At 37.7% G+C, this 72,089-nt stretch overlaps 1 protein-coding gene across 1 annotated transcript; it reads left to right on the top strand.

Annotated features, from left to right (window-relative positions):
- The first annotated feature begins 54,588 nt into the window (after nucleotides 1–54,588).
- Nucleotides 54,589–71,275, top strand: grin3a (glutamate receptor, ionotropic, N-methyl-D-aspartate 3A). Its single transcript, XM_017488452.3, has 9 exons — nucleotides 54,589–55,535; nucleotides 61,255–61,856; nucleotides 62,648–63,698; nucleotides 63,823–63,968; nucleotides 64,821–64,936; nucleotides 66,054–66,205; nucleotides 66,351–66,509; nucleotides 66,683–66,753; nucleotides 70,307–71,275. The coding sequence occupies exons 1-9, from the start codon at nucleotides 54,822–54,824 to the stop codon at nucleotides 70,680–70,682; spliced, it is 3,387 nt and encodes a 1,128-aa protein (XP_017343941.1). The 5' UTR covers nucleotides 54,589–54,821; the 3' UTR covers nucleotides 70,683–71,275.
- Nucleotides 71,276–72,089: the final 814 nt, after the last annotated feature.

The following is a 72,089-nucleotide window of genomic DNA, read 5'->3' as shown; positions in this document are numbered from 1 at the left end:
CTAGGAAATGACCTGTAACACAGAAACAAGGTTAATTTCCATTTAATTTTGCAATATATATAAGCAGGTCCCTAACATGTATACAGCTGGAATGCCTGTACCCCTGCTCATTCATGCAATCATCCAACCAGCCAATCGTGTGGCAGTAGCTCAGTGCATAAAAGCATGGACAGTTGGAGATTAGAAAAGCATGGTCTGGTCTTTTTGAGCCTGTGCCCACTGTAGCCCCAGATTCTTGTTCTTGGCTGATGGGAGCAGTACCCAAGATGGTATTCTGTTGTGGTAGTCTATCTTCCTCAAGGTTCAATGTTTTGTGCATTCTGAGACGCTTTTCTGCTCCCATCAACACAGATTTTACACCTGCAGAACTGCTGCTTACTAAATGGTCCTTTTAAAGTCATTATAATACAGTCTTTTATTATACTGTGCTTTAAAAATGCTAGGCATTGACAGTGTAACACAATGATGCTATATGTATTTGTTTTTGGTTGGTGCTCAACACATATATCCATATATGTATTAAGATTTGGATATGACCTAAACTGGAAAGGTTTTTTTGTTATTGTTGTTGTTGTTGTTGTTGTTGTTGTTAATTAAAAATGAACCTACTATGTCCCCAGAAATACTGGAAAGGCTGGACAGAAGAAAGAAATATTGTATGAATTCTGAATATTCTAACAGTTTCTCAACCTTAGCTGCATCACTCCAGCTCATAATTGGTTTCTAAAGAGATGATTTTAATCCAGCTCACATTCATTTTAGTTTAGATTGTGCCTGTGCATGATATTTTCTTACAAATTTAATTCTATTTCCCTAAATATAAACAAATTAGTAGCCTGAATTAATTAAAACCACCATGACTCTGATCACATAATTACTAAGGAACATTGCTGAACATGGTCTTTATATGAACTTCATATCCGGCAGCTTTCTCACGCCCTAAACTAAAAACCTGTTCCTTATTCCCTTCACTGGATCTAAGGGGCCCAATCATGTTCCAGCATTGCAATGCTCCTGTGCACAAAGCGAGCTCCATGAAGGCATGATCTTCTAAAAGAACTTGAGTGAAAGCACAGGGCCCTGACCTCAACCCCACTGATCACTTTTAGTATGAACTGGAATGCTGACTGCAGCCCAGCCCTTTTCGTCTGAAATCAGAGCCTGATCTCTTTAATGCTCTTGTGGCTGAATGAGCACAAATTCCCACAGTCACACTCCATAAGCTAGTGGAAAGCCTGCCCAGAAGAGTGGAGGTTATTTTAATTCAATTCAATTCAATTCAATTTTATTTGTATAGCGCTTTTTACAATAGACATTGTCTCAAAGCAGCGTTACAGAAATATATAAACACGGTATACAGATATTAAAAGTGCGAATTTAGGAAAAACTCCCTAAGATGTTAAGAGGAGGAAACCTTGAGAGGAATCAGACTCAGAAGGGAACCCATCATCATCTAGGTAACAACAGATAGTGTGAAAAAGTTCATTATGGTTTTATATGAAGTCTGTTTGGCCTTAGAAGCAGCCGTAGTCCCAGCAATCTGGAATTGGAGTAGATGAGAGCTCCTTCCAGAGGTAGGACATCCGAAACGGATCAGGCAGGTCGGGAGAGCAGAGAGGATCAGGATCTCTAGTATCTCCATAAAATCGTGTGTGGCTCGACAGAAGGAGAGAGGGAGAGAAACAATTATTAGGACTGTGCTTAGCGTAACAGAAAGTCTAGTGAGGGTAGGCTTGAGTAAACAAATACATTTTAAGCCTAGACTTAAACACTGAGACTGTGTCCGAGTCCCAAACGCTAATTGGAAGACTGTTCCATAACTGTGGGGCTCTATAAGAGAAAGCTCTTCCCCCTGCTGTAGCCTTCACTATTCGAGGTACCGTCAAATAGCCTGCATCTTTTGATCTAAGTAGGCGTGGTGGATCACAGAAAACTAAAAGGTCGCTTAGATACTGTGGCGCGAGACCATTTAGTGCTTTATAGGTTAATAATAGTATATTATAATGCGAGATTTCACCTGGAGCCAATGCAGTGTTGATAAGATCGGGGTTATGTGGTCGTATCTTCTGGTTCTATGTAGGACTCTCGCAGCTGCATTCTGGATAAACTGGAGTTTGTTTATGCACCTAGTGGAACATCCAGACAGTGAGGCATTACAGTAATCTAGTCTAGAGGTGATGAAAGCATGAACTAATATTTCTGCTTCATGTAGTGACAATATATTTCTTATCTTAGAAATATTTCTGAGATGAAAGAAGGCTATCCTAGTAATATTATCTACATGAGCATCAAATGATAAGCTGGAGTCAATAATCACACCAAGGTCTTTTACTGCTGCACATGATGAAACAGAAAGTCCATCTAGAGTAACTATGTGATCAGAAAGCTTACTTCTAGTTACTGTGGTCCTAATACAAGTACTTCTGTCTTATCAGAATGAAGTGAAAGGAAGTTAGTTAGCATCCAATGTCTGTCCTTTACACATTCCTCAACTTTATTAAGCTGCTGTCTGTCCTCTGGCCTCGCTGAAACATACAACTGTGTATCATCAGCATAACAGTGGATTCCATGTTTACGAATAATTTGACCTAGAGGTAGCATATTTAAAGTAAAAAGCAGTGGGCCTAAAACAGAACCTTGCGGACCACCAAATTTAAACTCTGTATGCGTGGAGAAGTCTCCATTTACATCTACAAACTTATAATGATCGTTCAGATAAGACCTGAGCCAGGAGAGGACCGTTCCCTTAATGCCAACAGCATTTTCTAATCTATCAAGGACAATAGTATGATCTATAGTATCAAAAGCTGCACTAAGGTCAAGTAACACAAGCAGCAAGACACAACCCTGATCAGAGGCCAGTAGTAGGTCGTTTACTACTTTAACTAATGCGGCCTCTGTGCTATGATGAGGTCTAAATCCTGACTAATACATTTCATGAATGTTATTCATATGCAAGTATGAGCATAACTGCTGTGCTACAACCTTTCTTTCAAAAGATCTTGGAGATGAAGGGGAGATTTGATATAGGTTGATATAGGCTAGACAGTTGAGAGTGGTCAAGGTCAGGTTTTTTAATCAGGGGTTTAATAACTGCTAATTTAAGTGATTTAGGTACATAGCCAGTGCTAAGGGAAGAATTTATTTATATTTGAAAGTGATTCAATTACTCCAGGAGAAATCTGTTTAAAGAAACATGTAGGTACAGGAGCTAGTATGCAAGTTGATGAATTTGCTGAAGAGATTAATGTAGCTAGTTCTGTCTCTCTAAGGGGAGTAAAACATTCTAAACATTGATCTGATATTGCTATATTATCATCTATAGGGTTAGTTATAATACTGTCTGGTTTTAATTTAATAGCCTGAATTTCACATCTAATATTTTCAATCTTACCAATGAAAAATTTCATGAAATCTTCGCTGCTATGAAATGATTGAGTGCTTCTTTCTGTAGTGGTTTTATTCCTAGATAATTTTGCTACTGTGTTGAATAGAAATCTCAAATTGTTTTTGTTATCTCCTATTAAGGTGGAGAGAGACTTTTCTAGCATCGCTAAGAGATTTTCTATAGTTCAGTAGACTCTCCTTCCATGCTCTTTGAAATATTACCAATTTGGTTTGACGCCATTTACGTTCTAATTGTCGAGTGGTCTGTTTTAAGGTACGCATTTGATCGTTATACCAGGGTGCTAGTTTTTTTTCTCTCTAATTAATTTTCTTTTGAGTGGAGCCACTCTATCTAGCGTGTAACGGAGTGTTGACTCTAAGCATTCAGTCGCCTGATCGAGTTCTATCGGATCAGACGGTGATCCAAATCTAATTGATGTCTCTGCGAGGTTATTTATGAAGCTCGTACAGTAGCTGATGTGAACGTACGTTTTATGCAGTAGCGAGGCGAGGTGGAAATATTACGATCAATACGTATTATGAACGAGATAAGATAATGGTCGGCGACAACTTCAGACTGCGGAAAAATTACAATATTTTATGTATTTAATCCGTTTGTTAGTATGAGGTCAAGTGTGTGACCACCATTATGAGTAGGTCCGATTATGTTCTGATTAATCCCTTCTGAATCTAAGATGGATACAACTGCTGTTTTCAGAGGGTCTTCCGGGTTATAAAAATGAATAATAAATCACCGACGATTAATTCTTTATCTACAGAAACAGCCAGGATTGAGATAAAGTCTGCAAATTCACTAAGAAATTCAGTATATGGCCCTGGGGGTCTGTAAATAATCATTAGAGGAATTGACTTATTTTTTGTGGCTACATAAGATATACTGGTATAAAGAATTTAAAAATAATTACATTTATGACTAGGTTTTTGTGTGACGCCTAGATTTTGACTATGGATGAGACCAACACCTCCTCCTCTACCAGTTGAACCAGGCTGATGTACATAACTGTATCCAGGAGGACTGGCTTCATTTAATGCTATGTACTCGTTTGGTTTAATCCAAGTTTCCGGTAAACACATTAAATTACATTCCTGATCAGTAATGATTTCGTTAACAATAAGAGGTCGCAAGAGGTCTAATGTTTAATAGTCCTAGCTTCAGATTAAAGGTGCTGGATGTGCATTCAGTATGATCGAATTTTATGTTAATTAGGTTACTAAAACAAACTTTCTGAAAATTTTAAAGTATATTAAAGTATAACAGCAAAGGGGGAATAAATCTGAATGGTCTGAATGGGATGTTCAAAAAGCATGAGAGTGTGATGATCAGGTGTCCACAAACTTTTGGCCATATCGTGTATATATTAATGAATTAATCATGTTTGGACATCTGAGTGTTAATATTTCATGTGTATGGCAAAAGTGCAGAGATAGAGCTGGAATATTTATAGAGTACATCCTGTGTATGATTAATTTAAGATAGATCTGAAGATAGTCCCAGGATATAGATACTGCAAGAGAAATTGACAGACACTCCAAATTCTCAGAATAATGGTCTATAATGGTCAAGTAATAGTCATTGGGATCTTTTAAGAACAAGACATTTTTTAAAAAGTATATCACCACTGAAGAGTGATATTTACACAGGGATATAAAGCTGCTTCCAGAGAGAGGGGAAGAAATGGTTCCAGACATTACTGGAAAAATCGATTTTGTGTCATATATGTGACAAAAATTTGCTTCAGCTGTCTATCAAATCTGTTCATCATGTATCAAAGGGTAGCCATGCAAAAGCTGTTTTAAATCTCTGTATAAGTTTCTGCCATGATTTCCACTAAGAACACTCTCTCTCTCTCTCTCTCTCTCTCTCTCTCTCTCTCTCTCTCTCTCTCTCTCTCTCTCTCTCGCTCTCTCACTCTCTGTCTGTGTCCTATGCCCCTATAAATGCTGCTAATTGACAGCTGTGTGAATTTCTGAATAAATCATGATGTGTTTGCTTCTTATCATGTGCATGTAGATTAAGTATGCTGTGTTATTGGTGTAATTTGTGTTAGTACACAGCTATAATCAAGTATACAATATACTTGCTGCAATCAAAATTATTCAACCCCCGTTACAAATCAGGTTTATTGTCAAAATTTACAGACTTTCAGCTGTTTGCAATGAACAAATCAAACATAAGCAATTGAAATAGTTCAAGACAATAAATGTTTCAAGTGGTTTCCCCAAATTTTCAGCTGAAAATGCAACTTCTAATGATTTCTCCAGTTTCAAAATTATTCAACCCCTTCATGGTAAGCATCTTTAATACTTAGTAGAGCACCCTTTTGCTGTTATGACCTACTGCATTTGAGATGCATAGCTTCTGGCAGCGTTCCTGGGGAATCTTAGCCCATTCCTCAGGAGCAATGGCCTCCAGTTCAGTAATATTCTTGGGTTTGTGCTGCAACCGCCTTCTTCAGATCCCACCAGAGATTTTCTATGGGGTTCAAGTCAGGTGACTGTGATGGCCCTGTAGAATCTTCCAGGATGTCTTCTGCAACCAAGCCTTGGTGGAATTTGAGGTATGATTGGGATATTTGTCCTGTCGGAAGGTCCAATGATGCCCAAGCTTCAGCTTTCTCACAGACTGCATAAAGTTTTCTCCTAGGATTTCCTGATACTTCAATGAATCCATCTTGCCTTCCACACGCTTCAGGTTTCCAGTGCCAGTGGATGCAAAGCAGCCCCAGAGCATCACCAAGCCTCCACCATGCTTTACTGTGTACAGAGTGTTCTTTCTTCATTCTTCTTCCTCTAGACAGACTGCTGATCCATCGTGCCAGAAAGTTCCAGTTTTGTTTCATCGCGCCACAGAACAGAATCCCAAAACTTCTATGGCTTATTTATATGATTTTGAGCAGACATTTCTTGTTCAGCAGTGGTGTATGTCTTGGAGTTCTGGCATAGAAACCTTCTGCAGTGCTCACTGAAACATCAGTGTCTTGCTTCAGGTCTTTTGCAGTCACTCGAGGGTTTTTCACGACTTGCCTTCTCAGAAATCTGCTTACAGCCGTTGATAGCTTCATTTTTTGCCCCGTCCAGATATTTAATATGTTTTCTACTCCTAACCAGTTTGGGTATTTCATGTGTTCCAGCTCAAGCATACCTGGTGCAACTAATGAAGCTCTTGATTAGCTGCATTAGTTGTGCTTGAGACAACACCTGTTTTGCATATTTGTGCTGTTGTGAGGGATTCTGTTCAGGGGGTTGAATAAATTTGAAACTGGAGAAATCATTAGAAGTTGCATTTTCAGTTGAATTTGGGGAAACCACTTGAAGCATTCATTGTGTTGAAATATTTCAATTGCTTTTCTTTGATTTGTTCATTGCAAACAGCTGAAAGTCTGTAAATTTTGACAATAAACCTGACTTGCAATGTGGGTTGAATAATTTTGATTGCAACCGTAAATCCTGTAGATTTTATCTTGCTGTGGCTTCAAGCAAGTAATGAAAAGTAAATTCATGAAATCTCTGTCACTATTAAAGTGTGTAGTATGATTTGATCCTTACATTCATAAAAATAAAGTGTGTAATATTTGAAAATAAAAAGCAGTTAGGGAACTCAGTCATTGCTCAAGAGAAATCACATAGGCTCAAAAGGGGGAAAAAAATTATCTTAGACCCCCATGACACTGGCTTCTTTTGCTTCTCGTCCTCTCTGGGGACTATGGGCTCTCCTGGGCAGCCTGCCCAAAAGCTTGTTCTGCACAATTATGTCCCAGCATTCTCTATCGGAATGGCCCTGCTGTCATTTCAAAGTCGTACACAATTACATCCATGTATCCTTCTAACAAAACGTTTGCGCTCCTTCTTCAACTCCCATAATGCTCAGTTAGCAAAACTATTCATCACCCAGACACAAAACCTCTCCTCTCTGATAGCTGATGGATAACACAGTATCACAACCTCTTAAACAGACAAATCCCAAAGGCAGGTCCAGATTTAAATTCCTTTCATCTTCTTTCTTCCCAAGTTAATCTAATCTTTGCAACTATTTCTGCTCATAGCTCTAATTAGAAAATCCAATCCTTATAATCAAATATTAAGACATAGTGGAATATAATTAGGCATACTAAATCTATTTCTAAACATTTTATAGTAATTTCAGTTTTAGTTGTTTTGTTTCAGGGAAACAAACAACCTGAAACAACATAATTACCAAACTTTTAATTAGCAAAAAAGAAAGAAAAAAGTCTAACCATTTTAATCAGCTTATAAATGTTTTTATAGTAATCCTATAATAAGAAATAAGGGCAGTTTTCTAATTTTTTACATTTAATCTTAAAGGACTTTAATATAACCCGGAACCATTTGCTTAAAAGAAAAGTCCATCACTAGATATAAACATAAATAATAAATCACATTATGTGATTTTAATAAGCATTTGAAGTTGCATTTAGCAATTACATTTTTTATTTGTTTATTTTATTGCACATGGTTGATACTGAGCCATTTGGAATCTGCTATGCAGATACTCACTCATACATGAAGACAGTTTAAACTCCAATTGGGGTTAATGTAACTGCAGGAATAGAGAAAATATGTTTGTGCTTCCTAATGCTCGTTCACGTGGCTCATTGTCATGGAGGGGTACTTAAATAATTGACCTTTTTTTTCTTTTGTCATTAACATTCCTAGTCAAATAGCAGACTTATTAGTTCACATACACCTATTACAGTTCGTGATGGTCCAGCTACTGTACATAAAACGTCTTGCTTACAAAAGTCTGTATAAACATATAACATTACTAAATGTTTTAATGCTTTTAATGCATTTAATGCTTCACCATTAATGATTAGTTCATGGCTATAATGCAGGCATCAATTTGAAATGTTTTATACTTTCACCTCACATTGCCCTTTTTGACTAGTGCCATGAGATGAGATGAAACATCTCTTATGAACTTGAAACAGAACAAACAGATACTTCTCTCTAATTAGGCCAGAGAAATGAGAAAACTGCATTCGCTGAACTATGGTCAGGGTCTTTTTTCTTTCCAATACATCCATTCAGTTCTGCTACAGTATTTTTCAAGTGCTTTATACAATCCACTGAAATATTTGTTAGGATGAGGACCCCTGACATAAGACATTATTTGTAACCTGGAGTGTTTTTAACTTTGCTAAACTGAAATTTATACCTGTGTATTCTCACAGCAGACCAAAGAGTAAAAACCAAATGATCACACAGACCCATGCAGTTTATCTGGATCACTGGGACCCAAATAGCCAATACCGGTCCAGATTACAGAGTTATCAGACCCTAAACAGAGAGTGTGAATTGGAAGAGTGTCTTTTCAATCAGAGACACAAAGCAGAGACAGACCTTGAATGAGTACAAGCTCAGTGTCCATTGTCTCGCCATTGAAAAAGGAAGGCAAAACAAAGACACTGTTGAAACAGGGGTGTACTTTTTTTTCCCACCACTGGGAACTACACTAGCATGATATTCATTAATAAAATAATAAAATACCAAATGTCTGCAAATTAATTAACAGAAGATGAAAAATAAAAGATTATCTTAGGAGAGGAACCCACTGCAGCTTTCACTGAAGTGAATTCGTCACAGAATGTCAGAGCCGGAGGGACAGCGAGAGTTCATATCCTACCAACACTCAACTTGATGATTACGCCATGTAATATTCACTAATTTATTCATCTTCAGTTACCACTTTCTCTTAGTCAGAGTGAAGACTCCTATCCCAGAAGTACTGGGCACGCGGCCTCGATACTCATGGAATACATACCAGTCCATCACAAGGCATCATGCATATACATTTATACACTCATTCACACCTAGGGGCAATTTAGAATAGCTAATATACCTCCCAGTATGTTTTTGGGAGAAAACTAGAGAACCCAGAGGAATCCCATGTGAAAATCAATAACCCAGAAACTCAGGTTTCCAGGAGGTGCTGGAGCTGGAGTTTCTGTTGTTGTATTTTTTGTTGTTTTGATTTAGTAATAATTTTTCATTTAAATTCACTGCTTGCTTCAGTGAGCATACAATCTAAATATATAATCCAGAGACAATAAAAAGTGAATTCAATTGAATTACTAACATAAACAACATATTACACAGTCTTTTTCCATTCTAAAAACCTTAATATTTAAAGATTTTTAAAGCTAAAAGTCCATTGGGATAAACGCCTTCATATTTCCATTAATGACTGCCATTTTTCTTAAATAAACAATCAGTACTTTATTATTTTACTTTCCCTGATGCTGACCCATGATGCCCTTAGTTTATGTCTCGCAGACGTTCAGTGCCTTAAATTATGTGTTTTTAATTATGGGCTAAAGAGTTTTGCACCAAACTGCAGGGTCAGGCGGAGGTTTCTTGAAGTTCAATCCTAGTGATAATTATAATTACAAAAGGTTCTCATGAGGGGAATCTCATTAGCTTGAGCACCAGATAAAACCTGACGAAGGATTCCTTCTGTAGTCAGAGCATCTTTCATGCGCTTCAACCAATTACCTGTATTAATGTGATTAACAGCTGGGATTATGCACCAATTTACAGAGGCACATCAGCTAATAAATGGCATATGGTTATTCATAAGAAGTGGAGTATACATTTTATGCAGAGAGATCGTGCTCTTAAGCCACTTCTACCCTTCCCATTATTATGATGATTACCTGCGTACCATATCTCTAGCTTCTGTGCTAAACAAATTAATATTTTGGTACTCACAGTTTTCTTAATTTCTTTATTTTTGCTGTTTTCTATTTACCAGTTTGAGGTAGTGGGACTATATTGGTAGTAGGTGATATTTTAGACATGTGGCTGTGTATTTTATAAAAATATATATATGTTTTTAACAACTGTCATTAAGTTGTTTAGGTTGCCATGGAGGCTACTGTAAAATATGCAAACTGACACCATTGATCAGGTGAAATATTGGTTTTTTTTTAATTAATTAATTCATTTCTTTTTATGTCGAGTGAAGATATAAGACAGATTATGTCCAACTGGTAATTTCTTTTCAAAAGTACGGGACATGTTATTGTCTTATTTGGTGACTAACATATTATTAATTGATTACAATCTAAAGCTTGTGTTCTCCCAAACTTGTACATCCCGATAACCTTTTACGTGCATCTCTTAACTTTGCACATGAACTAGTATACCATCACTGAGCATGTGCACTAAGAACCAATGAGTGCAAAGGAAATATATGCAACGTTAAATGTCTATTTAACACGAGTAAATGTAAAAATAGATTTAAATAATAGAAATCTGAAATAAGGCTCCTACATCAAGTAAAAATGGTCATTTTATTTAGCCTTTTTAACGCCGCTATGAAACTCTACGCATACCATACAATGTGTAAAAAATAAAGAAATAACTTGGAATATAAGAAAACGTAAGTATCAGTGAAGATGCTCCATATAAAACCTTCATGACCTTACAAGTTTTGACATCAAATTGGATATCGAATTTATAAAATATTTCTGAACTGTTTATGTAAGGGATAAGTCCCACCAATTTATTTCATTTTGAATATTATTTTATTCAATTTCAGCGTATTTAAACAATTCATTTACATTCCACAGTTATGGTTGAATTTTTCTGCATTCTTTTAGATCTGGTGAATATATTTAATGTTTCTGTTCTTTTCATGCTCTATCTGCACAGTTGTATGTATAATGTCCGTCTGTGACTTTTAATCGCAAGACAGGTTGAGGAGCGTGTGTGTAGTTGTTCCCCATATTGCATCTACACGTTGCTAGTTTTGAAAGTGTTCTTAAACCTACATCAAAACGCACGTGTGGACCTTGTGTGTAACATTTACAAATGTGTAATGATTGCGTCATGAAGGTCCAGTGTAGGTTTCCTTCAGTGGTAAGGCCTTGTGTGTCAGCATGAGCTGAGGTAGTGCATTTAGTTTATGCGTAGGCCTATAATTGCTTTATTGATTTCTTTGGTTTTTGTCATTTTTATAGAAGCCCACCCGGGATAATCCAAGCTGCTTTACTACTCAAGCACTAATCCTTACAAGCAAAGCTTTCCTTCTTCCTCTCACTACTTACAGTACTTTGATTGATCCATACGCATAGAGCAGTTGTTATCTCTGCTCTCCTCACTGTTAGCTTCCTCATTAGTCAAAGTCAGTCAGTGTTTGGCCTTCGGGACTGCTGTTTAGGCACTTTGAAATCCCAGAGCAGAGCCGACAGACGTATAATAATTAATGTCACATCTGTGCCACTTGGGTGGCTGGACTGACAAGTGAATCATGGAAGATATATACTGCCATGCCCTCCCTCTGCTGCCTCTTTACTGAGACTAGTGTCTTTTGGGGCCTTTTGCTGCAGTTGCAGGGACTCTTAACAGCATCCATGCACATTATACCTTTCTCTCCAGATCAGTGAAAGTTTTATGATGTGATTATATGTTCAGGGAGCAGGTTGTGTCCTGTTTGCAATCCATCATCTTTCTTCTTTAGGCTACAGACTTTATTTTTTTTTCTTCTTTATTTCTCCTAATGCTGGTTCTGTCTTGCTCTAATCTTCTAATGGACAAGGGTTTTGGCACTGGTTGGGGTTCGACCTGTACATTTTCAGTCCAACAAGCAATTATTAATGTTAATGATCAGGTTTATGGGTCTTTTCTTCATGACACCAGTATTTCTGGAGCATTTGTAGGAATCCTTTTGGCCTTTACCACTATGCAAATATTAATACAAGGAAACCACAGTCTTGCAGGAGTGAAAAGTTGCTTTATTCATCAGGTTTTTTATGCTGGCTCCTTGACTAGCTGCTATGCGTAATCTCTGCAATGAAGACACAAAAAGTCTCCTGAGCCATATAAGGGCATAAATTAAAATGCAATTAATCAAGCTCTTCCGACAAAAGACGTGGGCATGTTTGTCAGACCTGCAGACTACATGCAATGATGAACAAGGCATTTAATTAAAATAAAAACAGTAATATTCAGTAAAATAGTCTTAGAATTCTGTGATATATGTTTTTTACTAGAAGTCTATAGTTTATGACACAGCATACAGAACAGCCACATCAATCTGTAGAATGCAATAGGAAGTGTCTTAAACGCTTTTATCGAAAGCGATTTACACTGTGTTTCATCCACCCATTCACACACACACACCAATGGTTGCAGAGGTGCCATGCAAGGTACTAACTTTCCATTGGGAGCAACTTGGGGTTCAGTGTCTTGCCCAAGGAGACCTTGGCATGTGGAGTCACGTGGGCCAGGAATCAAACCGCCAACCTTACGATTAGTGGACAACCCGCTCTACCACCTGAGCTACAGCCGCCCCGTTTATTTACTGTTTTATTGTTAAGTCCACCAAAGATTTATTGATGGCGTTTAGACTGGTGGTAACCATAGTGGTTGCTTAAAGCCACTATTATCTTACAAATCAGTACTATAACTTATACAATATATGCAGTGGTGTAGTTTTTTTTTTATTATTATTTTGCCACGCAATTTGTAACAAGACTCTTGTCTCAGTCAAGACCAAGACCCATACCAACCAAAACCAACACATAACCAGCCCGCACTGACCGTAAAAGAAAACAAGATCAAACCATTCCAACTGTGAACAAAACTAAACCAAGACCCATACCAATGAAAAATAAAACCAACCCATGTCAATCAAGAACAAAACCAAGACCCATACAAACCAAGACATGACCAAGACTCATACAAATGAAATTTATACAATTTGTATACATCTTCCAAACATGCTGCAGACTATGATGTAGCTGTCAGGATTTATTAGTCTTATTAAGACAGTTTAACTAATCATTTTATTTTTATCCTTGGTACAATAGAGAACAAAAAGAAATGCTGATCAAGCAGTTTTGTTTGTGGTCAGAATTAAGTTAGTTGCAATCTAAATTACTCAATTAATGTTTATGCTGAGAGAGCATGTTCTCCTCGCTGTGTTAAACTTTGGGCTGGGAAGATGGATTAGTGTATAAAGTGAATGTACAGATTTGTCACATTCATGGCAATAATATTCATCCATTTACCACGGTGTTCTTTCTGTTTGTTCTGTTTTAGTCAGTACTCATGATATCCTCTGCAGCAGTGTGTGTGTGTGTGTGTGTGTGTGTGTGTGTGTGTGTGTGTGTGTGAGAGAGAGAGAGAGAGAGAGAGAGAGAGAGAGAGAGAGAGAGAGAGAAATCATAGCATTTCGTAAATATATTTAAAATAATCTGTGTTGAATAATAATTTTTAATGCTTCAGAGTACTCCAATGACATGTGAACATTTATAAATGTTCACCTCTATAAATACAAGGTTCTATGAATAGCCATGGTATATATAAATTGGAAATGGCCCGCCTCAAAACCCCACCCTCTCCCCACCACTAACTACTCTGTTTATGCTGTACCACACTATAACCAAAAAAAAAATAAGCAACATAAGATGCAACATTAAATCTCTCAGTCTGATGGAAAAAAAAACAAAAAAACATTTATTTACCAAAATGTAAGAATTATTGATACATCACAACCCTATGATCAGTTTTCAACTTGTGTTGACTGGCATTCAGTTGTATTTTACTTTAGGTAATATGCACATATAGTTAGCTGGATACTTAATGCTCAAAATCCTACCGATTTGTCTTTGGAGAATGTTGTTCTCAAAGGATTGGATTATTCACTGAAGCATCTGCAGATTGGCGAGTCTCGAATCATCCTTGCTCTTGAAGGACTAGGCCTTTTTTGGAGGCTCCTTATATATTATGATTAGACTACTGCATCACCTGTTTCACATCTCCGTCTTATTTCAACGTCACATCACTATTAGTCCTAAATTGTAATAGTTGTATTATTATTATTATTATTATTATTATTATTATTATTGGTGGTGGTGTTTTGTTGTTGTTGAAAAATAAAGTAGTATCATCCATCCATCCGTTTTCCACACCACCCTACACAGTCTCACTGGAGAAACTGGAACCTATTCCAGGAGACTTGGGGCACAAGGCAGGGGACAACCTGGACGGGGTGCCAACCCAACGCAGGGCACACGGGCACACGGGCACACACAGAAACACACTCAATTTGGATATGCCAGTCAGATAACAGTGCATGTCTTTGGCCTGGGGAAGGAAACCAGAGTACCCACAGGAAACCCCGAAACATGGAGAAAACATGCCAACTCCACACACACAGGGAAGAGGCGGGAATCTAACCAGCAACCCCGGAGGTGCGAGGCAAACATGCTAAACACAATTACTTTCATTTAAGGGAGCCTGTGTCAAAGTTCACAGGTTTTCTCCAGATGCTTCTTCTAAATATGTGACATGAAAATCGTATAGAATTTAACAGAATTTTTCATTATGCAGCCTCAAGCACAATGCCACCATGCCTTAGTGACATAATTTCTCTGCCAGTAGACACATATCCTGACACATTGAGAAGAAACCATGTTGCGTTTACATAACATATAAACACAATAATTGAAGAGAGAGTCGATTACTGTTAGGAACAACAGTAAAGTCTATTACTATTAGCTGTTATGCATGTATGCAGATCTAGAAAATATCTCGGCCTGAGAATTTAAGAGGGCATCTGTGAATGAAATTTCTGCCCTTAAATATTTATTCTGTCAAATACTGATAAGCTCCTTTGCTGGAATAATAAGTAAGCTGACCCTTGAAAACTTTAAGGTTACATTGTAATCAGCATCCTATTGTGTATGAGAGAGATGGTGGTATTGAGAAGTTGGGACCAAAAATGAACAAAACAAAAAAAAAAACCATACAATTCTGAACTGAATATCTACTGCAACAGGGACAGTGCAGGGTAATGCTCAGAGAAGCATGTAGACTGATTGCATTACAGTTCTGTGTGTGTGTGTGTGTGTGTGTGTGTGTGTGTGTGTGTGTGTGTGTGTGTGTGTGTGTGTGTGTGTGTGTGTGTGTGTATTGTGTATCTACTGACAATCAATAATACTGAGAAAGATCTATTAGAATCAGCTCCATTACGGAGCCAAAAAAAAAACCCCAACAAAGCACACAGACCCCATTTTATATTCAATGCGCAAAATACAATAGCAATTTATATAAGGTTTAGCTTTAAATGGTCTCTCTGACTCTTTATACCAGAGAAAAAGAAAATGATAGCAATCCATTTATCCTACATTTGTACATGACATTTATTCCACAATCCTATAAAACATTTGCATGCACAAACAAGGAGCTGATTAGATTGGTAGAGGTCATGGTTTATAAAACAGATTAGATCAGATTAGATGTACATTCTTTTAGAAAATGGTACAAAAAGTGAATCATTATTGGAACTGAAACTTAACTGTTCCTTTCTTTGTATGAAGTCCAACCATGTCGCTTTAGTCCCTCGTTCTCTCTCTCTATCCTGATATTCCATTTATAAATACTATAAACAGAGTGTACACATATCTAAATAAACTACAAAATAATGTGCATTATTGAGATGACATGCACGCTTTCCTGCTACTTCAGAAGGTAGCATCTTAGCATTCTGGTGGATGATGGTTAATGCTAACTATCCTTCAAGAGCTACATTGGGGGTCAGCACTAAATCATGAAGCGTCAGTCAATGATCTTTGATTTCAAATGTATTACAGTGCCACAAAAAGTTTAACTGTTTCGTTGTAAAATTAGCTTTGTTACACATATGAAAATAAAATTTTGTACAAGTGTGTTACACATTGCTAGCTCGAAAAACACATTTTTATTTATAGAAGCAATACAGGCAGCATCTTTCAACTAATATGCTTACTCACAAAAAATACTCAACTATACAGATATTAAATGAAAACCCTGACTGCCAGAAAGCTTAAAATGGGCAGTGGTTGGATCTTCATCAACATACATCCTATTCAACACAGAAATGGTTTACTGACCACAAAATCAAGGTCCTGCCATGGCCATCCCAATCCCCTGACTTGAAACCCATAGAAAACCTGTGGGGTGAACTGTAGAAGAATGGTCTCAGATCCCTTGTCATGTATTCTCCAACCTCATCAGGCGTTATACGATAAGACTCAGAGCTGTTATCTTGGCAAAGGGAGGTAGCACAAAGTATTGACTAAAAGGGTGCCAAAAATTGTTGCACACCTATATTTAACCAAGATTTGTTTTGTAAACCTGTGTTTTGTTTGCAATTGTTTGATATACATGAGAGCAGAGTATTTTTTGTCAATTTCTCTAAAAAAAGATCAAAAGGTTCAACAATAAAGACAATTTTTCATAGCCTACTTTGCTCATATTTACAAAGGGTGCCAATATTACTGGAGGGCACTATATGCTGATCAATATGTACTATATCAGTGGCTGAGCAATAGGTACTGAATTGAATTCAGTAGGTACTGGCATAGGCACTGTCATTTGTACACACACTGCAATGTTTTGGTTTAATTTCTTTTTGGGGATTAAAGTCTTAATTGGAGCGTCAGATCCCGAGAACTTCCCCGCTGTAATCTGCACACTGAATGTTAAATGTCAATCAAATATCAGAAATATTGCCCAAGCATAGGCAGGATCATAATTTTCAACCGCTTGAGCTGGGTAATTTATACAGTTCTGGTGCAGCTTCAGCAAATCAATCACAGTATGCATATCAATAGCTTAAACTGTACAACTTCTTGCCTAACACTCATAACCTTCATTTAAATAAAATGCAGAATACTGCACAAGATATCAGGTTCAATCCTACATACTAAAATCAGCCTGTACTGAATTAAGTACTACATCTATTATTAGACAGGCTAGGCGTAAACAGGCACTGTAACTGTTCATTCAAATGTATAAAAGTATATTTAAAACATTTGTGTCAGTACTGCAAGCCTTAATCAGTGCAACATTTAAATCAACAATAAGATGTCATTTAAAACTCACAAAGCTATTTTGTTAACGCAATGCTTCTAAGAGGGAACTCAATACTGCAAATGTTTATCGAGTATTGTAGTTGTACAAAGGAGATATTTCTATAGCGTTATCACATAGCTTTACAGAAACCAGGATGTAGAATTAGATCCCCAATAAACAAGCCAGAAGTGACAATGGCAAGGAAAAACTTCCTGATATTACAGAAGGATAAAACCCTGAGATGAACAAGACTCAAAAAGGAGCCTGTCCTCTTCCAAGTGACACCGGATAGTAGGTTTATATATCCTTACAGTCAGACGTGGGTAGTATTGTGTTACGTTTACTCCGTTACATGTACTTAAGTAACCTTTTCCAATAAATTGTACTTACAAGAGTAGTTTTAACGTGTAATAATTTTTACTCTTACTCGAGTATATATATGATTTAATTTTTTTTTACTTATACTCTGTTACATTAGACACACTTGTTGCTACATTTATTTAACTTATTAAATTCATCTCCCTCCACTGGCTTCCTGTAGCCAGCCGCATCAAATTCAAGGCCTTGATGCTCACCTAAAAGACCTTGTCTGGAACAGCACCCTCCTACCTCAACTCTCTCCTGAAGGCTTACGTTCCCTCACAGAATCTGTGATCAATCAACAACCGACGCTTAGTAGTGCCTACTCAGCGTGGCTCAAGGTCCCTTACAAGAACCTTAAAGTGGTGGAATGAACTTCCAACCTCAATATGGCCGGCAGAATCGGTCACTATCTTCAAGAAACAACTAAAGACCCACCTCTTCCGTGAGCACTTAACAACCCCTAAAAAATTAAAATAAAAATAAAAACCTTACTCTTGCACTTACACCTCTACTCTGCGCAGTTTGCTTCTTCTGGCACTCAATTAAAGATCTTGTATGGTAGCACTACTTGTATTGTTCTCTGCTTGATATTGCTTTGCTTGTATTTTCTCATTTGTAAGTCGCTTTGGATAAACACTAACTGTTGTTACTTTGGTATTGGTTATTTATATTAAGAATATGTTTGTTTGTTTTTTTGTTTAGATGTTATTAAGCTAGTTTGGGAGATTTATAAAAACCAACCTGTAGCAAAATTACCTTCATTTATGTTATTTGGTAAATATATAATTTATATAATTTATCTGCTACCACTGGTGTGTGAGTGTGTGTGAATGGGTGAATGAGACACAGTGTAAAGGATAAAAGCGCTATATAAGTGCAAACCATTTACCATTACCATAATTTATTCATTAATTATTATTATTATTATTATTATTATTATTATTATTATTATTATTATTATTATTATTATTATTATTTAGTACTTGAATGAGCAGAATTTATGCTGTGTTTATTAGCACTTTCAATTTTTATTTTGGGCATAACTGATATTCTGGTACATTTGAATGTAATACATCATAGATATAATAATTCATTATATGAAGTTACTCACTACTTGATTAGTCATTTTATGAGATTGTTCTTACTGAGTACTTTTACTTCTACTTGCGTCTTTATCATTATTATAAAGATCTTGCTTACTCTACCAACCTGTTCTTAAAGTATACAGCTGTAGAAGAGTATAGACCATGTTCAGTATGAGTATATTGGGAATAAGAGTCCTGGGATGAGCACAGGACAGTTTTTATTATTAAGGCAGCAGTTCTTAGGTACAAATCTTACAGTGTCCAGGTGAAATTATCCATGGAGGCATGATTAAAATTTGGGTGTAAACTGTTTTTAGAAGTGCAAATCTTTAGGGTATCCATGTGGGACCATCCACAGCAGCAGAAGGTGAGTGTAGTTCAACTTCAGTCCACTGTAATATTGTACAGATTGAATAAAAACATATTATTTTTATGCAATACTCTGAAATATTAATACAACCCGGTAGGTGCTTTTTCAACATTGTAAGGGTATATTCACCACTGACATTATCAAGCCAACGCTGTAGATGTTAATCCACCAGGTGAAAGCTAATTTAAAACACTGAAAATGTCCAATATCTGTTCTCTTATCCAGCCAATGTAATTGTACACTAGTATAACAAAAACTGACTAAAATACAGACAAAAGTCGGGCTATCATAAAGGACAAATTGCATCTAAATTTCTAATAAAAGCATTAAGCAATGCATTTGCATGGATGTGACAACTGATTTTTATAACCTTGTCAGATATCACTTCCTCTGACAGCCCCGTCCCATAGCTATACATACAGTATTTATAAGGATAAAAACGTCTACATATAACACTATAAATATTAGCAGCAAAGAAAATGGGAACAAATAGAAACTCAAAATGTGCTTCCACATTTCACTGTTGGAGAATAATTTGGTGCAGGTGAAATGTAAATTAACAAAAAATAATAATAGATCAGCCACATGGAAAAAGTAAATGCACCCCTATATTTGTCACACCTTAAAATCCATAAAATTGTAATCAGGTGTTCAGTATTGGGTGCCAGTGATCAGAACCTGCTTAGGGAGTGCGGGTGGAACCTGTCTTATTTATACCCCTTTCATTTCTAGTGTCTGGTTTTCCCTTTGCTATTGAGACGTGTTGCTAAAGAGTTCTGTAAGGCCTTCAGGAAAAAGGTTGTGGATGTTCATGAGTCTGGCAAGGGATTTTAAAACATCTTCAAATTATTTGAAGTACATCATTCCACTGAAAGGAAAATCATCTACAAGTGGTGCAGATTTCAAATGACAGCCAATTTGTCCAGGACTGGCCGTCCCAGCAAATTCAGCACAAGAGCAGTCTGTCTGATGCAAAAAGAAGTCTTCATCACAGGATCTGCTAGTAAGTCTTGAAACTGTTGGTGTCAAAGTGCACGCTTCTACAATCAGAAAGAGATTACATAAATTACTTTGAAGCTAACTGTACTTGTCAGCGTCACATAATGTGATGATATGGTAATAATGGGGCATACATAGTTTTAGGTTTTGTCTGGAAAGTGGAAAAACAAAATATGACCTAAGTGTTATGCCAATTTGTTATCACAGTTGAGCTGTTATGACAGTCTTTGGTTGCTGGAATAAGTCTTTATTAATGTTTATATGTATTTTTATATCAACTGTCATGGAAGTCTCTAAAGTAAAGTGTTAGCCATGACTCTAATATGAGCCAGCGCCATTCAACTTCACAGGTTTCAAATAATCTGCTGGAAAATGGAAAATGAAAAAAAAAATAAATAAATTTTAAAAAAAGGGATCAAGAGAAAAACATTGTAATCAGTATGTAGTACAGCAGTGCAGATGAATCCAAAATGACTGAGAACACCAACAATGATATTAAAATTAATATCCGGCATCACTTGATAAAGCAACGATAAAACAATGCATTTCTCCAGATACTACAAGGAGAAATTACCACACATAGATATCCACAGCATATTATTCATTCATTAATTCATCTTCAGTAACCGCTTTATCCTTGTGGATCCCGAGCCTGTCCCAGGAGCACATGGTTTTTAGGGTTTTATATGTGGAGCTAAATTGTATATGTTTTAATGTATCAAATAATAGGCTAGGGATATGGTGTGATGTATGAAGAATGGTTATTTTTACCAAATACAAATGCTGAAGCCTTTTTATCATAATCCACTCATCCAGCTCACTAAGGCTACTGAAAATAAATCAATGAATGGTAAATACAAGGATAATACACATAAATAACCCTAGAGACCAAACTTAACATAACATCTGTAATTGCTTCAGTCGTTTATTGTTTATTAGACAATACACTGAGTGTTTATACTTGCTGATGAAATGGTTCAGCTGGAATACAATCTATTATGCACAAAGTATCATTTATTAATCATGATTTGTTACTCATGATATTGATCTTTCCAATGTCGCAGATGAATGTGAATCTGAGAATTCATTCAACACAACCTGTTTCCTATAACAATCTCTGTTGCAAAAATCTCTTATACTGAAACACATTCAGTGACTCATGATGCCAAAGAAATCCCTGCAACTGTTTTAATTACTGCCTATTGATTCCATCCAACAGGATTTGGCTTGAGCTCTAATTGGTGAACTCAGGGAAGCTAATGCATCACTGGGCACTGGATTGACCGAACCATCATGGAAGGCCTGAGAGGTAAAGTCTTAATATTGTTCACCCATAAATTGTTGATTTACAACCACCAGGGAAGATTTTTACTGCATCACAGTAAAAATGTCATGCAGGTAATTCTTTGGCTGAGGCCAAAGGGATTTCCTCATGTGGCATTTTAGTTTGGCAAGCTAATCTCAGAGGAAAGGCTGGATGCAAACCGTTTTGACCAAAGTGACAGCAAGAAAATAACACTTCACACACTTTTAGAGTTAGAAGTGTATTTCCACTACGACACTGAAAGAGATATGGGTTATAAGTAATAGAAAAGAAAACTGAAAGGTAGACAGTCCTCATCAGTCATAGTATTTATTAGAATAGGAGCATTCATATGCTGATACAGTGTTGATGTGTTCAAATAAAAAGCACTGAATGTTTTCTAAAGCACAACCTGTGGAAACTGCTGATCACAGACAAAAATCAGAAGCATATAGGGTGGAAATTTGGGATTTTCAAATTGGAGGTGGAATTTGTTCTTAAATTTATGCTGTGCAAAAACCCTAATGTTTAATTTGCAAACAAGGACAATCAGGGCAGACATAGCAGAGCATTTGAACTTACCAAACAGAGTACTCGAAACATACTGAAGCATAGCCAATCAGTGTAGGCTATGAAAACTGGAGAACCTGGAGGTAACAGGACACGGGGAGAAGCGGTGAAACTCCACACAGATAGTAACACAAGCTCAGGATTGAACCCTGTAGCTGTGAGTCAGCAATGCTACCCACTGTACCACTGTGCAGCCCACATATTTATACTTAAAAACCTATTGTTTTCCCTCAAAATACAGTATGTAACTCTGGTGCAATGTTAATTGCTTTACACTAGATGTATGGCACAATATGTGTAAGCATGGTTTTCTTTAGCAGTTTTCACTCTAGCTCTGAACTGTCCACATGGGGACTTAAAGCATCATCAGCTGCAGCCATGGCTACTACAGTTTTGTAACTTTCACAGCTTGATGCGCCTCAACAACTCTTTTTCTAAGATCCACATAAATATCCTTTGTTCATGCCATGATACAGTTCCACAAGCATGTGTTGTGAAGATCAGACTTTGATAGATCCCTGTACTTTAACTAAAACAGGGCGCTCACTCAGACCTGATTGTTATTTTATTGATTAAAAAAAAACACCTGACTCTAATTTCAAATTAAAGTACTAATCCAAGATATTCACATACTTTTGCCACTCACAGATATGTAATATTGGATCATTTTCCTAAATAAATAAATGGCCAAGTATAATATTTTTGTCTCGTTTATGTAATTGGGTTCTCTCTGTCTACTTTTAGGACTTTTTGTGGAAATCTGATGATGATTTAGGTCATATTTATGCAGATATATTCACAAGGGTTCACAAACTTTCAAGCATCACATTTACAAACTGAACTTTGTAAACATGATGCTTTGCGCGATCATGTTTAGATTTTCATGGTTCCTGGTTCCCTTCTATTCCTAGCCATAGTGTGATTTCTTAGATGTGAGTTCCACTTAGAGTTTGTGCTAAGATTTTGAACCTGGCTTGTCTTTCTGGAGTATAATAAGGGATTTGCCTGTTCAACACATCTGTAATCTGAAAGTTCACTCACCCATTTTCTGTGTTAAACTATAACCTCATTTTGGTGGCAATTAATGATCAATGATATGCGGGTTATAAACCAAATTAATTATCATCTGAAATGAGACAGAAGCTCAGAATCCCTCTTCAGTATCATCAAAAATAGACAGCAATATAAGAATGTTAATCAATAGGGGATTCAATTTCTTAATAGTTTTGACCCCTTCTGTCTCAAGGTTCTGAAATGTGCAGTGAATACTCAAGTCGTGCGTAGAAGTGAGAAGCATGAAAATCATACTGTAACTTGTAAGGAATAATGTGAGCCAGTTTGATGGATTAAGTTTACATTGACTTTTACGTTTATTCATTTAGCAGACGCTTTTATCCAACGTGACTTACAAATGAGGAAATACAAGCAAAGCGATATATCAAGCGGAGAACAATACAAGTAGTGATACCATACAAGATTTATAATTGAGTTACAGAAAAGCAAAGTGTGCAGAGTAGAGGTGTAATAGCAAGAGTATTTTTTTTTAAGGATAATGTGGGGTTGGTGTTTTACGGGTTAGTTACGTGCTCACGGAAGAGGTTCGTCTTTAGCTGTGTTTTGAAGATAGTGACAGATTCTGTGGTCTGGATTGAGGTTGAAGTTCATTCCACCACTGAGGGACAGTTAGTGTGAAGGTTCCTGGAAGACTGCTTCAGAGTTACATTCTATATGCTTTACTTTCAACAAGAGCATGCTGCAAAATCATAATGCTGTCAGTTTTCCATGCTATGCCATCCATCAGGAGAGAAACTGTCCTTATCTAGCAGTGCTGAGCTGTGCTGAATAAGAAGAGGCATAGGTCAACACTTACTTACAGGCAAGCTCACCTCCTTTATTCAATAGCACTTTATTTATTCCATAATTCCCAGCAGCTCTTCCTACACAGTGCTCTTTTCCATTTCGCCATAACACACTTGAACTGAAAATGTGAACGCTAAGGGAATATGGATCATTTTTGAACCAGGAGCATTCATGAGACATTAAAAAGGTTGTGTATTTGATCTCAGAGGAAGGCTGCTGCCACACTCATTTTTAACAGGTGTTTATTTGAAGGTACCTTTCATAAAGATCAATAAGGCTTAAATATTTAATGGGCATGAGGACATGGGGGTCAGAAAATGATATCAGGTTGTGCATGTATATCGGGGGCTAGCAGTAATGCTCCAAAATAATCAGCACATCAGAGCATTCCTACAGTAATGACAAATGTATTCCTTTTGCAGCCCTTTACAATGTCTACTCGCTTTACAAGCTAGTGCTAAAAAGCTTTAAAACAAAAGACCTTGAAGTGCGGTCAGCCATTAGGGGATACGTCAGTTTGAAAGCACGTTAATCTTTCTTTTTATTTATTTATAAGCTAGCAGAGTAGTGTGTGTTGTCCCTACAGTCAAACAAAATGCTTGTAAAATAATCTAGATAATGAGGAAGGAGACAAAAAACAAAACAAAACACTAATTTAAAGAAATGAAGGTCAAATGCAATGGGAAAATATTAATATGATATATGCTAGTTTTTCTGGTAAGTTAATAAGACATCAATAAGATTATTTCTCACATTAATTTGTGCTTATAAAGTTTGTAGAAATGATGGCAGCTATGACTTGTACTGTATATCCAGCAGAAGTGGGTAGTAACGTGTTACATTTATTTTTAAAGTACTTTTAAGAGTAGGTTTAACATAGGCCATACATATAATCTCACTCAAGTTTAGTTTTAATCACAGATATGTATCTCTTAGGTACAAGGAAGAGATTCATCAAGGTTTTTCTCTGGATGTGCTTTTTTCTGTAAGACAAATGACATAAATGTAAATGTAAAGCTACAAGTGATGATTTCTAGTACTTTCATGTCACTGCCCACTCTACATAACCAGCTCTCATTGCTCAACATGATGGAGATCCTCCCAGGATCGTGGTCATGTTTTCACCCATGGGTTGAGTGTGCATATTCCACCACCCAGCTCACTCCTTTCCAGTACATACTGGGCTACCAACCTCCTCTCTTACCCTGGAACAGCAAACTCATTGGTGCAGAATCTGTTGCTGAGTGGTTTCAAAGTAGTGAGGAGGCACATTGACAGTTAAGTCAAGCAATTCAATGACAAAAGTAATTCACTGAAAGACACTGCTCTGAGATTCCTACATGTATGAAACAAGTGACTGGACAGTGCTTTTGACTAAGAACTTAAGTCCATTCAGGAGTTGGGAAAAAAACATGCTCTGTTACATCTGCCTATTCAGAGGAATCTATCAAATCAGATCATCTAATTATTACCACACATCTCCATGCTTTAATTTTTCCCTTCTCAAGCCTGTCTTGCTGGTCCACTACATGATGCCACCACCAGGTATTGAAAAGAACACCTGCATATTCAGTAAGGTTCGTACTTGCCTCTTATTATCACCAAAGGCATATTCAGTATCTCATTGACTAGGAGTTCTACAACCCAGGAGGATGCTGCAGGTTCCCTCAAGAGGTGTTTTGAATCATGCTCCTTTACTCATGCTGTCCTCATCCAGCCCCATGGACCCGAGAAAGAGGTTCATTCAGTTCTAAGAGTGAGCTATTCTTGCCTGTCTCATGTCTCTTTGTAATGCGTATGCCACTGGTTCCTAATTCTGCTACTGAAATACCCTCTGTCCTGTGACTTTTAATGTTTTCCCTCCACTAACACACCCATTTCAAAAGGAAGGGCTGCTAAAATGGACAGGAGAGGCAGTACTCCAGGATTAGGGCTGGGAACATGTACCCAAGCCTTTTGGTTTTAAACTCCAAAATCTGCATTTGCATCCAACTCTATACTTCATAACTACATTTGTAGAGTGAACTGGCTGACAAATGTCTAATCCATATGGGTGTAACAAGGTAATTGAAAATGTTCAAAAAGGTAAATTAATTAACTCTGCTAATGCTATATAGTTCCTCTAAACCTTGTGATGGTGATTCATTGGCTGATGCTTTTTCTTTCAGACAATATTAATAGCACAGTGTAGAGGCCACCCCATCACCCTCATGCCCTGCTGAGCACAATTGTGTTTTATGCTTCTTCAGTGCCTTGTGATGAATACAGGGGCTATAGGATGCGCACACACCGGCGCATTTAACAAAGCTGGGACTCTAAATAGCTATTACCCAACAGGTAGCACAGCAGGTGGTGTCCTCTATGCCGACTAGCCTCCAGCTACACAATCCCTCCCTGTGTGCACACACAATCAATATGACCTTGCAACACAACCAAATACGTCAAATTACATACCAAAGCACACAGTTGCAATATGAGAATGGAATGGCTCCTATATCAACCCCACGGTGAATTATTTGTTAGATCATTTTTGATCTAGAGGTGAGAAAATGCAGGCATACAGATGGTACTCAGGAGTCAGTTTCAAAAAGCATAAATTGACTCATTAATATCTATGGGTTCATCCAATACTGAGACAGGGCTGTCAGGATTCAGATAAGGAAAATGCATGTCCAATTTGGTTTCAAAGCACTAGTCCATATGTTACATTTGTCATAAAGTTGAATCATATCATATAGGACATAGATTAATATGATTCTGAATTTGTGGTTGAACAACTTTAGATTTAGATTCATGATAAATGAATTGCATCCCTACACACAGGGAAAGCACAAACAGTAAATATAAAATTTGTTATGGATTGCGCAGTAAAGCTAAGGACTACAGGATTTGTCTGTGGCAGTAAGGAAAGTGGATGAATGAATTTATATGGGTGGATTTGGCTTTTTATCTACACTTTTACCTCATAGTTATGGTATACTTATTCATTTTGAGTATTTTATCATTTATTAAATCTCAAAATGAGTTTGGTTTTGGTGGTTAAAACAAAAATAATGCCACCAGGAAAAAGGCTTTACGTAGCATTAAACCTACTTCAACCTTAATTATAGGAGTGCAATGCAATTACATTAATGACATACTTAGCATCTACCTGTACTTAACAACAAGTTTCTTGTTTTTATCAAGTAAACAGTCACAGTTAAGAATTAAAGAACCAATGAGGATAATATTAATGACAAATAGCTTCATAGCTACAATACTTAAACATTTTAGCCATTGATAATAGTTGTTGGCTAGATAATTAGTGAGATGAAATTAGCTTTCTCTTGATGATTTCACTAGCTACAATGTTGCCACATTAAAAGTAGATTTATAAAATCTAAAATCATTCCAGTGCATACTAGGGAATCTTTTTTCTTTCTTTCTTTTCTTTTCTTTCTGTTTTTTTAATTTATTTATTTAATTTTTTTTAAAGCAGAGCACCTAAATTCACATTGATATTTGGACAAATTTATTCGGTCCTTCATTTTACTTTTGTGCTTCATTTATTTTTAAAATATTTATTCTTTTATTTGTGTGCACTTATCTATCTGTCTGTCTGTCTCTCTCTCTCTCTCTCTCTCTCTCTCTCTCTCTCTCTCTCTCTCTCTCTCTCTCCCTCCCTCCCTCCATGTTTTTGCTCCAAGTGTTCTATATCTGCGGGAGCCAACAGTGATACTGTATATATTTTATGAAACCACAGTATTTTTCTTCAGGTAACAATGGTACAACAATACAAGGAACTAGCATTTTTAAAAACAAAAACAACAAGAAAAAAATCCTATCTACTTTTTAAATATTATTCATTGATTTACTGTGTGTTTCTGAGAATGTACCAAGATAGGTCATGCTGCAGAAAATGAACAACGTCTTGACAGAAAAGTCTTCCAAATCGTCATCACACCAAACAGACTTGAATGACATTACAACAAGACACAGGTGAGGGATCAGAGCCAAGGCCAGCACTAGATAATAGAAAGAGGGTTCAGCATGGTGTCTAAGAGCTCACTGGCATTTTAGAGCAGATTACCCAACTCAGTTCAAAGAAATGTGATTAGGCTCCACTGCACAAAACGTACAAGAGGACACAGACTTTACAGATGTTAGAGGAACTGAAGCACAGCCAGAACAGCAACACTCCAACAGATGCTGTTGAAAAAGTGCCTTCATAACAAACATTAAATATTTTACTGTTTTGTGAGTACTGACTGAACAAAATCATTTTATACTGAACATGAATACACTACAAAATCATCTTATACGTACATATACCGATCAGCCATAATATTAAAACCATCTATCTAATATTGTGTACATCCCCCTTATACCACCAAAACAGCTCTGACCCGTCGAGGCATGAACTCCACAAGACCTCCGAAGGTGTGCTGTGGTATCTGGCACCAAGATGTTAGCAGCAGACCCTTTAAGTCCTGTAAGTTGTGAGGTGAGGCCTCCATGGATAAGACTTGTTTGTCCAGCACATCTATCAGATGCTCGATCGGATTGAGATCTGGGGAATTTGGAGGCCAAGTCAACACCTTGAACTCTTTTTCATGTTCTTCAAACCATTCCTGAATAAAACAATTTTGTCACCATAGTTTTCAAGCCAACCAATTTAGCATTGATATAAGTGTAAATGAAATTAAAAATGATGGTGTTTCGGAAAAGTTTGAACTTTTTTCATTTTTCAACATTTTTCAATACAGTAAGATTTTGGCAGTGGTGGCCATATTAGTTTCTTAACTGTTAGCTCACATCTTTAATTATGCAAATACGTTCTTATAACATCACTAAAAGCTTTTCCCCTGTAAACCTGTTTAATTGGAGCACTCATTTGAGCACAATATCACTCAGTCTTTTCCTTTGGGCATATTATGTGTAAGGACAAGCCAATAAATTGTTGAGTGAAGTGTCAGGAGACATGAGGTCAAATAAGGTCTCATTGACTTTATAATGACAGAAGAGCAAAGTAACAGAACTTGACACAGAGGACACTTAGGTACTTAGAAGTTTGCCTTAATTAAGGAACATTTTCTTCTAATGTGGCCAGTAAAAAAAAAAAAAAAAAAAACATGACCATTTCCTATAGGTTCAATGACACTATCTGTATCTGTTTAGTGCTCCAAATATACATATCTCTGTCAGGATTTAAACCTGAAGTGGGTGTGGTCTAAAACCGAAGGGTGTTTTTTTAAAAACCTACCACTATGCCCCTGGAAAAACTGGGCACAAAAAACGTAGAAATTACAGCACTTTCAGCTTGGTGAGTGAATTCTGTCTCTGACAGTTCCTCAACTTCAGCTATTATTTTTATTTGTTTGTTTCCTGAAAATTTTGTTTTTCCAAAAATATAAACTAACTAGTAGTCTAATTTAAACTGCCATGATCCTACCCAGGCACTTAATATAGACGAATGAATGAATGCTGTATATATATAGTTTGCCTTGTGAGCATAACATCTGACCACGTCCTTCATTTACACCTGCATGAAAGTAAAAACCTCCCACTCATGCAACTTTTTTGTTGTATCCAGCTGGATCCTAGTCCTGTACACCTCTACTCTCAACCAGAAACCTTGTGAACCTTTCTGACAATCTAAATGGTAAATGGCGCACTTATATAGCACTTTTATCCAAAGCGCTTTACACTGTGTCTCATTCACCCATTCACACACACACTCGCACACCAATGGTTGCAGAGCTGCCATGTAAGGTGCTAACTTGCCATCGGGAGCAACTTGGGGTTCAGTGTCTTGCCCAAGGACACTTGGACATGTGGAGTCACCTGGGCCGGGAATCAAACCGCCAACCCTACGATTACAACCGCCCCAGATAGATTTTTTTAGACAATCTATTGTCTAAAAAACCTCCTATTTATATCTCTATTTGTACAATGGTTCTAAAGGGCTGTACATAAGAGCAAATAGTAAAAAAAAAAAAAAAAATACTGGTAATAATTGGTAAATAATTGGTTTTATATGAGGAAGTAATACACAAGGTCACATTTATTAAAGCTGACGCAAGGAACTGCATTTTCTGTGTAAAAACAGCATTACATTGAAGTGACACTTTTCCCATTGCCAATGCAATCAAGGCTTTAAGTGTTTCATTTTATCAGTAAATGAAATAACATAATGTCAGTTTAGTAGATAACACAATTAGGTTAAATGTCATGCTTGACTTCAAAATCCGAAGTAGCTTCTCTCAAACGTTAACTGGTGAATGCTGTCAGGTTTTTTTTTTTTTCATGCAATTACACTATAATCGATATAACCTTACATATATAAAGAGCTTAAATAAGGAAGAGTACTTAAACTATCAGTCACTGTAAGAAGTGGAAAATGTCTGAAATAACATTAAGGAGGAAACCTAGAAAGGAGGCATTAAAACAAGGTTTTCTTAAATGATCCTGGAAAGCAAATGAAAGAAAATGGAAAACGATAAGGCTTTCTTACGGTAACTTAATGAAGATAAGCTTTTGGTCAATTTCCACAATTTGGTACTGTATAAGGCTCACTGCCTCATCTGTGGGATATGAGCCAGCTTCTACTCAGAGCTACTCATCCAGAAATTGTGAACTCAGTTAAAGTTTACTGTGCATTGTATTTCAAATAATGAAATCAATAGCACCGCATCAGGGACTGAAAGGCAGTAAAAAGCTAGTGGTCAGTAGATTTGCAAAAATCAATACAACGTTCAATTTTATGGGTGTCCAATTGTTAAATAAATCTTGTTTTGTCTCAGTCGGCAGCAGAGAATAAAAACAGCTTGTAAGCATTTCAAACCCTCGGTGAAAACTTGTTTGTGTGTGTCCTGTGGCTCTTCAATCTGAACAGAATGAATGCTAAAAGGCTTTTTTGAATGCCAGTATTGGCCATCCAGAGGGACAGATAAAGAAAGCACATTTTTCCTTGTAACAATGGGGGATAGAAGTTTGCAGAAGCTCCTGCAGACCTTCCCTTCAATTAAAGCTGGCTTCATAAAGCCAACTGAATCACTTGGTACCTTCACTGACCCCCAACCACCATTGCCTTTTCTTCAATTACAGAATAGCAATTTGGCACCTCAGATGGCCAAACACATCTGACAACTTAATGTAAAGAAGATTTTTACATGGCCTATGAGCATTGAATGTCTTATACCACAGTACTGTTGAATTCTCAAATATGATTGATTGATTGCCTAGAACAGCAGTCAGTCCATGCAGGATCTCACAGAGCTTGTTTGTGATTGTTGTGGGCAAAATTGTTTGATTGCTTGCTATGGCTTTTTTTTTTTTTTTGGGGGGGGGGGGGGGGGGGTCATGTTTGTTGGTAAATGCAACCTTTTATCTGTGAATCAACGCACATGAACGGAAAAGGGCTTTGGATGAATGCACATTCTGATGACGTCACATGGTGCGTCTTGGCCCAAATCTGCAGAAAATCTGCAGTAAATTTGAAAGATTGCTGAATATTTTGGAGTCTCCTTGATTTTGCATTAAATTCTGCAATCACAAAATCATGAAATCCTGGAGGGACTGAACAACTCTGACAGTAATGCTGGCTGAAATTTAACTCAGGTTTATTTTAATGCACTTGTTATTGTTTTTGGGGGGGGTTTTTTATGTGGTTTTGGAATCAGAGTTGGTTGTATGTCATTACATGTGTCTTTCTATCAGTGAACAGAGGTACATCCTTATTCTGGGTTAAGCCACAAGGAAGAACAAGATAACAAGGCTCAGAAACCCAGGCATACAGATCCAGGGCTTTTCAAAGACAGACAGACAAAAGGGTAGTCATACAAAAAAGATCCAGGAGATACAAACTAGACACAGGGTGCATAATAACAGATGCTAACAGTAATAGGATTCGAACTGGAGAAAGAATGGGGTAAAAAGAGAGAGAAATCATGAGCCCCTGTGGTTAAATAAAAAATCAAAATAAAAATAAGAATAAAAATAAAAAAAAGTAATAAAAGTATTATTAAAATATTTATTGAGTTTATAATCATTCAAATTTCATATTCCTGTCACCTGGAACATTTTGGAGCTAGTTATCGGGGTTTATTTTTGGTTTTTCTTAGGGTCATGTAATGGTGGATCAGGGTCAGAGATGGATGCAAGTGCAGTTAAAGCTTTTAATGTGAGGCAATTCATGGGTGCTGAATGCTCTGGCAATCAGCATGAGGGGAAATCTGTGACAGATTCCCCACCAAAGGGCGCTTCTGCAGAAGTCCCCAAAAATGCTCCCCCCTGCTGTGGGGCATGCAGGTGGAGAGCAGGCGTTGAGTCTAGGACAGGCTCGCCAGGGTTAGATGGCTGGGCTGGGACATTGTTCCACGGTGGTTCTCAGGTGGGAACCTGGCTAGGGAGGCTGTGAGCAAAGCTTGGTGGGTTGCGTCATCAGCCTCTGGCAGGAGCATGGCTTGGGGGGCCACCCTGTCAGCCTGGGGCTGGAGCTGGGCTGTGGAGACCACCCATGTCGGCGTCTGGCAGGAATATGGCTTAGAGGGCCACCCTGCCAGCCTGTGGCTGGAGCTGGGCTGTAAAGGCTGACCCGTCTGCCTCTGGCAGGAACATGCCTTGGGGGGCCACCCTGTTGACCTGGGGCTAGAGCCGGGCTGTGGAGGCCGTCCTGTTGGCCTGGGCCTGGAGCTGGGCTGCAGAGGCCGCCCCGTCAGCCTGGGGCTGGAGCCTGGGGCCACCCTGTTGGCCTGCTTATAATACGTGGTGAATGGCAGAACAAGTTCGCTCTTCATGCTGATCCCCCCAAAAAGATCCTTCAGGTTGGGGGTGTACTCTAGACTCCTGAACACCTTTACAAATAGTCCCACAAACTGAGTTATATTGCTAAGTCCACTGGAACCTTTACTAACTAGACACTCCGTCCACTGGCAGGCTGGGCTGAAGAACTGGGACAAAATGAACCCTAGCCACTGCTTCTCATCTGGCTTGGGGTTCACCAGGCCCAAAAAATATAACTGGCAGTCAAACAAAAAATAATCAGGTACCCAAAAAAGTCCATCATAAGGATCCAAGAGATATATGGCAGTTCACTGAGGAAACTTGACTGAGTTAAATCTTGTCATGGCTATCTTAGCCTGATGCCTTTCATACAGGTCCAGGGAATTCATGACAGTCTGGCTTGAATTGAGCACTGGCATGGTTTTCTTGGTATGATATCTCCTCCGCTTTCCTGCTACACCCATAGTTAGGCAAAGTATTCTGCCATGTAATGATGGATCAGGGTTGGAGACAGATGCAAGTGCAGCTTTGGATGCAAAAGCTTCTAATGAGAGGCAGGCAGACAAATCCAAAATGTGAGGCAATAGCAATATCCAAAAAACAGGCGAGGGTCAGGCAATCTGCATATAACATAAACTAGGCTAAGCAAGGAGCAAAACGAGAAACAGGGAACAGGATCAAAAATCATGAGACAAGAAACAAAGGACAGAATGGCTCAGTAGCGTAATGGTGATTAAAGACAGAAACAATACTTCACCCCATACAAAGACACACGAGGGGTTTAAATATACAACATAATCAAATGGCAAAACACGAAACAGCTGAGACATTAGGAAAGAGCCAATAACATAAAAGGGGGCGGAGACAGAACCAAAACAAAACATACATGTCAAAATTAAACACAGTAATGACAACCTGGAAGCACGTGCTGTTTGTTTTTTTGTTTGTTTGTTTTCCTTTGGTTAATATTGATCTATATTCACATTGCACACGAAGGTGAGTCATTCAGTTTTTAGAAAAAAAAAAAAAATTCCTCCAGAAATAGAACAAAAGATCCCAGTACCGTGTTTGCGATTTAAAATCAGTTTAGAATTGACTCAGTTACTGCATTTCAAATCGGAACATTATATTTAGTATAAATATACTGTTTTTACATCATTTTTGTATATTTTACATCATTTTTGTAAAAAAAAAAAAAAAAAAAAAAAACTAACATGTGCATCATCCTGTTTATGGTAATCTTTTAAAAACGATTTAAGATAAAATTTCCTGTGGAGTCTTGACATCCTAATCTTTTAATTGGTTATTAAATGACAATTTTTTTTTGGGGGGGAGCACATTTGACTGCTGAATTACATTTAAATGTCTGAAAAAGGAGCAGTGAGAGGGAGACCATTTTTAAGGATATGTGATCTGTGGGACAAGTGAGCAAGCATGTGTGCGTGTGCATGTGCGTGTGCATGTGTGTGTGTGTGTGTGTGTATATATGTGTGTGTATATGTGTGTGTACACAAGTGACAGGTAGGAGAAGGTAAAGGGCAGAGTCTATCACTGCCTTCCATAATAACCCCATCACCAGTACCATGTCCGTGCCCACAAACTATCACAGCACTGAAACCAAGCCATCCATCCATAAACTCAGCATTCAGCTGTACATCGTTATGGGACATAAATCATTCAGCCATAATTTAGATAGACACTTACTACCATAGAAAGACTGTTTTAGCATTGATTAGACCTTCAGTTTTTCACATCCTGCCAATCTATGCAACCATGCAATCGGTCATCCACATGATCTAAAAAAAAAAAAAAAGACAATGCTTACCTGGGGAAGAGATGGCACCAGGATGCACTATGGGAAGAAGACAAGCCGGTGGAGGAAGTGCGATGATCTGGGCAACGTTCTGCTGGGAAACCTTGCGTCCTGGCATTCATGTGGATGTTACTTTGACACATATCACTTACTGTTCCTAAACATTGTTGCAGATCGAGTACATGGCAATGGAATTCCCTAATGTCAGTGGCCTCTTTAAGCAGGATAATGCGTCCTGCCCTATTGCAAAAATTGTTTAGGAATAGTTTGAGGAACATGACGAGGAGTTCAAGGTGTTGACTTGGCTTCCAAATTCCCCAGATCTCAATCCGATCGAGTGTCTGTGGGATTTGCTGGATGGACAAACAAGTCCGATCCATGGAGACCCCACCTAGCAACTTACAGGACTTAAAGGATCTGCTGCTATTTTCAAAGGTCTTGTGGAGTCCATGCCTTGATGGGTCAGAGCTGTTTTGATGTCACAAGGGGGGGCCTACATAATAATAGGCAGGTGGTTTTAATGTAACGACTGACTGATGTACATTTTCCTTTGTTAAATAACATATTTTTAAAATCTGTTTATTATCATATTGATCATGTAGATTGTTCACTTGTGAATACATGTGCTGTTACTATAAAAATGATACCATACAGTATTAGAGCAAGTGCATTAATGTGAACCTGGGATTTTAATTAGTCAGCACTAGACTCAGAATTGCTGTTATACAAAATTAATACCTTTAACCTTCTGACCAATCAGAATTGAAAATTGAACAGAGCTTTGGTATGATCAAGTCACACATGGTAAGATAGCACAACATTTTTTTGCAAATTCGGCTCCTTAAATTGTTGTTACTCCAACAAATTATGCATTAATATTTTTGCAATACTTTAGTCTTGACATTAATTGCTAGTTAACCAGGACTCTGAGGAGCATTAGATCTACGTGTATCTGTGCAATGGAGTGTCAAAGTGGCTTGATGTCTATTTAGCCTGCTTCTCTCTCCAGTCTGTCATTCATGTGGAAATGTCGTTTCAGCTGAATAGCTCCATAGAACCATCTGACCTTGGGTTAAACTGCTAAATCTTCTGAATCTGAGGATATAATAGACAACTGTACTCTTCTCCAAAGCTGCTCCAGGTATAAGTGTAGCTCTTTCTTTAAAAGCACACGCAAAGATGAAAACACTTTTTTTTTGCCAGTTGAAAACCTGTCAGTTATAGAGAAAGATCAGATCTTATGCTGAGCAGATCGGGCTAGGTCATAGGTATAAAAATGTAGATGGTCTGGATCTTTTTATTATCCGTTTTGTTTCTTAAATTCCACTTCAGTGACACTGCAGCAACTACACTGCCCTCGAATCAATAATCTTTAATTATTAAACGAACAGAGAGAGTGATGCCTAAACAGACTGTAATGCAAATGCAGATTCCTAGTAGTGCTACAAACACTAGCCGTAAATCAGTCAGGTTAAGTTAAGGTTAAGGTTAAGTTACAGTAGAGTGACAAAACAGGAGGTTTATCGGTCATTTCAGACACATGACCTCATAGGCCAGACTTCTATTTTGTCCTATAGAATCTGGTACTTTCTACCACCAAACATAGCCAAGAACCATCTACCTTTACGTCAAGATTGCCTCTGACTGCAAATGACTAACCATGTATACTTGACAATAACTGCTACAAACAAAAACTAATAGCTTTACGTAATAGCTTTTTTATGTAAACTGATGGATGGAGGTGTGTACATGAAAATCACCAATTAGATTGTACCTTTCAAGATTCTGTAACTTGTGGCAATCTAAGTGTACAAAAGACTCTGTGCAATCCATGGGCATAAACGTGTTTATCATGTTTGAGTTTAACATCAACAGCTTTTGATATGGTGTTTAATCAGTCTAGTTACATAGAACCATGGTTCTCAAAATTGTGAAATTTAGTTGTGGTGGAAATCCAAGCCCACAATTACCAATGTTATTACGTCTGAGTTCTTACAGTATAGTTATTAGCTAGTTTAAATTTATATTGAATGGGGGTAACACAAACCTCAATAACACAGAAACAAGTCGGTGTATACTGTAAATAGATCAACTTGAATCCAATAAGAATTCTTATAATATTTTTTAAATGTATTATGTGTGTTGAATGTTTTGGACTGTAAAAGAAATATGGCTTCAATATCAGCTAAAATATTATTGTGCACATTTAAATAAAGCGCCCTATATTTCAATATACATATGAATTATGTTTCTAATATAAATCGAATTTATTTTATGAACATTTAGAGCTGTAGCAATGTAGAGATAGTATAAAGTGCAGTCAGACCCCGCCCAGCCCCCACCCACCATCACCTCCTAAATAGATTTGTCACTGACATTTATCAAATAACTTGAGATGACTATATCAGCCATTATTCTCTCTCTCTCTCTCTCTCTCTCTCTCTCTCTCTCTCTCTCTCTCTCTCTCTCTCTCTCTCTCTATCCATCTATCTCTTTCGCGTGCACACACACACACACACACACACACACACACACACACCTGTCACACTCATCTATTAACAATAGGACATGAGCATTCTGACTTCAACTTGTCCCAAAAATTCAAACACTATCCTACAAATTATGACTGAAGGGTTCTCAATTTTTATTTCAAGCATGTGATTTACAGAGTGGTTCACAAAACCTTTTTCAAATGAAAATCTGAAATATTTCCTTTAACTGTTACAGATATTTTGGATGTTCCTTATCTTGTATAGCCAATACAATATAAGTATATATACAATATACAATATATGTATAGTTCTTAAAGGGGTTTTTTTTCTTTGCCAATTTGAAAGAAACACATAAAGGCTCTTTCTAATGGATTTTCTTTAATAAATAAATAAATAAATAAATAAATAAATAAATAAATAATAATTAAAAAAAAAAAAACTTGCTCTTAAAAAACCATCAGAACATTTTTTTGGGATGTACAGTAATGAGTTTATTAAATAATATTTAATTAAATTAAATTAACTTTCAAACATGGACCATCATGAACTGCTCCAGATGTGTTTAATCTTGGAACTACAGAGCAGTACATTTACTTTTTTTGGTTATAGGATTTGACATATATACAAAGCGACTTACAGAAGTATTTTGTAGATCCATCAAAAATATATCCTCATGCTAGAACAGTTAGGTCAGGATTTGGTACAGACTTAGTACAATAGAGTCTATACTGCAAAAAAAAATACAGTACAAGCGAAGATTATGTTTAGATTTTTGCTCATATAAATGCTATTTAAGTGAGATGAGCTTTCAAACAAGGTTGGGCCAAGATGTTAAAAGAAAGAAAGAAGGAGATTTAAGTTCAGAAGTTCATTGCACCACCTGGGTGTCAGTACAATAATACATGTATTTTTTGTGTCTTCAGATACATTGAGTTGAGTTGAGGTGCAGAAGAGCTGCAAAGGGAATGGTGCAGAGCGGGGTTTGATAATCTTTCATCTCTTGTTTCCTTCTAATCTAATCTTATTTTATTTAGCGCCTTGTATGGTAGCTCTGCTGCCATTGGTGTGTGTGGCACAAGTCAGCCCTGAATAATTACAACAGCGAATAACAACTTACTTACTGTTAGGTGTCTTGCACTAATAATTAGTATGTCTTTTACTGCTTTAAAGAAAATCTTTAGCAATCTTTAGCAATATTTATAAATTCATCATGCACTTTTATCCAAAGTGAAAGACATAATACAACAGGATTGCCAAATAAATAGTAAAAATAATTATTTGGATTCCAGCCGTCGGGTTCACTAATGCAGAAATGCTTGGGAACTTCCACCTTGTGTGTTTTTGCACAGTTAAGCAGGAATAACATTCTTAGTTTATAGCATATACCAAAGACACTAGGTAGGTGACAGCAGCTGTCGTATTTGTACATGCATTGTATATATAAAAAGTGTACACGCCCCTGGTAAAATGGCAAGTTTTGGTGATGGAAAAAAAAATCAAATCAATATAATATATGACAATATATAATATAAATTATGTCAGAACTTTTCCCACCCTCTTTGTGAAATTACAACGCATATAGAAATTAAGTAAAAAACAATCAGAAACATTTTAGGGAAAAATAGGAAAAATAAAACAATATCCTGGCTGCATAAATGTGCATACCCTTTTATAATTGGGGTTGTGGGTGTGTTCAGAATGAACCAATCACATCCAATCTCATGGACAAAAGTAATTATCATACAGCTGTCATCAATGAAATTATTCTGATTAATCCCAAATAAAGATCAGCTGTTTCTATAGGATTTTCATCACATCATCTTGGTTTCATCCGACTGCTGATGCCATGATCTGCAAAGAGCTTACAAAGCCTGTACAGGGTCTCAATGTTGAAAGGAATCGATCAGGAGCGGTGTACAATTTTTTTAAAAACATTAGATATACCATGGAACACCGTGAAGGCCAGCATCAACAAGGAGAAAATGGAGTACCACACTGACATCACCAAAGAACAGGACATCCCTTAAAAATTTACAAAAGGACAAGACACAATTTGACCAGGGAGGCTTAACCAAAAGTAAAATAAATATTTTTGAATGGCTTAACCAGAGCCCAGACCTGAATCCAACTAGAAATCTGTGGGGTGACCTGACATGAGCTGTGCACAAAAGATCCCCTTACAATTTGTTGGATCTAGAAAGTTTTTGCAAGAAAGAGTGAGGAAGATATTGCCAAGTCAAGATGTGCCATGCTGATAGACTCTTTACCCAAGAAGATTGCGTAAGATCAAAAGGTGCTTCAACAAAGTATTAGTTTAGGGGTGTGCACACTTATGCAACTAGGTTATTGTTTTTTGTTTTTGTTTTTTTCCCCCTGTTTTTTTATTGTTTTTTTTAATTATTATTATTTGTATACTTGCAATTGCACCTTAAAGGTGAGAAATGATCTAAAATGATTCCTAAGTGTCATCCTTTTACTTCACAAAACCTGCCATTTTAACAGGGGTGTGTAGACTTTTTATATCCATTGTACTTTCATTTGTACATAATTAGCGGATGATTTAATATCCGGATCATGGCCCTCTGTTATCTGAACACCCAAGAGAGGACTTGAACTCACACTCCTTGACTTTGGAGTGCAGTACATTAAGCATTATCCTGGATGTACTCCAGACAAATCAACTGAGAGTATTATCCAAATCAAGATGTGCAACAGTGCTCAATGTAAATTTATTCTCTTGTTATACTTTTAAAGATATTTAACGGTAACTTTGTTTGGATGCTATGACTGACCAAAATATATTATTAAGATATTATTAAGACATTCCTGCATTAAAACACTCTGTGGTGTGCTGTTATAGGAAGATAATCAATGACAGGGTCATGGGATGCCACTCTCAAGTTGATTATTTTCCTATAAAAGCAGATTCTGGTGTGTTTTATTACTCTTATACCACAGTAATGTGCCAACTATTATTATTTTTTTATTTATTTAATGTGTCATACTTTTTACAGTGGTGCTTAAAATATGGCCTAAAATATCATCAGTTTTTTTACGCAAGTCCTAAAATTTGACAAAGAAAACCCACTTAAACAAATGAGACAATTTATACTTGGTCATTTGTTTATTGAGGGAAATCATACAATATTACATATCTATGTGTGGCAAAATTATGTGAACCTCTAGGATTAGCAATTGCCCATCTACAGTTTGCTAAAGAACATGGCTACTGGAAAAAGGCTACTGGAAAAATGTTTTGTGGATATATGAAACCAAAATAGAGAATTTTGGTTTGAATGAGACACGTTATGTTGGGAGAAAGGAAAACACTGCATTCCAAACCTTATCCCATCTGTGAAACATGGTGGTGGTAGTATCATTGTTTGGGCCTGTTTTGCTTCATCTGGGCCAAGACGGCTTGCTATCATTGATGTAACAATGAATTCTGAATTATACAAACCAATTCTAAAAGAAAATGCAGAACATCTGTTCATGAACTGAATCTCAAGAGAAAATGGGTCATGCAGTAAGAGTGACACTAAGCACACAAATCTTTCTACCAAAGAATGGTTACAGAAGAATAAAGTTAATGTTTGGAATGGCCAAATCAAAGTTTTGACCTTAATCCAATATAAATGTTGTGGAAGGACTTGAAGCAAGCAGTTTATGTGAGGAATTCCTGGATACTACTTCCAAGAATGTTAAATAAACATCTACTTATATAAAATATCATCAAAACAAAGGCTATATGTTTTTAAATAACAGCATGTCAGATTATGATAAGCGTAGACTGTACAAGTAAATGAATTGTTACTATAGAAACAATAACATAACAGGATGAGCACATACATATAAACCTTGCAGCTGGAACTAGTGTTAGATCTGCTGTTCTAGAAAATTAATCCATGCCTACTGACCAATCAGATTAGAGAATTCAGCCATGCCGTGGTGTACCTGGCTTTAGGAGCTGTAAAATTATGCATTCAAAGCATTTGTTTCCATATTCCTTGCTCGCTTATTAGAGACTGAAGTTTGAAGGTTAATAATCAAAAGACAGAAGGATTTGTCTCAGATGGATAATAAAGTGCTACGTATTTTTTACTAGCAGAGGGAAGATATAAATTCAGCTCAGGTACAAGTACAAATAGAAAACCCTGCCTTAAGAGTAGCTATGAGTGCCACATGAATTCAGTAGGGGGTTGTAAACTCCTCCTCTAACACATTCTTTTCACACATGTCCAGTGCAAATATAAAAGACTGCTTTTTTGCCAGAGACATTAAAGACTCAAAGAAAAAGGCATAGTCATCAGACATTGTGCCACTGGTAACCCAATGCTGTCATCAGCAGAACAGGGAATATTATCCAGACTTTGTTTTGCTGTCCACGACTCACTGTTATAAACACTCCTTTCATAATTTTTAGACGTAAAAGCCGAAGTCGTTCCACTCCTTTGTTCCAGCAAGTCTGTGCAGGTTGTTATCAGAGACGTCCATCTGTGAAGCTTATGCACAAGTGATTGGCATCAAATGACTCAGTCTATTGGCTAATCCGACAATTTGCATCCTCTGATTAATATTACGGAAACAGCCGGGATATTTCAGCAGGTACCTGAGAGCAATCTAACATGAATTTGCATGGGTCATATGAAATGAACTGATTTTTTCATTTACAGCTCCCTGCTGTTTAATTGATGTGTGTACATGTGTGGGTATGTTTAGATACATCTATCTATCTATCTATCTATCTATATATATATATATATATATATATATATATATATATATATATATATATATATATATGTATATATATATATATATACATATATATACGTATATATATATATATATATATATATATATATATATATATATACGTATATATATGTGTATATATATACATATATATATATATATATATATATATATATATATATATATATATATATATATATATATATATATATACGTATATATATACATATATATATCTAAAATCTCTCCCTGGGCACCAAAATGTCCCCACAACATAAGGAATATGTTACACTTTTGACCTTGGGGAGACATTTGGTTGCTCTCTTTCTCTTTTTTATCATATATATATATATATATATATATATATATATATATATATATATATATATATATATATATATATATATATATATATATATTTACAATAGCTATAGCTTTAATTGAACAAAAAAATAAAGAAAGAAAAGATCCAAAGGTTGCAATTATGTTTACATCTAGCATAGCATTAAAGAGCTTCATTAACATTTAGGTCAATGAAAAGTCCTCACAAATATAGTAAGTCAAACATGTGTGTGTGTGTGTGTGTGTGTGTGTGTGTGTGTGTGTGTGTGTATGTGCACACTCTGTAAATTACCTAATGCTCTGAGGATGTGAGCAATGCTGGCTTAGCTGACTGTGCATTCATGGATTTGCTTATACACACACTGAAGGCACTCAGTATCTTCTCCTAACTCCAAAAACTCTGAGTGTTTCATCCTCCATTTCTAACAAAGCCGAGTCTGTGACCTGGAAATAAGGAGACTGCGCAATATGTCTATTTAGCGAAGAAAGATTGCTTTCCTGCAGAAGACCATTCACAGTTCAGAGATGCTGAAATTACAGAAATATTTCCCATGTGATCCAGAGGAAGGAATGGTTCTTTACGAAATACTGAATACTTCAATCATGAAAGATAATGATATAATGGTACATGATAGTGTACAATGAAATAGGAAAGTGTACAAAGAAATATATTTAGGTAATAATTACATGCTGTGTGTGTTATGTAATGTTACACTAAGGAAATAGGATTCAGTGGGGAAGAAAAAAAAACAATCCATCTTTGTTTGCTGAAGCTAGCTGTTTTGAAATTCAAAATGCAAACAAATACAGCATTTCTATTCAGGTTTTTCTATTCCAAATTGCACCCCAAAAAACACATATTCAAATACTTTGGTTGAGACACATGAATTTATCCGACAGATGATAAGCACATAGAAAAATATGTGCCTTCTTGTGTTGCTTGGTTGGATGATTGTGGTGCTCTTTATTATTATTTTCATTTACGAAGAGCTTTTGTGAAGCATCACAATTCTTCTTCTTCTGAGCTGATACCTAAACGTTATTCAAAATGACCAATTATGAGATGATTATGAAATGTTGATATTGATAGCACTCAAAGATGAACAGAAAGCAAAAACCTGTAGCTGCTTGAGAAACTGGTCAAACTGAAGGTGTATCAGATACAGAAAATAACACTTCTTTCTTAAAAGAGGAAAAGTGATAACAAAAACATTTATTATTACTTTCACACAGCTGACATGATGAGTGGAAGAATGTGACAAGGGCCATTATCTGGAACTTTAACATCCATACATCAGTGCCATTACTGCTCGACATGTGGATATTACACTGCTAATGTGTTTTTATGTTTTTGCATGTCTAGCATAATGTGAACATTGCTCATGATGTTGATTCTGACAGATTTCTTCTTATTAAGGCATTTCCAATATGAAAGGAAACATTTCTTTCTGCTAGACATGTTTAACTTGTGGTAAAATAGAAAGCAGACTGGTCATCCTATCTATATATACATGTGCAGTGAAACAAAATCTTTTGTACCACAGTGGTGTTGTGTTATCGAATCTGATTGGTCAGAAGGTGGTGATTAAGTTTCTATAACAGCAGCTTGGTCAGTAGTTCCAGCTGCAGGGGACCAATCGGATTCAAGAATGCAGTTGCAATCTGATAGAAGTAAGGCTTAAAAAGCTTCACTGTGAAACCAGAAAAAAATGCATTGTTGACATGCAAGCTCCAGACATCATAATTTAATGGAAAAAAATTAACAAAACCTTTTATTATCTCCCAGTTGCCCATCAATGAGCAGAGTTGGCATCATTAATCTTTCTTTAAAGAGGTCTGAACAAAACATAATCTTGACCTTTCCAAGTCTTTGGGCAAAACCTAATTAGTGTTTTTTGACTGACTAATTGAATAAGCACAGTCTAGTGGCTTAACACAAAGCAACTAGAGCCCCAATTATTATATTCAACCTTGTTTCAATTATACACCATGACATATAAACCAAACATTTTAATAAGCCAAAGACATTTTATTGCTCATAGATTTACATACAAGTTATCTTATGCAGAATCTTGAATTTGCAGTCATGAGACAGTGTTGAGTGAAAGTGTGATAAACTATGATGATCACTCAACATATTTCCCATACTTCACAGCAGGAGGTGACTTATGTTTCATTCTTCCCAGTGGGTTAACTGACAGGGCTTAGAAGGTCGTGTCAGATTATTGGTGATGTGCATGGTTGCTCCAAGGCAGGCTCTGCTTTGACAAGGTGAAACAAGAATACAATCTGACACAAAGGCTAATACTTTTCTTTTTGCTATACAATCAATTGAGGTGGATTTTTTTTTTTTATTCTATAAGAAGACATAAAAGAATACATGATATTTGATAAGAAGACACTGAACTAATAAATTGCGATGGAAACACATTTACCAAATAAATTCCTTGATGGGCATCACAAAAATCATGTGACTGCCTCAACAAATCATGTGATTGGATAATTGGCTGATGTGAATGGATATTCAGTGCATGTGACCAACTTATTCAGAGCAATGGCAGTGTTTTTCTGTGGGAGCGTAGTGGGTCGGCATAATTGGACGAACCAGCAGACCAATCTCATTGCACAGCATCTCAAATGTTGTTTTTGTCATTCTAAAATGCCTGATCTAACGTCTGTCATCGAAATGATTTGGTATAATTTCCTCCCAGAACTGTCTCAAATGATTCCGTTCCCAAATATCAGGCATCCACCTCCGGTCGCAAGATAACATGAGGTTTGTGATGGCATTTCATCTGCACACACCGAAGTGCCAGAATTTATTATGTTGGAAAAAAGAGCCACAGTGGCTCTTGGCACAGCTGCAACAACTTCCATTTGTACTGATACTTTGCGCTAGTTTCCCCAGAAGTGACGACTTTGTTCTCATGAACACATGGGATGGAAACGGTACATTATTCGCAAATGTTTTATGTGATATTCCAATTTTTCGCATAAGTAAATTCACAACTTGGATGGGAACATAGCCTATAAGGTGATGGATCCGAAGTTTGTTATATATATATACTTGATTGATCTCGAGTATGAACTCGAATGATCTCAAGTAGCTGAGGTTGATGAGCTGTCAGACCCAGAATTCACACACCATGCTGCCAGTGCTGCCTTTTTCCCTGTAGTTTTCAAATGTGCTTCCAGGTGTCTACATTTATGATTTTGAACTGACAATGAACACTGTTAGCAAAGTATGTATGATTTCAATATTTCCCTGCGTCTGATAGATGGGGATACAGATAGAAAGACCAAGAACGTGTCTTATAACATAAAGTACAAATATCTAAAGTAAATGGCAGAGGTTGTTGCACTTATAGAATTCACACAGTATAATTCAATCAACCTGAATGGAGGTCTGCTGCCATTTTAATACAGAGCTATTACCCTACAGCTGGCAAACAGCACTAGAATATGTCAGCGTGTTAAAATCTATTTTGGAGTGACATTTGAAATTCAGAGGCTGACATTATTGTTTCAATAGTGAAAATGAAAGAAATTTATTACCTAGCCCACACTGAGCAGACTGAGACAGAAGTCCACTGACTCTACTTATCTGTAATAATAGTCTGCAACAAATCCTGAAATTCCTTCAGTAGCTTAAATAAAAACACATCATTGCCATTTTCTCCAATTAAGATCTCCTATTGACAGTGTTCGGAAACAAAGCCTCTGAATTAGGGTTGGTGTCAGTTCGACATTCAAATCCTATTAGAGATAACATTGGAAAAAGCTGAAAATGTACAGACTGTAAGGGAACTCTGAATCTGAAAGGAGTATAATCTCACAATAACACACAAGAAAATGCCACAAGACAACACATACTGTGTGGTACCTTGGTGAGTGGCTTAAACTCATTCATGTACCTATTAAGAACACATAAGAACAATAATTACAAGCATGATAAAGTTCATTATTAACTATTGTATGGGTGACATAGTATCCTGTAACATCATTTAGAAGCCAACAGATAATTTAGACTCACTCACTCACTTTCAGTAACCGTTTTATCTTGGTAACACTGGGCATGAGGCAGAAATAAGCCATTGGATGGCATGCCAGTCCATCACAGCACACCATGCATACATGCACACGTATTCACACACTCATTTAAACATAGAGACAATTTATATCCGTCAGTCCACCTACTGACATGTTTTTCGGGTGGTGGGAGGAAACCAGAAAATACAGAAGACCACACTCACACAGACAGTAGCCCGAGCTCTGGATCAGACTGGAGAACCTGGATCTATAAGGCAGCAATGCTTCCTGTTGCATTTAGGAATTTGGTCTTATAAACCAAACTATTTCCTCAATAAAATGAAACAGTCTAACTTAAGTCAGAGCAGTTTATGTAAGAAAGGAAGGATAACATTTCAGAAAACAGAAATTAACGTATTTCACATTCTGCATTGTGGTTAACTATGACATATTTCTGCAATATGGACCTCATCAAAATTGTGATCCTTGGTTATCTAGTATTGTAAAGTTTTGCATGTCCTTCCAGTGTCCATATAGGTTTGCTCCAGGTTGTCCAGTTTCCTCCCATCTCCAAAAAATGCCAGCAGGTGGATTGGCTACTCTAACCTGTCCTTAGGTATGAGTGTGTGTACACATGATGCATCCCGTCCAGGATATCTGTCTTGCACTAAATGATCCTGGGATAGGGTCGCCCTTGAGATCACCCTTGAGCACGGCCCTTAGCACTCATCTGCTCAGATCTAGATACAGAAGAAATTCAAATGTTTGTTTAAAATAACTCACTATTATTTCACCAGCCAAACTTTTAAAACCCTAATTACTAAATTACAAACTATGATAACCAAGAGCTTATCATTATCAGTGCAGTAGCAGATGTCTGACCACAGGTGTCCCAGTCCAGAACTGGAAGTCCACATAGTGGTGTCTCGTGTGGTCTTGTCTAACTGATTCATCTCAGCAAGTAATTATCAAGCTGTTTGTGTGTCCAAACAGGTGCCATTCATAAACAGAAGGGAAAAAATACACTCTGCATTTCAATGGCTTAACCTGCTCAGATTTGATTGTAGTTCACCAACAACAACATTATAAGACTACAAAAAGTAAAACACACTCTATGCACAAGGTTTAACCCCTGTAACTCATTGATGAGTGGCAAATTTCTTTCCTTGCTTTCATAACCACATGCCTTTCCTGTTAGTTTCACTGTTTTTTTTTTGTTTTGTTTTTTTAATAATATGCTTTAGGTAAGAGATAAGATAAATAACTAAATAATGATCTGAGAGTTTCAGGGATTAACTTGAAATATGCTTTGATGTTTATCCTTTTGGTTCTCCTACAGCAGGCTTAACGCTTTCTACATTTTTGTCCTTCAACATTTGATGTCCTTCAAATTCACCGGCCAGATCCATTACATTAAAATATGTGTTTGTGTGAATACATATGGGTATTTATGAACCCGACAGACCTCAGACGTCTTTTCTGCCTGAATGCTCTGTACAATCTATCTATCCTACTTTCCTTCTTTGCTTTGCTTATCTGCTCCAGTCCAGAATGTCAGCTGAGACACAGGGAGATGTACCAGGGGAAAGATTACACTTGATGGGCATTTCTACTCTTTACTATGATTTGGAAGGTCATCATTCGAGAGTGGTATAAGTCTATTGATGTGTCCCTGGATGCCTCAAAAAAAATCAATTGGAAAGTATGGTGTAGGGAACAAAAAGCAATTATGGAGGGCTAAGAGCTGTATGAAAATGTACATTGGGCATACTGGGAATGGTGTGCTATTCTGATTATGATGACAAAGTTGGACCTCTTTAAAGAGCTCAACCTCCGTGGGTTGAAATCTTAATGCATCCATCTAATAAATTTCTATAAGGACATTACACTGGGTATATTACTCTGTTTTAGATGCAGTGCTGAACATTAGCAAAACCTTAAGTTTTGCATATATAATGTCTCTCTCCCCCAACCCCCCTCCCTCCCTCCCTCGCTACTCATTACTCCTGCTGCCTGATGCTAATGACCCTGCCTCCTTCTGCCTTTTGGATCTGCCTGGCATATCCTGATACTCTACTTCTGCTTGGAGTTTCCTTCACCTGAATCAATTTTTGTTGAGGATGGGCCCACATGTAGAGCCTAAAGATATCTGTGGATGAAGAATTGAATCGAATCTAGTTATCATGATTTTTTTCAGGGTCAAGGTGGATCTGGAGCCTATACTGCGAACACTGGGAAAGAGGCAGGGACACACCATGAATTGGACACCAGTCCGTCACACCTACTAGGAGTAAACCAGAGAACCTGGAGGAAACCCACACAGACATGAGGAGAACATGCAGAACTCCACACAGACAGTAACCCAAGCTCAGGTTCAAACTGGGGATCTTGGAGGTGTGAGGTGTCTCTACCCGCTGTACTGCAATGCCACACCATCATGATTTGCTCTACTACTGAATACATTCAGTGATAGCTCAGTTAAAGTTATGTTCTAGAGACTAGTATTTATGGAGGTCCCTGGGCAACCAGGGAGCCATTATTATGTCCTTGGGTAAGGACCTTATACTTCAGCTGCTTAGGTTGTACTTTATTCCACCTTGCTTATATCATGCTTTGAAATTAAAATGTCTGCAAAATGAATAAATGTAAAGTATCTTAAAAGGACAGTGTATTCAAAAGATGGTATGTAGAACTCATAGCACATCTATGAAAAACAGTGTTTTGTTTTGAGCACTAAAGTGCTTGAATAGTGCATTCAGAGCATGCACATCCACCATGATTTTTTTCTTCTAACTTTTTTTTTACTCTTTCTTTCATTTGCACAGCATCCAAGTGCATTGTTTAGATATTTTACATACTTCTTGTACAGAGATAAGCTCCCTCTCCTCCTTAATAGATTTTGACTATATTATTGTATTCTGTACTATGCTTCTCTATTTATTATTATATTTAAGCTATCTATAATAGTGTGTTTTTGCTACTACTGTAATGCTACAATTAATTATCTCGGTCTATCAGTCTTTAAAAACACAAAGGCGGCAATAGAACTCTCTGGTTGATGTATATGAATGATTAGTCTGTGCAAATTGACAGATGTGTCTGTACTGTGTGTTGTACAGTATATGACACACTTGTGTTATTTGGAGGATTTTGGTTTTAGCTATCTCCCCTAAGACTTCAGAGGTTTTGTTACACTTTTTAAAATGACAAAACTGCTGTCAAAGAACAAGACAGCCTTGGTTTCAACTCCAGGGACTTACAGACAAGAAAAAAAAAAGACATGTCAGATCTAAGAGAAATGAAGATGTGTATGCGACACGCAGCAACAATTACCTGATTTTCAGACGCACATTTCGACTCGACCATATACCAATCTATCACAGTTTAAACGATAAAGAGGTAATGTCTCTGTAACATATATCACAAGTTAAACACAAGCTTGTAGATATAGACTGGGTCTTTAAGCAATATGCTTTGAATTATGTGACCTTGACAGTAAATTACATGTTCAAATGGAAGTTCAGCTCTAGTCTATGACTCCACACATTCTTTGCAAGTCTATGTATATGTACGTATATTGCTAAGAATATGGTTTATCCTATACCCATATATGTGATGGTTTAAGGAAACCCTTCACATGGTTAAATGAAAAAAAAATTCTACTAGCTTTGGAAGCTATACGTTTTCCTGAACTGAATTTGGTGTTGTATTTGAACATGTCTCAAGCAAAAGACTGGAAGTGACTGATTAAGCCCAAAAGAGGGGAAAAAAAGGACACAAGGCAGGGGGACACCCTAGACAAGGTGCCAACCTATCGCAGGGCAAAATTGCACACTACAGACAATGTGGGGGATGAAAACAGAGCATCAGTATGAAACCCCCAAAGCACATGCAAGCTATTGTACACACACACACAGAGGATGAAGGTGGGATTCAAACCCCTAACCCCAGCAGTACAAGGTAAACATGTTAACCACTTAGCCACCATTCAGCTGAGCTTCTAACTATCCAAACTGATCAAATCAGAACATTCACACTTAGGTAGCAACATTTTAGAACTCTTTAAGTAGACTAACTGTATTTACCACTGCATTTGTTAAACTGGCTTCTTACATGATGTGAACTTTGCAGGCAGAAACCAAGGAAAGGTTGTAACGTAGCCCAAATAAAAATGAGCTCACTTAAAGTAAAGGTGTCAAAGTACATTATTGGCAAAAAAAAAAAAAAAAATCCAAAACTAATTTTGTGTAATATTTGGCTGTTTTCCAGAAGTCAGCCACAGATATAATGTCATATCACTACCCCACAGAGTGGTGACACAGAGGGTTTAATCGAGGTTGGGACTGGGGCCTGCCAAAAGCATCTTTTCATAAATGCAAGTTTAGTAAGATTCCAAACAAAATTATCCATGTGCAATGACCACACATCTGTTATGCTTCTTTACAAATTGATGTTTGCAGGTTTAAGACCAGAGGAAAGATATGAATAATTCAGCTTTCAAGTCCAAGATCAGATGCCGAGCTTTAAATAAGAGAAAATGGTTTCAATCAGAAAGCAGACTCATAGGGTAAAAATGAAGAACATTGTGTAATCCAGTCGCCCTTGAAGAAGACCTCATAAATGTCAAAATGACCTGATGTATGCAATTCATATCATCAGGTGTTTTAATCTGCCTTCTTTCAAACTTGTACCTGATTATTCTGAAATTGTGAATATTTGTTTCATCCTAAACAGTGACTAAAATGACCTTACCATACTGAATGCCGTGAAAAGGCGTTTCTTTATTCTATTCTATTCTATCATTTAAACTTTCACCTGGAATAAAACATGACAGGGAAAATAACCAATAACATCATGATGTGTCACATTGGTTATTTCCCTATGACTGCACAACCCGGAGTGTTTTATACCTCTTATACAACAACAATTTGCAAACAATCACAATTTGAATGTATTAATGACCAACATGTAATACTTTTCAACAGTTCATAGTTACATTTAATATAGACGAACATCTGTGAGACAAGTTAGATCCTGTTGTCTCTTTGTTTATAGCTGCTATAATCTGTCATTCCCTCACCAGCCTCCTTTTTTTCTCTTTCTTGAAGCTAATAAGACAAACAAACAAAAAAAAACTACGACGCTGCTTGTCCTGTTACTGAAAAACCACAAAGCACAATCTCCTCTGTCCTGAAGTCTGTCCTATTGAGGAAAATTTACCAACTGTAACAAAGTGCTGAAACTGGAGATCCTTCCCTAAATGTTAAATGAACGTCTTCTTAGACACCCACATCAGCGATTAGACGTTCTTCTTTGGTAAACGACAAAATGTTTTTATTCTGTTTATTATCAGTCTTACATTATGAGGAACGTCCACCATACAAGTCCTAGTGAACATGCTTTCACTATAGAGAAACGATGACATATTAGAACGAGTGCATTAATGTTTACACTGTCTGAATTATAGCCAATAATTTTGTCAGACCAGTTGTTATAGAAAATTAAATCAACTCCTTCTGACCAGTCAGAACTGAAAATCAGCAGACATATATTATAATCTAACATACAGTTCTGAAAATGTCTAGGTAATACATTTCAAATTATTTTATTAATGTGACTTCAAATCCTAAAATAGTCCCATAATAAAAATCTTTTTTTAACCACAGGCAGTGAGCTCACACTAAGCCAAAACATCAAACTGCTGTACACTCTCCATTGTGCATTGTGCTGGATTTGAGTCATTGACAGTTCTTGAAGTAAAGGATTGCCTTGACATGCTTTTCACACCACTTTCCTTTTTTAACTCAAAAAGTAAATAAGTGACACTGAATCACTGGGAAAGAAAAACAACATCCGTTTAGACCGAAAACCAAATACTCAAGTCTCTCTAAATGCAAAGTTAGCTTTTATATGTGTGCTTTGCATTCCGATTAGTGACCTGAAAAGTGGCAAATGTGCTGACATGTTTATGGACCTGAACAACCCTCTGATACTGCAAATTCAGTACCTCTAAAAGGGCTTTATAACTTCTGCTGCCTCATTAGATCCCTCATTACTACCCCATACATATCGGGATAGTAAGATTACGGTATACAGTTTTAATTATCCCTATTATATTATTGCACTTTAATAGCACTCTAATGGTGCAGAATTTCCTGCATGAAAGCATAAATTTGCTCATCAAGATATTCAGTTCAGATGTGGACAACCATGTGAATAAATATGCATTCCAAGGTGACCACCATGAAATGTGAGCATGAAATTAATTGCAATGGGCTTTCACAAGAAGCCAAAAGGTCAGTTCTGGAAACTGTGGCTTTCCTTTGATTAAGAATGGCACATTTCTGTTCTCCACACTTCCTAATAAAATGTTCCATCTATTGCCTTAAAATGCTCCATGAACCCATTTCACAGTGTATTATTAAAAATCAAACTACCAAGCCTATTCTGGTATTCTACTAAAGGGTACACATGTCCTGTCTTATGTAGTCAAATAAATAATATGAGTGGCAGGTAAATCCTATGTAGAGAAGATCTGATTTGCTCATCATGGTGTAGAAGTGTACCTGCAATTGTGGTGGTTGGGAAAACCCCTGTACATGGTTTCTGACATCAACTTTATAGTTCATAAAATTACAGACTTTTCTGAACTCAAATTGGTGTCTCTGGTACGCGAGTAAATTTCCAGCATTTTAAAGTCAGGCAAAAGTGTAAAAGGAGACATTTGCATTTAAAGATGTCAATCCAATTCCACTGCAACACACCCACCTACCTCTACATTTATCGCCTAATCTATTTGTGTAAAAACAATGTAACTGCCGAATTGTAAAGAATTATACGTTAAGAAATGTTAAGAAAATTATACGATAAGAAATCACGTCATCCACGTCAGTCTCTGTCTCATCACCTGAGGTAAAAGTTACCCACAGCATTTAAACACAAGCCTCATCATCGTCTCTTCACTCAGCTGATCTCTGTTAACAATAACATCAGTAGGGAAATGATCACTGATTCGTTCAGTCAGTGAGTAAATTTCTTGTTATTAATGTCTTATTAGGTTATTTAAACATTTTAAATCTTTCTCTGCAGTCATCTGTAAAGATTGTGTGAGCGCTCTGCTCTGTTTTGATGATGATGTGATGGTGCAGGAGCATCAGACATTTTGACAGCCGGTATCTGATTACAAACTGAACTGACTGATGTCAATTTCTCCATGGATTAGGTCAGTGTTACTATGCCCAATGACTTGATCAAAGCAGGATATTTACTGCGCGAGGAAATCACATTTAGCTAGTAAGTTTTTAGACATTTTTCATTTTCTTTGCATTTCTAACATGGCTCCTTACCAAGGAAGAGGCAGACCGCCTGTAACCTAAATAAAACGGTAATCGCTGATTAATTTAATAAGTTCTGTTCTGCTGAGTGTTGTACTTATTAATTATAATAATTAATGTCATTTTATTAGGTTGTTTACCTTTTTAAAAAAATTGTCCATGGTCATAGTGTGTGTAGGTGCTCTTGTCTGTTTTGATGATGTCATTGTGCGGTCACAGCATGATATTATTGATTGTGTGAGGAATTCACATTTAGCTAGTACGTTTCAGACATCTTTAGTCAGACTGATTTTCTTCGTGGTTGTTGAAATGGCTCCTAGACAGCCTAGGCAAGGTTATAAAGAAACCTGATTAAAACATAGACAACACAAGGATATTGGCATGGAGAATCAGCACCCTGTCCTTTTGATTAACCCCTTGATCCAATGCAAACCTTCCGTTAGTAAACAAGGACGTGAGGAGTGCCTTGATTTTTCCAACAGAGTTGAGGGGGAAATCTGACTGTAATTGTGACATGTTAATTAGTCCATTACATTGCTGTACTACTGAATACATTCACTGGTTGCTCAGTTAAAGTTATGTACTAGAGACTAGTATTTATGAGGTTCCTGGACCACCAGGGAGCCATTATTATGTCCTTGTGTAATGACATTGTACTTCAACTGCTTAGGTTGTACTTTATTCCACCTTACTTATATTGTGCTTTGAAATTAAAATGTCTGCAAAATGAATAAATGTAAAGTATCTTTAAAAGGACAGTGTTTTCCAAATGATGGTATGTAGAACTCATAGCACATCTAGGATGGAGTCATGCATGGGTAGTGTCTGTCACGGCAATGTGTTGCTGCATTAGTGTTGGCTAGCGCAGCTTCACGCGCACCTCACTACGGAAAATAATCGAGCTCGCGCTTCGCCTGAGCGTCAGTGCGTCGTGCCAAACACTGCGCCGCTGGATTTCCGCGGTGGGCGTCGACTGCCTCCTGTCTTTAGAGATATTTGGGAAGACTTTAGATTACTCTTTAATCGGCTTTTAATATTTTCTCTCGGTTTCCCGTGCGTAAATGCGCGTAAAAAAATAGATTTTTCTGTTTGTTTTTTTTATTATTATTTTTTTTTTTTTGGTTAACGTGCAAATATAGCCTAATGAAAATGCATAGAGGATAGGAACAGCACGATTTTGAAGTGCGTACGTTTCGAGAAAATAGCAATTCAATCAGTCATAATAATAATAAATACTTTATTCTCAAATTCATCTGGAGATGAAAAACGGCTGTTTGGAAACGCGTCTCTCGCGCGCGCCGCTCGCGGTCACTCGGGATTCCGCCGATCGCGCGGAGCGAAACTTCACCGCGTGCTGGACATTACCGGAAGAGCGAGCCAACCGGCGCTGGACGCGGAGCAGGAGACGGGAGCGCGGAGGCGGACGCCGTCTTTTTCCCGAGCGCGTCGAGAGCAGCAGGTTGTGTTGAGGAATGCCGGCTCTGGGGATTTGGGATACGCTGGGAAGGTTGGTGCTGCTTCCGTTGCTCGCGCCGGGCGTGTTGGTGCTCATTTTGACGCCCGCGTGCCTCCTCGCGCACCCGCAGCCATGTCAGATCCTGAAACGGATCGGGCACACGGTGCGAGTGGGAGCTGTGCATCTTCAGCCCCGCGCCGTGACGCACAGCTCCCTCGGGAGGAAAGGAATCGAGTGGGATTGGGACGCGGACAGAGAAACGACCTGGGAACAGCTCGAGTTAGTCAGGAAAAGTGTAAGTGAACAAGGTGCGAGGGATGTTAGGACTAAAGGCTCGAACCAGCAAAAAGGCGCGAAAAGTAAATCCGTGCACAAACAAGTCGCGAGCGCGTTTCTACCCAGAGACTCCATCTTCCTGGCCGCGGAGACTCTGAACCGATTACCGAACCTGTTACCATACAACCTGTCACTGGAGATCGTCATGGCTGTGGAGGTAGGACTCGGCGAGCTACCGGCTTTCTCCTTCTCCTCTTCACCTCCTCCATCTGTGTGTTCCGACCCCATGTCGTTCCTGCAGAGTGTGTGTCACACGGTCGTGGTTCAAGGCGTTTCAGCCATCATGGCGTTTCCTGAGAACAGAGACGAGTTCATCAAGTTGGAGTTCGTGTCCTCCTCGCTGCACATTCCAGTCATCAGCGTCGTTCAGAACCAGTTCAGGCGTCAGAGTCGGGTACGAGTCTCTTTTCTTTCCTCACCTTAGGTCATCTTACCTCTTTTGGGCCAGATTGATGGCTAACATTCTGTCCTACAAGCTGAGTATGATATTATCATTTTATTGGTGACATTCAGAAGACCTTAGTCCTGGAGTATTCCATAGTCCTGTATATCCAACTAATCAGCTAATTGCCAGCCCTCTCTGAAATGAAGTGAGTGTGTCAGGGAAGGAAAACATTCAAATGTGCAGAGGGTACTCCAGGGCTGGGAAGCTGGAAGACAGGGACAGAATAGCACATTCTGATAATATTGCTACACCTTGGGCATGAAATGTGTTGCAAAATATAAAAACAGTTATACAGACCAGATATATAGACACAGAGTGGAAAAAGGGGATGAGTAAGAGCACATTAAAGGGTGACGCCACCTAATTATATATTGTATATGTCAGAGTTGTTTGTTCCTTGGCGCAGAATAAATAACCATAGATGCTTTATAGTTCTTAATAGTGAAAGAATTTGGTTAAAACACCAACACTACAATCGATTTCTAAAACTGGCTTTATAAGGTGATATTTTTGGCTCGATTTTGTCGTCACAGAAGAAAATTGTTCTTTGGTTGGCGGTATTAGAATCCAATGTAGTGCCACTGCAACCAAAGCAACAAAGTTTTCACATAAATCTTCTGTTCAGACTGACAATGTCAGCAGAAGATGATGTCGCTTTAATCACAGAGATATAGAACTAATAGAAAATAATTGATTGGTATCATCTCATACAGCGTGACAGTTCATTTTATATCATAAAAGACTGCTGAATTCTTAGCTGGATACAATTGAACCATTTGTATAAACTGCACAGCGTAATAGCCTGGGTCTCTCAAAGATGAGGGTTTGGGTAGCAAGGCTTATTTCAAGAGTCTCAACTGCAAATCTGTGCCTTACAGTGTTTTACAGTTAAAGACTGGCTTGCGTTCATTTATTTATCCATTATTAATTCATTCCTGTTTTGGGATCATGCCAGTGTACTATTTATCAAAACACCTGAGAACAAGAGAACTTAATGCTTACAGGGAAAAAAAGAAACGATAAGTTTAGTGCTTATTTCATAGTGTAGTCGTTTTTGACAGCAGTATTGCAAATGGCAATATTGAGATATCTCTTAGCAAGTCAAATAATACATTGTACATCCCTGGTATAGGAGCATATAAATAGAATACTGTACAGTCCGTACAGGTTTTTGAGTTTTTTCTGATCGTTGAAGGCAAAAATGCTTGATTTTGCGGTGGCTTTTTTCAAAAATCGTGATGCAAATGTGATGATTTTTTTTGTGTGTGCTTTTCTGTGGAAAACTACTTTAAATTACGAAATTGCACTGCACAAAAATGTTTTCCATGGTCTTTCACAGTGATGTTTGTTGGTAAATGAGACCTTTTAGCAATACATGCATGTTCGACATGCATTAATTGAAGGGGGATTTGGCTGAATGCACGTTGTGATGGCATCACATGATGCGTCTTGGCTCAAATCTGTGGAGAATCTGCATGAATTTAGAAAAATTGCAAGCTCCTGCGAGTTCATGTCTGCAATCGCAAAATCCTGGAGGGACTGACTGTACATATATTACGGATGTAAGACTTGACTGATTATGAATGCAGGTAATTGTATCTATAAGTGTAAACCTGCTATATAATGAGTCGAGAATGTGACACAAATGCCAGGTGTTAATTCACCATACAAGATGTTCACCATACATTCTCTACCTGAAAAAATCTGACTTCTTGTTGTTCTATAAAAAGCACCAGTTAAAAATATTTTCCTCCCTAAAGAGGTCAATATTAAATAGAGAAAAATGATCTAAATGGGTGAATCACGAATGATCTAATGGTGACTCATGACTGACTCACTCATATGTTTCTTATAAATACATTCAACATCTGTAAACCTTCCAAAACCTTCCCCATCATGGTGGAAATTGTCCGCAGGCATCGTTCGGGGCTGTCAGTCCACTTGAAGTTAGCACCATCTTCTGGTCAGACAGCTCTGTGTTTACATGTGTTCAGGTGAAAACTAGCCATGAATTCAATAGTGTCACAGTGTGCATCCATCAACATCAAACGCCAGGGTTGACCAAATCTTGTTATTGACCTTTGGTTTGTCTGGTACAAATCGTGATGGGTGCTTTTTTCAACATAGACAGAAGGCAGATAAAGACAAGCTCTGGGTGTCTAGGATAAATCCTGAGTCAACATTTGTCTTGTTCCATTCGGATCTTCCTACTCCAGATGCTTATTCATTCTTAACTATGGACTATGATGCACAAATATGTGGCTAATTGAAATGATGAAAAATAAAGGCCTTCTAAGGAGGTTTCTTGTACTAATGGGTGTGCTGGTATATCATGATGAGGAAATATTTAAAAATATATATATATTCTGGGAAGTGCTGCATGACCTTTGAAATATATTACAAAAGTATTAAAACAAGGTAGGCTTGTAGGGTTAGGGTTAGACTGCTAAAAACTAAAAATGATCCTCTAAAGAAGTCATAGAAGTTTTCCTAACTAAATCATTTAACCCTACAAGTTGCTCCTGTCACATGTAATTTGTCAAACGAAGTAGAACATGGCACCATATGAAATACCTGGACGAGGCAGAAAAAGGAAGCTATCAATGGCTGTAACCAAATTTCTGAGAAGGCAGGTTGTGAAAAACCCTTGAGTGACTGCAAAAGACCTGCAGCAAGACTTGGTGGCAACAGACACTGAGGTTTCAGTGAGCACAGTATGATGCGTATTAAATGCCGAAGGTTTCTATGCTAGAACTCTAAAACATACACCACTACTGACCCAAAAGCACAAGAAAAGTCGGCTCAAAATCATATAAATAAACCACAGAAGTTTTTGGATTCTGTTCTGTGGTGCGATGAAACAAAACTTGGAAACATGGAACTTTTCAGCATGACGGATCAGCAGTATGTCTGGAGGTAGAAGGATGAAGAAAGAACACTCTGTACACAGTAAAGCATGGTGGAGGCTTGGTGATGCTCTGGGGCTGCTTTGCATCCTGTGGCACTGGAAACCTGCAACGTGTGGAAGGCAAGATGGATTCATTGAAGCATCAAGAAATCCTAGGAGAAAACTTTATGCAGTCTGTGAGAAAGCTGAAGCTTGGGCGTTATTGGACCTTCACAACAGGACGATGATACTAAGCATATCTCAAATTCCACCAAGGCTTGGTTGCAGGAGAAGTCCTGGAAGATTCTACAGGGCCAACACGGTCACCTGACTTGAACCCCATAGAAAATCTCTGGTGGGATTTGAAGAAGGCGGTTGCAGCACGCAAACCCAAGAATATTACTGAACTGGAGGCCATTGCTCATGAGGAATGAGCTATGATTCCTCAGAAACGCTGCCAGAAGCTATGCATCTCATTTGCAGCAGGTCATAACAACAAGAGGGTGCTCTGCTAAAGATGCGTGCCATGAAGGGGTTGAATAATTTTGAATAGTTGCATTTTCAGTTGAATTTGTGGAAACCCCTTGAAGCAGTCGCTGTGTTGAACTATTTCAATTGCTTTTGTTTTACTTGTTCATTGCAAACTGCTGAAGGTCTGTCAATTTTGACAATAAACCTGATTTGCAATGAGGGTTGAATCATTTTGATTGCAGCTGTAAGTGAGGAGATAAAGCTTAAGGTGGCTATCCTCTATAAACCTATATAGTATGTCATAAAAATCTAAATATTTCTACTACAATAATAAAAACTGATGAAAGTGATGCAGAATACAATTAATGTTTAGAACCAAGCAGCTCAGCAAAGAAATCCACAGTGATTAAATCTTGTATACCACAGCATTGTTGAATTAGTGAATCTGATTGGTCAGAAGATGATCGTTAATTAATTTTATAATGCAAGTAATAACAGGAACTAACTTGCCTCGCAGCCATTCTTTACCATTAAATGTAACTATTGTAATCCATTACCTGGGTGGTAACAGCCCCAAAGTGGAGATCACATCACATCACCCAATCATGGATTATTTTCCCACTTTCCCAATTCCTTAATTATTCAAAGTGAGCCTGAGAAAGTACCTTAGCCTTTGTCTGGCTATGCTGCTTTGAAGAATTTGTACAGACATCTCTCTAAAATCATGATCAAAGCTGGAGTACATGCCAAACGGTTTCATTGCCCATCCTTGTTGTACACTGAATGTTAAATATTCACAGCAAAAATGTTTACGCAAGAAATCATTTAAAAGAAAGGGACACCCACAATAAAAATCTAGCTCTAGAGTCATGTAGCTATTCAGAAATTCTGTAGGTGGTAATTGTAGCTCACCATAAAGCTGGATCAGATTGCACGCTTCATAATAATGAGTAAAGAAAAAAATAACTTAACTTGTGAAGAAGAAAAGAAATAATAATGGATTTATTTCCAAACAAAAGAAGAAGTAAATCTCATTTTGTCCGGAAATAAATCCATGAAAATTTAAATTTCACCTAGTTATAATGAGTGTTTTCTGCTGCCTGTAAATATTGATTCCCCAAGGGAAATTAAACTTGTGTGATAAGCATTTCAACCAGATGTCTTGATGAGTGATTTAGTGAGGTGTCACAAGGTTATTCTATAGTATTATATCTATTAAGCCTCCAGTAGTAGGTTAATAAAAACTGACATTTGTGATTATCATGAAAACTCCAAATATTCTGTTTAATCTAAATGTAATTTATTTGCTTTTTGATGTGTCTAATGTGCAACAGTTGGAAACAGGGTTGCCAGGGTCATGGTGCTTATGCCAAAATTGGCAGAATCACAAAGTTCTGGAGAGGGAAAGGGAGGTTATGGAATGGATAGTGGCTGTACCAGGTGATTAATAAAAAGGTGAATTACAGATAGTGCTAATCAGTACACAGTAACCTTGTTTTGGAGCTCTTTTCATGTTCTTTTGAGAAGTTTTTGAGATATATTTGGACTGGACAGTTTGCTGAGACCTGGTCACCATGGCTGGAAATGACTAAAGGTTCCATAGAGGTATGAAGTGTTTTGGAAGATTTATTAAATATTAACACATTCTGCCTACCTTTATTAATTTGGCAGGCAGTTATTCCCAAATGACACCTCAAGTTCAGCAGTTGTTCTCTGGCAGCGGAACTTCAATTTGCAACCGTCTGATCACAATCTCAAAGCCTTAACCAATGAGTTCAGAACAGCCCTGAGGCCTTTAGACCTTAACATCATTCATACTGACTTCATATTTAAAATTCAAAAAACGACACCATTCAAATACCTACAAAACAAACATGGCTTGGTCTGTGAAAATGTACAGTATTATTACCTTCTGCAGTGAAATATAGCAAGTAGTTTGAGGTAATTGCATATATTCTCGTTGAATACTAAAAGCATCAAGCTGTAAACAATAAAACGTAATTGTACCTTAATGAAGACACTGTGTAAAAATGGGATATAAACGTGTTTTCAACATTAAAGCTTTACATAATTTATGATCATCACAGAGCTAAGCCAGTGCTGATTGGATATGATAATATGATAAAAAGTGTGTCCAGTGGAAAACCTGATTTTTCACTGAATGGGAGGAATGGGCAATTCATGAAAACAGTTCAGAGCAAGCTTCCTGTCCTGCTGTTGCATTTCACTCCAATGAAAGCTACTGTATGTCTGCCTTTTTTTAAGCTCCATTTTCTGTAACTTGTTTTCTCTTTCATTCCCACCCGACAGAACTCGCTCCATTTCCAGATGGCCATGCAGAATCCCCAGACTCCTCAGGTGGACTTAATCTATTCTCTTCTTTCCATTAATAATTGGTACGATGTGAGCCTGCTGATGTGCCAGGAGCTTAATATTTCCCAGTTCATCTTCCTGCTTCGCAACAACTCAAAATTTCACCTGGGCTCCATAGTCAACATTTCCACTAACAGCAGCAGCAAAAGTGACTTTCAGACAGCCCTGCAGAGTCACATGACCTCCATTAAGGACATAACATCCACCATTGTGACTTTTGGATGTGATATTCGGGACATAAAGAGGATCTTTATAACCATAGCAAAGCTTGGTTTAGTGCTGCCAGACTACCACTGGATTATAGGGGACTCGCAGAACGTGGAGGAGTTAAGGACCGAGGGGCTGCCGATGGGCCTTATGGCGCATGGGCGAATGAGGCAGCCTGCTCTGGATCACTACGTTCAGGACTCTTTGGAGTTTATTGCCAGGGCCGTTGGATCAGCTGCCACTGTGTCTCCAGAGCTGGCGCTTATCCCTGGCATCACAAACTGCATGGTGATTGAGGATAAAAATCTCACCTCAGGAAGCTATCTGTCCAGGTAGTAATTTATGCATTCTACTATGTTTCAAGTTTGATTCCATGCATCATCTAATGTCTATGACTGTATTTTCTCATCTTTAATTCCTACTTTAATGTGTTGTCAGATAAGAATTAACTTCAGGGGCCGTTCTTTTAAAATACCTTTTAGTAATACTTTAAGCAAGAGGATGGGTGATTTTACTCTCGCTTTGCTTCAGAAATAGATTTTCAAGCACATACTTCATAGTTCCATTTTCATATTTATTGGGTTTCCTGTCTTCACATAACTTCAGAATGGTTTCCCAAAAAACATTTATGCCATTAGATAAGCCTCCTTTTCATTCTAATAGAAAAGTGCGGTTGTATCTCTATATCTGCCAAAGAAAACCACCTTGAGATTTTGCTGATGATTGTATACTTTTGCATCCACAAATGACTATTATTTACATATAAAGAAGGAAAAACAGAACAAGTTTTTAAATTGGTGCTTTCTGGGATAAGCCAAGAGGAGAAAATAACAACCTTGTAGATGGAAAGTGTTATCATAGTGATTAGACAGAAAGCTGCCCATGGGTTTGTAGGGTATGACGTTCTGAAAGGTAGCTGACATGCTCATAGTGCTAGCAAAGCAAAATCATTCTTTTTGAACCGGTTATTCATCTGCCAGAGGAAATTCATAGATACTGAGCTCCATGCTCATTAGACCCCAATTTTTCTCTGGCAAAAGGTAGAAAACTATTGTGTAAAGTAAAAGAAAGGAAAGGCTTCATAAGGAAAAGGCACTGAAACTGTTGTACTCTTGTTCCCCAGGTTCATGGCCAACACATCATTTGATGGGCTAAGTGGCTCCATTCATGTTCAGGATGAATCTACCATTATCTCCAAAAGCCATCACTTCATTTGGAATCTGCAGCATGATCCATTAGGGAGCCCTGCATGGACACGACTTGGTAGCTGGAAGCAGGGAAAAGTGGTACTGGACTATGGAGTTTGGCCTAGCAAGAAACGTTCACACCCAGGTGGCGATTGGAGGCATTCCTCCAGATTGCACCTGCGGGTAGTAACGCTGGTAGAGCACCCCTTTGTATTCACGCGAGAGGTGGATGATGATGGTCAGTGCCCAGCAGGGCAGCTGTGCCTTGACCCACTCACCAATGACACAGCACTTCTTGATGCCCTCTTCCATGGCCTGCAGTCTGGCAACAGCACAGTTCCCACCAAGCTCAAGAAGTGCTGCTATGGCTATTGCATAGACCTGCTGGAGAAACTAGCTGAGGATGTGGGTTTTAACTTTGACCTCTATATTGTGGGAGATGGAAAGTATGGTGCCTACAAGAACGGCCGCTGGACAGGCTTGGTGGGAGACCTGCTGAGTGGTGCAGCACAGTTGGCTGTCACTTCATTTAGCATCAACTCAGCTCGCAGTCAGGTTATCGACTTCACCAGCCCTTTCTTCTCCACCAGCCTGGGCATCCTAGTGAGGACAAGAGACACGGCAGCGCCCATTGGTGCCTTCATGTGGCCCTTACACTGGAGCATGTGGCTGGGCATCTTCGCATCTCTCCACGTTACTGCTGTATTCCTTACCCTGTATGAGTGGAAGAGTCCATTTGGGATGACGCCCAAAGGCCGAAACAGGGACCGTGTATTCTCCTTCTCTTCAGCACTCAATGTTTGCTATGCCATCTTGTTCGGTAGGACAGCTGCCATCAAGCCACCCAAGTGCTGGACAGGCCGCTTTCTAATGAATCTCTGGGCCATATTCTGTCTGTTTTGTCTCTCAACATACACAGCCAATCTGGCTGCCGTGATGGTTGGGGAAAAGACGTATGAGCAGCTTTCAGGTATACACGACCCCAAGGTAAGACCATCCTAAGTACCTTTTTGCAGAGTGTTTTATAAATGGCTTAGGGATGAGCCCAAATTCTAAATTGTCGTCATTGAAGTCATTGCTACTACTAACGGGAATTATCCGTCCCTTTAAGCTCCATCATCCATCGCAGGGTTTCCGATTTGGGACCGTACGGGAGAGCAGTGCTGAGGATTATGTGAAAAAAAGCTTTCCAGAGATGCATGAATACATGAGGCGATATAATGTTCCTACAACCCCTGATGGAATAGACCACCTTAAGTAAGTCATAATCATTACAGAAAAGGACTAATATATACACATACATACATACATACATACATACATACATACATATATATCAGAACCTGAATCTAGAGTTGTCCAATACTGTTTACTACTATGTATCTACTAGATAGCAAAGTAGAAATGGGGTTACAGTGATACTTGGGACCACACATAGCCATTAGGGAACCTCGAATAGATGGAATTTGGTGGCTGGAAGCAGGGTAAAATGGTGCTGGAGTAAGGAGCTTGGACTAGCAAGATAAACCCTAACATAAACACAGGAATGTACAGACTAGCATCTAGCATCCACAGCAAATTCAGTTTTCCTGACTGCATCAACTGAATGCGTTCTTAGACATGTGCTCTTTTGATCTCTCACATCCTCTTTTAGAATGTCCTTGAATCGAGTGTTTCCAAATATCTGCTAGTATGGATTTTGAAAATCCTTCAAACAGCCACAGACATAATGGGCTTCGGGATTTTGTAAACCATATAAAATGTAGTGCATACCATTGTCTAAAGTCCAGCTGCAAACCCTATTTCCAAGATAGCATGCTGTTGAAACAGACTACTACAAGAAACTAAGTTTGTGGCATAACTGCCTCCCGACACCTTTTCTACATTTTAAATGATATCTGAAAGACTATTTATTCTGTGGAACACATTGAAATCAATGCTATGTCGAGTTCTTACACAATATTCTGTGCAAGTCTAAATACCAAGATATGCTTTTTTTAAATAATGTACTCTTTTTGAAAGAACTGATCACTCATAAATGATCAGACTGACACTGTAGTAAAAATGTTATCGTAATGCATAATAGGCCTATTTTATTTATCTTTTCAGGGATGATCCTCAAAAACTAGATGCTTTTATTATGGACAAAGCCCTCTTAGACTATGAAGTGTCCATTGATGCTGATTGTAAAACTCTCACAGTGGGGAAACCATTTGCAATTGAAGGCAAGTTAATCATTGATTCCTCATTTATATACTTATTAAGATACTGAATGAATTTCATTATGTATCAAGCCACCATATGACAAGAATTGATTTCCATAGGGAAACTGTCAAGTGAAAAAGAAAATTACAAAATAAATGAAAATACTTCTTAAAATTTTTGTTACTCAATAAGTGTATAAGGGTCATTCTACAAAAGTGGTTCATATTCAGGGTTAAGATAATGTTGAAAATGTTTCCTCTTTTACACATGAATGTCTTTCACCTTGGGACTTAACTATAGATTATGCATTAATTAAGCATACACTAAAAACCTGTATCTGAATCTTGTCAGTATTGAAACAAAAATATATCATTGATACGTAATTATTTATTAAGCTTTTTTATCCCCTATTAGGCTTTATGTAACTAACATGAGAAATATATCAAATCTACTCATAATACAGCGATACGATTCCACCTTACACATTCTAGTCATAATGTACTGTAGAATTTTAATTTGTTAAAATGTTCTTAAAAATATGTTTTGGTTATAGCCCGCTTCAGTTTTTGAAATCAGTGCCAGGTTATCAAGAGTTGAAACTTTTTTATTTCAAAATGTTGAAGGAAATCTATTTACCACGTGTTCCAGATGAAGAAAAATGTTTAAAACATTTTGCATCATTGCTCACATGTTTAGGGCTGTGGCAAAATACTATTTAGTACAGAGAATTTTTCAGTTAAAAAAAAAATACATAATAGTGTGTTACACCATGTCTGTAGAATTAAGAGTCTGCATAATAAAGAGCACAGCTATCATATGTATAAGGACTTTATAGTGCTTTGCATGTTAATATAACAAAGAGTATACATAGAATTCTTGTGTACAGATTTATGATGTGTGGCAGCCTGGGAAAATACTTCACATGGTGAATTCTTCTACTATATATTCTTCTGAAATCCCCATTTTTTGAAAAAAAGGATTCTTTTTGGCCTTTTTGCCAGAATTTAGCAGCAGCAACATGGGACGGGCTTTCCCTGACCACCACACATGTAGGGTTGCTATGTTAGAACGTCTACATACTATAGTTGCATCTATTTCTTATTCATTAATAAACACTGCAAATAATTGAATTCACAGGCTATGGCATTGGTCTCAAACAGAATTCGCCTCTGACTTCAAATATCTCTGAGCTGGTTAGCCAGTACAAGTCAGATGGATTTATGGACATGCTGCATGATAAGTGGTACAAAGTGGTGCCCTGTGGGAAAAGAAGTTTTGCTGTGACAGAGGTAATGAAATATACATGATATAACAAAAGCTCAGTAGCAATATGTCATCCATTTAATCTCTCGTTTCATATGATGCTGTATGTATGGGATTTTATTTTTTATTCTCTTGGATTTAATCTAATTTGCACTTTGTTCTGATATCTAGACTTTACAGATGGGGATTAAACATTTCTCAGGGTTATTTGTAATGCTGTGCATAGGAGTCGCTTTGTCTCTCCTCACAACTATTGCTGAACACGTTGTCCATCGCTGGGTGATACCCAAGATGCAGAACAAGCCACAGTACTGGCTTCATACGAGTCAAGTGAGTCTATTTTTTGTTTTTCTGACTGATAACTTCAGTATAATCTAATTTCATTTCAGTAATGTATTAGAGCATTAATGAAAACCTGAGTCAGTTTGATGTAATTATATTATCATATTCCCAGTTGCTCTCTGCGTTGTCTTTAATAACACTTAATACGATTGCTCTATCAGAGATTGCATCGAGCACTTAACCCGACCCTCAATGAAGACAAATTATCAACTGTTGCGAAACCGGAAAAAAGGTAAGGATCCATTATTACACAGCATGTCCAGATATGCCCAGTGTCTGCTAAATGAAATTATTAAATGTAATCATATTTGCCCACTAACTGATAATGAAGCCAATAAACTAATGAGAGTTGAATAGAACTCTGCACATGTACCATAACTGAACAATCTGTTAAAAAAAATCTGCATTTATATTTTTGTTACATGTAATCGAGCCAAACTTTTGTGCATGCATCCACAACCATTTAGTGTCAAAGGTACCAAATCAGCCAGACGCTTACGAGCCCAGTCATAGCGTTCACCACAACAGCTCAGTTTTCAAATGCCTTGCTTGTCTTAAAGCCTGTGTGAACTTATTTTCAGAATTAGCTCTTTACTATTAGATATAACTTCTATAGTAAATTTAATACGGACTAGAAAAGAAAGCTCTGAGATTCCTAAACACCTTTCTAGCACTAGCACTGTTCCTGATTTGTTTACACTGCCTGGGATATACAACAGTCAATCATTATGTAATCTGACACACCCACACCGAAGCTTTTAGTTATAATGAAAATGTAGTAAGAGACATACACCGACCAGCCATAACATTAAAACCACCTGCCTAATATTGTGTAGGTCCAAAACAGCTCTGACCCATCAAGGCATGGACTCCACAAGACCTCTGAAGTTGTGCTGTAGTGTCTGGCACCAAGACATTAGCAGCAGATCCTGCAAACCCCATAGGGGCCGAAGTGGGGTCTCCAAGGATCAGACTTGATTGTCGAGCACATCCTACAGATGCTCGATTGGACTGAGATCTGGGGAATTTGGAGGCCAAATCAACACCTTGAACTCTATCATGTTCTTCAAATCATTCCTGAACAATTTTGCAGTGTGGCAGGGTGCATTATCCTGCTGAAAGTGGCCACTGCCATTAGGGAATACCGTTGCCATGTAGGTGGTATTTATCAAAGGAAAAACCACATGAATGACTGAACCCAAGGTCCCAGCAGGACATTGCCCAGAGCATCACACTGCCTCCGCTGGCTTGCCTTCTTCCCATAGTCTACCCTGATGCTATCTCTTCCCCATGGTAAGCATCACACACGCACCTGGCGTGATTCATCCGACCAGGCCACGTTCTTCCATTGATTCGTGGTCAGTTATGATGCTCATATGCCCATTGTGATGCTTTTGATGGTGGACAGAGATCAGCATGGGCACTCTGACCGGTCTGCAGACCCATACGCAGCAAGCTGCAATGCACTGTGTGCTCTGACGCCTTTCTATGATAGCCAGCTTTAACTTTTTCAACAGCTTGTACTACAGTAGCTCGTCTGTGAGAGTCAGACCAGGCACACTAGCCTACACTCCCCACGTGCATCAATAAGCCATGACCCTGTTACCAGGTCACTAGTTGTCAGTCCTTGGTCCACTTTTGGTAGGTACTAACCACTTCATACTGGGAACCACACATAAGACCTGCCATTTTGGAGATGCTGTAACCCAGTCATCTAGCCAGCACAATTTGTCCCTTGTAAAAGTACTCAGATTCTTACACTTGCGCATTTTTCCTGCTTCCAACACATAAACATCGGGAACTGACTGTTCACTTGCTGCCTAATATATCCCACCCCTTGACAGGTGCCACTGCAGCAAGATAATCAATGCTATTCACGTCACCTGTCAGTGCTTTTAATGTTATTGCTGAAGGGTGTATTTTTTTCTTGATATGCCATTGTTACGTTGTTGGATTAATAACCTGCATATAAACACTGGTACTGTTTTTTGGGGGGTTTTTTTTAACCAAATAATAGGTTGAAAGTGATCCTACTATTATAAAACTTTTGTATATTCACTGTGAAATTTTCAACTAATATATGTTGAATTCTTGCCAGGATTGATTTGAGCCTCTCTGAAGTACTTGTATATTTGTTCAGTCATTTGAATAGATTACTGCCCAAAAGAATAAATGGATTCCTCCTTTTTCAAAAACCAAATTTACGCTGTGTATGCTTGAAGCTTAGCCCTCCTGTCACCCTCCTTTCAGCTTGTTGGGTTCTAGATTCCTAACAACCTGCTTCCATGAATAATTAAGCCCACTACTGCAATATAATAATAAACTAATATATAGAGACTAATAAATAAACAAATTGATATTTTTCTGTGAATAACTAAGAATATTATACTAATACACCTAAAGGAAAAGGTCACTCTTCAAACAAAATGTAATAACATCGCCAATGTGATAATGTCGGAATATCTTTTTATATTTGTCAAAGTCAAGAGCATCTTAACACTTTTTTTAAAACAACCCTGCAACATAAGGTACCAAGCTAGTAACACCTTCGAGAACAGAAAACATTTACCCTCTTAAGTACTAATAAGGTTATAATTGCTAAGCTTGGATGTTTTGAAAGAGAATTCAACATTCAAGCAATAAGTTACCAATAAAGACCAATAAATACACTTTTAGGTTGGAAAAAAAAAACCCTAATATTTTTATGCTTTCACCTTGAGATGAAGAAGGCGTTACTGTTTGTTTTTGGTTTGTCTGTCAACCTCTACTTCTTCCTGTCTGTCTGTACATCCCTCTGAGATTCTTGAATCTCAAGAATGAGCGGTTTGTAAGATTTTTATGGATTAATCATTGTAACCAGTCGATGAACTGATATGATTTTAGAATTATTCCAAACAGGGTGAAGGTCACAGCAAGCTCAAATGTCTGCAACAGATTTTCTTCAAAACATACTTCATGTTTTAGGTATATTTTGCATACAATTTTGTAACAAGAAAGACTAGACTTGTTGGCAGTGGAGGCATCCCTGTCTGGTTGAGTTCCACTTGTTTGGTTTTACAATTTATTGCTAAAGTTTACTTTAAAGACCTCATAAGTTTAACAGAAAATGAATTCACTTCAGACATTTCTCTAAAAGTTGGTGTAAAAAGGTGGAATATTTTGACTTTTAATTTCTTTGCTACTTAAATAAACACAAATATGCACACAAACTCATATTGACGAAAATTGTAAAACATGCTTTGTTGCCTGAACTTTAAGAAGAAAAAAAAAAAAAAAGAATTATGTGGAAATCTTTTTTTTTTTAATCTTGTTTGACTCTTTTGGGTAAGGAGCGAGTTTAACAAATGCAATAGTAAAAAAAAAGTTAAATTGACTAATACCATCCAAGCTAATGTGTTTCCCTCACACGGTGAATGTTACACTTGGATCAAGTTGTGGGATAAACAAAGTGCCAGAGCAAAACAGACATAAGCCTAATCAGTTCAGTTTGCAAAACAGGTACTGCCGTGTCAAAATGTCCGTGATGTTAGTGATGCTCCTGCACTGCAGTCAAAATGAAATTGTTAAATCCTCCATTTACACTTTTGGTGGCAACCAGTTTTTAAAATGCCAGAATAAAATCCATGCAAAAATAGAAACATATTTCAGTCTTTGGAACTATATATAGTAGAAACTGTCAAGATTTCTACCAGGTCGCCACAGATATTGTTAGTATAATAGGTATTTAAGCATAAAGACATGTATTTGGACTAAATCATGCCTTCATCTCTTTGCTCTATGGAAAGGTGCAACATTGGGAACAACCAGCAAAATCTCTGGAACGTCTGTGAAAACTCAGTCTGCCCACGTTGTCGCCTTTCCAACCAAGAGGAACAGCAGAACAATTTGGAATGTTTACAGTGTAAAGAGCTCCTCCCCCCTCCTCCTCCTCCTCCTCCGCCTCCTCCTGTTTCTCCTCCTCCTCCTCAGCTGAAGAGACAGCTTCCTCTACAGTCGAATGGGAAAACAGACCTGCTGGGCCTGGCACACAGCCCAATAGTGCAGGAGCTGACTGACCTGGAGACTCACATTCAGATCATCAAACAGCAGCTCCAGCTGGCCATGAAGAAAAAAAAGGAGCTGGAACAGTACCAGAAAACCAACATGGCACCCGAGTCCTAGAGCAGTCTCTGAAGCTGTTTTGGGGAAGTCTGTGACTCTGCAAAATTAATGATGGATTATTTTGCTTCCCAAGTCGAAGCTTTTCATGTTCCTCTGCACATATTTTTAAAAGGACATTTTATTTTTCTCTTTGTTATTAAGTTTTCTCTTTTTGAATGTTCTTCTTGGCATCGCTCTGGACCAATTGGTCTATAGGATGGACAAAGCAGTGAGAAATTTGGATACAAACCCTTTCTGTGTATGTGTGTGTGTGTGTGTGTGCGTGTGTGTGTGTGTGTGTGCGTAACTGCAAGGGGTGTGCGTGTCTGCGTGATAGTGCAAGGGGAAAAGCGCTCTGTGCATCAGAGCGATAGATATATATTTAAGGTGTCAGATTGTGATGTACGATAGCACCTCCTGCATATCAATATAAAGCACTAAACTGTTTTATATAAGGAAGCATGAATGCGGTCTCTCTGGTTGCAATGAGAAAAGTCTTTACCGTGACCTGCGAAAGGATTCTGAATCTCTTAATTAAAAACAAGCTTTGATAAAGATCTCAGAAGCTCAATCCTTCATTTGCTCAGTCAGTCATTTGCACTACACTTGGTCTGTTATTTGGATTCCTCGGTGCATTCTATTGTGAAACACAGAGACCACATACATTGGGTCATTTATTTTAAGGATTTTATATACAAAAATGAAAGTAAATGTAAATACAACTAAGATGCAGTTAAAACAAATTGAACTGCAATGTCTTAACAGTTCAGAAGATATGAGATGCATTTACATTTTGGGTATATAAAACACAATCTAAAAGGCACAGTGGAATGAGACATGATCCTTTAGTTAAGATATGCAACATCCTCTACAGCTGAGAATGGTTGGTCATCCATGGCAAGAAATTCCATAACATTTTTTAGTTTTACTTGGCTCTTTGTCACTGTGTGTTTGTGAATTTTTTAAATCAGCTCAAAAACTGGTTACAGATGGCAATGGCATGTTAGTAGGTGCTTATCTTTTTGCTGGTTATATTTTTGTATTCTGTATATTGATGGGATTGGGATGTAAATGAGGTGGCATAGTGACATGGTGGTGCAGCGGGTACAACTGCTGCCCCACATCTTCATGGTCCCCAGAGTTTTCATTGCATTCTCCATGTCCATCTCCATTTTGAATTACTCACAAAACATGCTGGTAGGTGGATTGGTAATGCTAAATTGCCCCTAGGTGTGAATAAGATGTGAATGTATGTGTGTGTGCGTGCATGTGCATGTGCATGGTGTCCTGTGATGGTTCCATGAAAGGTGTGACCCACCTCACAACCAGGCTCTGAATCCACCATTAAAATTATTTGTAAAGTGTTCCATTTGATTTGCTTTGTGAGAGTATTTCATGTTTTGTTTTGGGGGGTTTTTTTTGTTTGTT

Source organism: Ictalurus punctatus, chromosome 16, assembly GCF_001660625.3.
Source record: "Ictalurus punctatus breed USDA103 chromosome 16, Coco_2.0, whole genome shotgun sequence".
Lineage (NCBI taxonomy): Eukaryota > Metazoa > Chordata > Actinopteri > Siluriformes > Ictaluridae > Ictalurus > Ictalurus punctatus.
Note: the sequence above shows the minus strand (reverse complement) of the source record. Positions and strands in the feature narration are given on the sequence as shown.

Excerpts from the sequence above, each read along its gene's own strand:
- grin3a (XM_017488452.3), top strand. The coding sequence starts at position 54,822 with ATGCCGGCTCTGGGGATTTGGGATACGCTGGGAAGGTTGGTGCTGCTT. Across the intron at positions 55,536-61,254 it reads AGTTCAGGCGTCAGAGTCGG|AACTCGCTCCATTTCCAGAT; the intron begins GTACGAGTCTCT and ends CCCACCCGACAG. Across the intron at positions 63,699-63,822 it reads CAGGTATACACGACCCCAAG|CTCCATCATCCATCGCAGGG; the intron begins GTAAGACCATCC and ends CGTCCCTTTAAG.